The following is a 72,089-nucleotide window of genomic DNA, read 5'->3' on the forward strand; positions in this document are numbered from 1 at the left end:
ACTTGAAGGTTGCCTCTTCTAGCCTTGACTTTCGAACCTTCAAATCTCTCTTGGTCAGAGTGAGGTTGGTGTTGCTGCATAGAGGTATTGGAACTCCTTGTGTGAGGCCAAATTGTCTAGCAAATTGAGCAGGACAATAAGGCTCAGCTATGCATTTATAGGCTCTGGGGTTGGTGGTCCCAATAAACAGTTCTCTAGGGATTAGTAGGGAAGCCCACATATCTTTATGAATAGGCAAGGCACAAAGCCTGTCACTGAGAAAGTGATTCAACCAGGCTGGACCTGTGCTAGCCTCGAAGGGACGAAAACGGTGATCCGGAAGAATAGCTGGTAGTTGATAAAAGAAGGAGAAATAAAAGGCAAAAGTAGCCGGATAAAGTGAAGCATTGGCTAGTTTTATGCCATGAGTGAGAGAGTGTAGCCTAGAAAATTTGAGGCATTTGGATTGAAGTTCAGTAAAATAGGCAAAGAGCCAAAGCTGAAGGATCCAAAATGGTCCCCCTTGATTAGCATCTAGGGGTTTCTCACAAAAGAGGGAACAAACTCTATATACATGACCCAGAATGAATGGGGCTAAGGCTACTCTTTTCGGCAAAATCAAAGCTTTGGCAAGAGGAGCAAATTCAGGCATGATTCTTTGGGAGGAGGTGCAGAAAAGAAATTTGCAAAGCCAATATAATAAAAAGGAAAAGAATTCCCTATCAGTTATTGGACCCATTCTTTTGTTCTCGGCTCTAACAAAATCACTGTAAGATGAATTAAGAGAGGGGAGGGAGAAAGGGACTGCTAAGTCAGGAAAATCTGGTGTGATGTGGGTACCAATGGGAGATACTCCTAATAGATGGCAAATATCAAGAACAGTGGGGGCCATCATCCCACATCTAAATTGAAAGAAATTGAAGACGGGGTTCCAAAAGCACAAAGCAGTAGGAACTAGGAAAGGGTCCTCCGAGATAGTTACCCTAGATAGTCGAAGAGCATCGAGGAGACAGAGCTCTTGGAGGTCCAGTGTCTTAGCAGGAATGATCCGATCATACCATTCTTGCCATTCCGGTCTTATCGTGGGCCAGCATCGATGAGGACGATTGCTTCTCCAGTTCTTCCAGTCAAGGCCACTTTCATAAAGGAGATGTTGGTCCACCAGACGTGGATAAAAGGTTGGGAGCTCAGTAAGGACTTCCTTGAAAATTGGTCCGAGCACGTAGTCCTGCTGTTCATGATGACGAGGGACGAAGATACGCCCATCGATAGCGCTCTTCTCTCTAGCCTTGTACTTCTCACATTCTGCGTCAATAAGCCTCTTCAAAGCTAAAGATGAGCCTATGCGCTCTGGGGCTGGCACTTTCTGTGAAGAAGAAGCCATTGATGATACACTCTTCAGAAGATGAAGACCGAAGCAAGGAGGAACCAGTAGAGAGAAGGGTTTGTAAAAGGCAAGAGATTTCGGAACACGAAACGAGAGGGTTTTAAAACCTTTGTGTCCGAAATTATACCCCGTAAGTCATTAAGTACTAAAAGTACGAATGCGATGAATTTCTTCCAATATTGATAGTTTTTGAGGGAAAAGCTTATTCCGGGGATTGGGGCCAGCTTTGAAATGAAATATTTGGCTTCGAATACAAGATCTTGGCGTCAAAAAATCAAATAACAACGGCTTCGAAATACATAAATCGGCTTCGAAGCCTAGTATATGCTTAAAGGTGCTAAATTGCTTGATTATAGGTCTGTTTGAAGGTTATCAGTCAAAGTAACGACCTTCGAAGCAAACCCTAGTATTCTCTGAGTATGAGAAACACTGTTCAAAGCATCAAAACCAATTGTTGGTTTTTTATACATATTACTCTTTGAAAGGAAAATGGTCAATTTGAAATTGATTGATTATATTAACCATGACCATATGTTGGTTGTAATTGGCTTTGAGGGGTAATATTGTTAAAATTTAAAGCATTAATTCCAGACGATATCGGCCAGAATTGTCAATTTTACTCCACAAATTGGAATAAGACATGTTGGTTCTTTTAGCACTTCATTAAACAATTGACTCGAAGGGTGAGATTGTTCAATTCGAAGTTATGAGTTGGCTTTTAGAAATAAAAGGAAACAGAGTCAAACAGTGTTAAGTACAGAAAGACTTTGTTTATGTTAGAGTCAAGATGATTACATTAAGTAACCCTATCTGGGTACAAATTCAAGCTCATAAAAATAAGGGATAGAATAAATAACAAGGTCATGAAATTTTGTCCAGCAATGGTCAATAAATTTCTGTTCTTTCTTTATTATTTCTTCTATCTCTTCTAAAGTTGGTTGCATAAGCTGATGAGCTCTCACTTCATAATAGAGTTCTTCAGCCTTTGCTTCGAAAGCCTCTTCCCTCGATTTTTGTTCCAATTCATCTATAACCAAACCATCCCAGTACGCAGAATCTTTATTCCTGAAGTCATCGAACTCTTCGATAAAATTCTCTGCTTCATACTGGGCATGAATTCGGAGAGATAAAAGTTGATCCAGATTTTGGATGGTGATCTTAGAATTCTGATGCCAGTAGAGGAGCACTGGGAGTTGGTCCAAAAACAAATGAAGCTCTGCTTGGGCAAGAGGGTTGAGGACGTGGCCCCTAGTCAGAACATCACAAGCCCACTGAAAGTTCTTAAGAGGAATGTCATCTTCAAGAACATTGAAGGGCAGGTGAGAGAAAGCCGCGAGCAGAAGTTGAGCTTGCTTTCGCTCGGCTGGAGAAGGGGGTGACGGAGGTTGGTAAGGTGGAAAAACTTTGTCCATTGGAAGGGCAAGTCTTAGTTTCTCTGTCCAGGAAAGAATGGGAGAAGGAGAAGATGATCCTGCTTCGGAAGATGGGAAGAGAGTAGATGGCTCTGCTTCAGAAGACAAAGGGGAGGAAGTAGATGTTTCTATCTCAGAAGATGCAGAAGAAGGTGTGGATGCCTCTATTATGGAAGATGGCACGGGAGCAGGAGGAACAAAGGCATTAATGTAATCAAGCCAATCAGAAGAACAAATCTTCGCCTTCTTGGCTAAGAATGAAGGGGTATATCCTTGTGCTTCTTCTGGACGCCGGGCAGGGTGCATTATCCTTGTAGGCATAGAAGAAGTATACCAAGCCACAAGCAGAGTCTCTTCCAAGCTACGTCGAAGGTCAATGGGCACGTAAGGGTAGACCACTGAGCTCGAGCGTAGGAGGGAAACTCCAAGGGGTCAGTGAACTCAACAAAATGGTGATTGATTCGCTCCCTTAAATCATAAGTCTCAGGAGTTGACCAGCTTGTCCAGTCAGAAGCCCCAGAGGATGAAGAGGTTACAGTTTCATCCCATGCAGAGGTCTGTGAAGAAGAGTTTCCTAAGTCCATATTTGCAACTTGTCGAAGCAAAGGCTCGAGAGTAGTTCGGTCAAAATACAAAGGGAGCTTAGGGGAAGAACTCTTTGTGTCTGTAAGTTCGTAAACCAAGGGATTAAAGGCAATGTGTTCGTAGTCCAAAGGTTTATAATCTGCAAAAGCCTCCATTACCTGAATAGAGAAGGGCGGGTAAAGGTGGCTAATGAATGCGTGGAGATTCTTTCGAGGAGGAATAATATCACTCAAAGGCTCTTCATATGCTTGATCAGTAGTAAGGGAAGTTGATGTAGCCATAGCCTGTTCGAATACTAAGGTATTGGGATGTTCAACGAGTTAATGCAAATGATTACCAAGTGGATGACGGTTGTATTTCCAGAATTTGGACTCCATACACGTTCTAGAAGCGCGGGAAAATTGTAATCCACTAATATCACCAAGTATTGGGTATATTAGTGCGGGGGGTAATGTTGGCTACATATTTTGTAAAAACCAGTTACAGTTCGACACGTGGAAGAGTAAGGGTAATAAAGGAAGGTTATTCAAGCCTTTAATCCTGATCGTACACGTGGCAATAAATATTGGTCCTCACATGATCTGAGTAACACAAGATCAATAACGGAATGCAAGATGACATATCTTCAACGGTTATTCATATTCAAATTCAAATACAAGAGGGAAGCTCAACTGCCAGTAATGGCGTAATGGAGCTACTTGTAAGGAAGCATGATCAGCGATCATGGAGGAGCGGTTCGACGGTTCGAAGTGCAGTTCGAAGGTCATCACTGACGAATATAAATAGCAGGGCAGCCCCCAGAAAAAGGGACCGAACTCAGATCATACAAATCAGTCATTTACTTCATATATTTTCTTTTCCAGTTTTTTACATTTCCAGTCTTTAAATACATGTTCTTTAAATACCTGCACTTTAAATACCCGCACTGCACTTCGATTCATAGGAGTAGCTTCAAGTAGATTCAAGTAGATTGCTGTTGTAAACCTCTCCGAGGCTGAGTTTGGACCATTGTAAGTGTTCATTTTTATGAAATACTTCAATTGTTCTTCATATTACTATTATTTCTCTTAATTTCTCCTAAGTCAAGCCACCAGTAAAAGTCCTCTTCATTGAGGCTGAAAAGAACTAAAACACAATCGTCTGATAATTGGTTGGCAATCACAATTTCTGTAAGGACTGATTGATCCTTGCTGGCACGCTCGCATTTACAAAAATACCCTTCGAAAAGCCAAAAAGCCAACAAATACAAACCAATTGGCCTGGTTAATGTGCACCTTTAAAGTAAATATTGAAAGAACTTTAAAATATTATATCTTATTTATTGAACTCATTTTCATACACAATGTGCAATACTTTTAAATTTCTTAACATATACCTTAAGGACACACACATTAATAAAATGGGTAAATTACACTTACACCCTCTGAGATTTGAGTTTAATACATATCACACACTGACGTTTGGAAAATTACACTAATCCCCCTGTCATTGTAATTATTTAGACGGAATGAAGATATTGAACTCATGCGCTCTCTCTTTTCTTAATTTGCTTTACTTCCTTTGTTTTGTTTTGTTTGTTTTTTTTTCCCCCCTTTTCCTTTGGTTTACTTTTTTTTTTTCAATGTAATTTCCTCTATTTTTCTATTAAGAGTTGTTACCTTTTATATAAACAGGAGGTTTGTGAAATGAGCCTATTAACTAAAAGGGTGAGAATGTAATTTCCAAAACGTCAGGGGTGAGATGTAATTGGACCAAAACTCAGAGGGTGTCAATGTAATTTACCCTAATAAAATCCATATTATATTTAATATTATATATATAAATTGTTTTTTTTTCATTTTAAGAACCATATATATAATTTTATATGTAAATAAATAAGAATATATTATTATATTAAAAATATTTAAAATGAAGTAGATTTTACGATTCACGATTTGAAAATAAGACTTATTAATGGACTACATTACCCTAACTAATTGTCAGAGATAAATAGAATATGACAAAACCAACTTGGGTGGGTGATGGGAGATTTCTACGGAATTTGACTGGAAATAAGTCATAATTATCTTATATGACTAGCCTTATATTCAAATGTATTAGATATATAATTAGTTTTTTTTTATATCTTTTTTTTTATTTTAGACAAATTAATTATGTGTTTCATTGTTATATGATGGAAACATGGATATGAGGTGCGTGGTGTGCCTTGTGGCACATCATGCATGTTTTGACATATCATGGAGATTTGTCCCAAGCCTATTTGATAGTTTGAATAATTCATATTATAAGGTTCGTCAAACATATCATCTTTGTAAAAAATTAAGTCCTAAATGTTTTAAAATAAATTATCAAAATTATATTAACCATTTATTTTTTGAAAAATAAATGTGTATGGTGCCAAATCAGCACCTAAGATAGCAAATCGATGATGAAAATAATGGTTTTTCAACAACTTTAATTCAAAATTAAAGTGGGATCCAACCGCCAATTGAGGTGCGTCTAAGTGGTTTTGTATTATCTTAAATGAAAATGTTGCAATACAAAAATAATGAGCCGAAAACCATTAGGTTATAAATGAGAATTGCCTCATTAAGTGGACATCAATAAAAGTTGGGCTTAGATTTGGACTAGTCTTGGTTTGGACTGAGCCTAGGCTTGTGCTTGTGCTTGTGCATATGGTGGGTTTGGTCTTGGATTTGGTCTTGGACCATGTCTTGAGCTTGGGTTGAATTGTGTTGTGTTGGGCTTAGCTTATGCATGTGTTTGAGATTGGGCTTGGATTGGGTTTTGACCCATACCCGTATCCATTTTGCAACTCATCTGGTTTAATTATCAAATTTATGTATTATATACACATTATGATTTATATAATGCTATTGGAGTTTTGAACTTTTGTAACTCTAGCCCTAATGACTAGAGTTGATGACATTTGATGGCCTTGGTTAATGACAATTGATGTCACAGCCTTCATGGATAAGAACTTCTCAGCAAGTATAAAAAGGGTCTTTTCCCTCCAACTTAGTAGGATGATTTTGGAGAGATATTGAGAAAAAAAATGAGATGGTGTTTTGAAATAATAAAGTTGGAAATGGTTTTTATATTAAAGAAAAATTTCTCTATCTTCTTTTGCTATCCCCTTCTTTAGTTTTTATTAAAGAAAGAATGATGTCATTGTCAAAGTTCGTTGAAGCTACTTAGAAGGTGCTTCTGCTCTAGCTGGTTTTAATCGTCGTATCTTGGGAGACAAACGTCGACATACCTCCAGCACCCACCGGTGGTGAGATAGTGAATCTGTTTTAAAAAACTATGTTTATCACAGGTTTCGGTTTGCATCTCTTATCTTTTGTTCTTCAAAGTTTTATATTTAAATCATTTCTCGTATATTATTTTATATGTTCATGTGAATCTATCTTATAATATGTTGCATGATATAATATGTTCAAATTAATAGGTTCACATTCCCAGCTTTACACTCACAATCTGACTCACTAACCTACAATTTTCAACTTACACCGATTCCTACAATAAATTCACCATTTTTTCAATGATTCTCAGCATTGAAAAAGTAAATTTTCAGGACTAATATATTTATAAAAATCTCACTCAAAACTAATTGAGTAATAACTCTAACCAATACGATTGGCAAACAGGGTTGGAGTTATTACCCAATAATATAAGCTCTCTTTGTTTCAAGCACGGGTTAGGTATCACAAATACAAGTTATTTTAAATAGAAAAATGATTCAGATCTCTAAATTATGAGCTCTAGAAGAGCTCTAACCTGTGGGTCTCACTGTGTGATTTGATGTTTTGGCCTTTGTTTTATTTTTTTATTTTTTTTTAGGGTTGCCACGTCACTAGTGCTCTTATTAGAGCTATATTATTAGAGCTCTTAATCACCACTGTTTTAAATATAGATGGACATTTGTGGAGTTGATTATCGTAAATGTCATAATTAAATCCTTTTTAGTCATAATTAAAAAAAAATAGTGATAAACAAGCATCAATAATTTTTTTTAAGATTATAACAAAAATAATATCATAACCAATATAATAATAACTCAAACCAACACCACATTAATCATAACCAAATCAAAACTAACATCACAATAAATTATAACAAAAAGGAAAAAATACCGTAACAAATATGGTAACTCATAATTTCCTTTAAACACACCACCTTCACAGTTGGCCATGGGCCCCAAATTTGTAGATTTATACTAAAGTCCCAATCTATAATATCATTTTGTTGCCAAATTTTTATGCGTTTTTCCATTTGATTCCTAAACTTTAATTAATATCAATTTTATACTTAAACTTTCAAAATTTTGATCAATTTAGCCCTTACTATCACATTCAATTTAGCCCTTACTATCACATTCCGCCTATAATTGAACAGAATGTGCTAACGTGATACCTAAGTTTATTTGAAATTTTATTTTATCTCTCAAATTATATCTTAAAAATTAATTTATCCCCTAGGTCAGCACATTTCATCCAATTGTATACGAAATGTGATAGTAGAGGCCAAATTAATTAAAATTTCACAAATTTAAGTTTAAAATTAATATTAATCGAAATTTAGAAGTTAAATTAAAAAATACATGAAAAACTTTCAAATATGAGAAGGGCCCAACTCATTGGGCCTAAAACACAAAAAAACCATATGATATGAGTGAGTCTAGCTGCATTGCAGCAGCTGAGAGAGGAACAGCAGAGACCGGCGAGCGAGGAAGCAGAGCCGGTGAGTCCTCTCTCTCTCTCTCTCTCTCTCTCTCTCTCTCGTCACATACAAGGATAAACCCAATAATGGATACTTTTGAAAAATCTCTAATTTCTATAATTTATTTTTGTTTTATGTGTACCCTAATTTAATTTGTTTTTGGGTTTTGGTCAAATGTGTTGTCCTAATTTCTTAGCTTTGCTATTGAATGTCCTAATTTTTGTGCCCTAACAGAATAATTTTTAATTTCTCTGTTTTAGTTTTTGAAAGAATCTAAAGCTAATGTAAATATGTTTCAATGTGTTTGCAAACAAATTCATTGGAGTTTTTTGTGGGTTTAATTTCTTCCTTTTTTTTTTTTTTTTGATAAATTAATTTCTGTTAATTATATAGTTATGTTTCCTGACTAGTATAGTTTTGGAATGAAAGAAAGAAAAAAATGGAAAAAATAAATTCAATTTCAATCAGGAGCTCTTGATAAGTTTGTTGGTGGTGGCAAGAAACTAATGGAGAATTCCAGTTCAGTTGATGAAGATCTGGTGATTGAACAACCTAATAGAATATGTGTGAATGAGAATGATAATGAAAATTTTGGTGAATGAATGATAATAAAGCAGGAAGACTAGATTTTTGTCTTTTTGAATTCTTGTAATGATTTCTTCCTATGTAAGTAAATTTTAATGATCGTATATACAAGTAGACTTTGTGTGAATACTAAATAATCATTTTTTTGGTGGGCTAGGGTTGGGGTTTGGGCAGAACAAATCGAGGTTGGAAATTATTACCCTTTTGTTGTTAGGAGGTGGCGCTGTAGGTGGGGAAGGGGGTGTGCTCTCAAGGTGTTTGGATAAATGTCTAAGTGAGGCTGGGGCTGGACTGGGGTCGGTGCAGGAGGGGCTGGGGTTGGGGCATGTTTGTCCTTTTTATCCACATGGAATGGCTTGTTTATTTGAAGCTTGACTCGTGGATTGTTAGTGAATTTCACATGGTAGGAAAGAGAATTTTTTTTGACATGAACTTAGCATGGTAGTAGGAAAGAAGGTAAAAGATTTTTAGGTGTGGTTGGTTTGTGATACATGCAATTCGTTCCTGTAGTTGATGAGTGACACTAACACCAGTGCTGAACGTTTATTACTGATAATTAACTATTTTCATCAATATGAGATTTTTATCTGTTCTATGTTTCTCTCTCTCCCCCTCTCTCGTGAAACCTTTTATCAGTTAATTATAATTTATATCCATTGAAAAGCATAGAGTGATGCTAATAAAACTTCGAGACAACTTAGATCTGATGTGCACATCAATTTGAAACATCCTTTATCGATCAAGTCCTGAAACTTTATGGTCTAATAATTATTTGTAAAAAGGGTATATAAATTTAAACTATTACTGACACTTGCAAACCAATTGAGGAAATTTCAATTTTTGTCACCCAAGTTTTTTTATGTGATACTCAGCTCACCCAAAAATTGCTTCGTCTTTGTCTTTATCTAGCCCTCATTCTTCACCAGATATCACTTGTTATTGATACTTGTTAATACTCAAACAACAAACTGTTTTGGGTTATATATATATATATATATATATATCTTGTTTTACTGATTTATTTCTAAACAAGTAAAAAAGGAAGTTGCTGAATAGTTGGAGTGTGCTCATATGCATGACCTTCTTTCCAACTAAGAAATCATAATATCAATTTCTTCTGTCTTTGAATGCTGAATAGTTGGAGTGTGCTCACATGCCTGACCTTCTTTCCAACTAAGAAATCATAATATCAATTTCTTCTGTCTTTGAATACCAATCATAACAAAAGCTTTCTGATATAGTGACTAACATTTAATTCTACTTGGTGTTTACTCATTTTGAAACCTTTTGTTGAAGGGAATTAGTTAATGGGATTGACTTAAGCCTAAACATCTCACTATAGCCAACCACAAGGAAAAAAAAAAAAAAGGAAAAAATGAGTCATGCAAATAAAATATTATATTATATTTTAATTAATCATGGGTGGTGTTAGCTTCTATATATAAAAATTATATTAAACTTTTCATTCTCAGCAGTTTCATGGACAAATGTTTTTCTAGAGCTGTTATTTCTTGTCAAAAGGTATGATGATAGCAGTTTATTAAGTCAGATTTACTCCGGATGATTTAAGCTCAAGTTCATAGTAATTTTGATCATAAATTACATCTTATGCCTTTGTTTGAAATTTTCAAAAGAATAAATAGGAAGTCATTAATTTGCAAGCTCTCAAATATGTCGGTGTAATTACTTAATGGGTCCAATAGTATATTAGTACTAGGAATTGCAAATAAACTTACATACAATTGACAAACTTCACTTTTTGGTGTATTGTTATTAAATCTTTAACATTATTATCATATACAATTTGTCTCGTGAGGGACACCCAGCTTCTTTGGCTGCATTCTTCCAATAAAAATACTCAATTTTGAATCTATTTAAAAGGATGTTCATGAAAAAGATAGTAAGATACTTCAAAGGAAAAAAAGAAGAGCTTAGGGAGGAGGATTAAAGATTTAACACCCTGCGGATAAATATATAGGCTAATATAAACTCCACTACATGGTAACATAACACTAACTACATAAATTGTAAGAGAAACTCTGGATAAATTTTAAATATACATTTTATTTTATTTTTCTTTCAAAGCCTTTGTCATGGATTGATCAAATTCATTTTTATGATTGGAGACCTTTCTAAAGTTGTTGAAGATAGTGTTTTGTTTGTCTTGTGCAGAAACTCCTTAATCCTTATTAACTCATCAGATGGCATTGAGAGGTGTTTGGCAACTTCAGAAGCTAATTGTGAGCTATTGTGATTGGGGAGGAAGTAGCAGGGGTATCAGGTTAGCTTTCTTAGAATAATCATCTTGTTTCTTTTAGCAGTGAGCACATTGTAATTGGGGTACTTAATTTAACTGTAGCGATAACAAGATTACACTATTACTGTCGTTTTCTGCACACACTTTTGGCAAAATGATGGGATCAAAACAAGTAAATTTTCACCTTGTTGCTGTACCCTTTTCCAAATTTGGTTCATGTTCTTTTGTTATTACTATTTTTATTTTTATTTTTTTTGGGGTGGGGGGGGGTGCGGGGGGAGTGGGAACAACTCAAAATAATTTCACTTTCATAGAGGTCCAAGTGAGCTTGTGTCCATTGCAAGTGAGAACTGTGGCATGAGACAACTCTCACTTGCTTTGACTTGCACCTCCATAAAAATGCAATTACTTTTGAGTTGTTCCCACTTAAATGCAATTTCCTCTTGTATTTCCCCCTTTGAATCGATTCCTTCTATCCCTTTACACGTTGAAGAGGATGGGTAAATGGAGCACATTTTGATGTACTCTTTTTTCTTTTTCCCTTGAATGAATGCCTTTTGTTCCCATTTTGTTCTATGCATATCTTAGGATGATTAGCACGTTTAGCATATAACAGACATCACACTTCTCTTCCTACTATACTTGATAAACTCTCCCATTTCAATTGGATGACTGTAAAAGGACATGGAGTTGATGTGCTTACTCCTGTTTTGGTAAATTTCTTTGTTAGGTTAGGTATATTATTTTAGCTCCCAAAGAGTCAAAACTGGCTTTTAAAATTATGCATATAATTTTGTGGCCTTGCCATAGGTCTTTTGCTCACTCTAAACTACTCTTTTAATTCAAAAATTTGCACCAATATTTCCCATGCTAGTGAAGAAAAACTTGTTTGAATTGGAATAGAAACAACCATTGGGAAATTCGATAGATTATAGGCATGCAGAAAAGAGAACTATAACATCTTTTGCTTTCAAGACTTTTGTGTAACAATGGGCTTAGAATTTGGTAATGGACATGTTATGAGCAAATCAAATAGGCATAGTAGAAAGTAATTTGCAAAAAAGAAAATAGAGAAAGGAAGATAAAGTAAATGTACTCTACACCATGAAGCTTGGTAGGGAGTTTGGGAGACATGTTCAAATCTGTGAAACAGTTTTACATTCATTCTTTAGCAGGAAAACTAGATGAAAATTTTTATTCTTGTTCTATTTCAAGGCCTTTTAATAGATGCTAGAAAACCAATATAGCTCCCACTTAATGTTGTAATAAAACAGAACTTGGAATTTATGGTGAAATAGAAAGTTCCTTTCCAAGTTACTACTACTAGTAGGTTTGATTGCAACCCAAAAAATATTCCTAACCCAACTAATATTTGAACTCTTCGAATTCATTATCTTTGCCAACTCCTCACCAAGCATGGGAAATAAGAAAGCCCTCATAATCCAAAAATGCATTAGCTTGCTCGACTCAACCAGCCTTTATCCTAGTTACTTGGGTTCAGTTACTTGGATTCATTCCCTTCTGTTGATTCTATTGGAAGTGGTGTAGATCATAAGTACATGATGAAAGAGTGAAATAAAAGAACTGATAAAGTTTAGAAATTGGTAGGTTTCAAGCTGAATCTACTTGGGGCAAATTGGAATCATGTGTAATCAAGTTTTTTGTCTTATTGGAGTTTTGTTTTATAGTTTTCTTAGTTAGGTATTAATCTTGTCGTTTTCTTACTTGTTTTCAAGTAATTTGGTATTTTCAGATTTTTCCAAACATGGGGGTTGCCCACAGGTCGTCATATGGATCAAGTTATGTATTATGGTTTTTGTTTACAATCTTATTTGGTCTTAATTAAGTCAAAAGTAGGGCTGCAAATGAACCGAGCTGTTCATGAACAAGCTCGGCTCGGCTCGTTAAGGGCTCGGCTCGGCTCGGCTCATCTCGTTTAGTAAACGAGCCGAGCTCGAGCTCGCATAAGCTCGGCTCGTTAAGTTCGGCTCGTTTATCTTTATTTAAATTATATAATAAATATATTATTTATATATTAAATCATATATAAATATATATAAATACATTATTTATGTATTAAAAATATATAAATATATATAAAAATAATAATATAAATACATTTTTTATATATTAAATAATATAAATAATATTTTTTATTTAAATATTTATATTTAAATAATATAAATAATATTAAAAAATATTTACCGAGCCGAGCCGAGCCGAGCTCGAGTTTCATTAAAATTAATGAGCCGAGCCGAGTTCGAGCCCAGTTCCTTATCGAGCCGAGCTCGAGTTCAATAAACGAGCTCGATAAGTAAACAAGCTCAGCAAAGCTCGGCTCGGCTCGGTTCGGCTCGGCTCGTTTGCAGCCCTAGTCAAAAGTATAGTTTGCTATTTACAAATCCTAGTCCTAGTTAGTGTGGAGAGTCTCCAAAATCTATGTAAAGTAATGTAATACCTCTAGTTCAATGGATAATATGTGTTTGAGAATCTTCAGAGCTTTTGAAGTTTCTTTGGATTGTTTGATGCAATTCTAACCTTAGGTGTGATGCCTATGAGATTTAGGTATGATGTCTAGACTATTCCTTCTTCTTTCCTTTTCTTTTCTGTATTAGCCCCTACCCAAGTGTCAAGTATCATATTTGCTTAACTCTAGTACTCTAGATTACAAAAAATACTAAACTAGCTAAGTTATTGTTCATGTTGCCTAGAACAACCCCCAAATAGCTCCTAAAACCTTGTGTTTGGATTCTCTAAATCTAACCTTTTTGTTACCCCATACAAATCTTCAACCCCTTATTTTTTTGCTAACGATTTCAACCACGAAAACCAATTAACAATTAGCCACAAAAGCCTTCCAACCTGTTAGTTTTGGGCTCACTACTAATAGGAGTGTTCACCACACTCGTCCTACGTCACGAAGTTACATACTCAATTAAGCTTTAGTTAATTATGTACTAGCTAATCTCATTGTTAGAATGACCATTCATTATTAGTTGTTGCAAGTTGTATCATTGATAAATGGAACACATGGTACATTATTAGACTTTTATTTTTTATTTTTTAAGAATCTTACACCTAGTGAATGGTTTTGATTGAGAGTGTCATGTTCTATGTTACTAAAACTATCTTTAAGGCAATTTATAATTTTGTGACAAAATTTCTTATTGTACTAGACCTTGTAGATGTCTTTTAGTTTGGGGATTAAAAATACAAAAAACTGATTTTTAGTTCATTGGCATTGTAATGAAAGTCTGGTTCTAGAGCCTTGAATTTTGAAAATAGATTATCATCAATATTGCTGCCATATGAAAATAGTAAGACACGTTAGAAAGTTATGGGTGCCCCTATGAATGGTTTTGTATCAATATTTGTATAGGGCTTTTTATGACATATTGTGAAGCCTATGAACTTAGCATCAAAAGGTCAAAATAGCATTAATTATTCTTCTTATTAAATTTTGGGAGATTTTTATGCTATCAAGATTTAGGGTCAACTTGAGTGCAAGTGGTAGACTGATGTAGGGGCATAGTCTTGGTTGATGTGGCAGCTATGAGGGCATCTTATGTGGTAGCCATATGGGCAACATGTGGCACTTTATTAATATTTTAAGTGTCTTTTTAGTTTCTAGTAAAATTGCATGTGATTTATTTGTATTAGATATCGCTTATTATTATAGTTTCGAAGTAGTGTTTGACTGTCTAGTAGGTTGAACAGTTGTCTAGGTAATTGAATGGTTTGTTGGAAGTTGTTTAGAATTTAATAGGAGGTAACTATAATTGTAGTGCATCATATACATGAAAGAAAATAGAATGAAAAGGAAAGATTTATTTGGATTGAAATAAAAACTCAAATTGTTGGGACATTTTCCCTTTTACAACCTTCTTTGGCTTTCTACCATTTGTAGAACTTTTTCCGCATCATTTGGTATCAAAGCAGGGACCCTGTCCTTCTGAGTTTCATTCCATGGACCTTGACTACAAAACATTGACCGAGGAAAGATCATGTGTGGTAAATTTCACGTGAAGCAAATTATTGAACAAGAGATTGTTGAAGATCATCAAATAATGTGGGAAGAGATTATTTTTGAATAAAATTCATCTTTTTTACAACCACAAGTGGATTGGAATTTTCCTCCAATAGACAATGAGTACTCAAATGATGGTTATTTACTCATTACCAAATATGATGATCATTTAGATGAAGGCAACCTAACCTTTGCCGAGTGTTAAAATTGATGTATAAAAAAATAGAGAATTGTATTATTGATTGATATTATGTTCTATTACAAATGGTTCCTTATATAGATGTAGGTGTAGTGGATTGTGTGTAGTGGATGGTGGTAGTGGTGTAGTGGGTTAGGTTTAGTGGAGTAGGTGAGGTGGTAGTGGTGTAGTGGGTTAGGTTTAGTGGAGTAGGTGAGGTGGTAGTGGTGGTAGGTGATGGTAAATTCTAACAGCCCCCCGCAAACTCAAGGAGGATAGAAACTAACCAACTTGAGTTTGAAGAGAGGAACAAAACAAGAAAATGCATAAAAATAAAAAAGGATAGGAGACACTGTATGGTCGTGTCAGACCATTGGTGAAGACACTGAATGGTGGTGTCATAACGTTGTAGAGGACACTGTATGGGGGTGTCATAACGTTGTAGAGGACACTGTATGGTGGTGTCATAACAGTGTAGAGGACACTGGATGGCGGTGTCAGACCGATGTAGAAGACAGTTTATGGGGTCATGTCGGACCGTTGTAGCAGACAGTTTACGGGGTCATGTCGGACCGTTGTAGAAACTAACCGGAATCAATGTCGGGACAGTTTACAAAGTCTTGTCGGACCCTTGTAGAAACTAACCGGAATCTATGTCGGGACAGTTTACAGAGTCTTGTCGGACCCTTGTAGAAACTAACCGGAATCTATGTCGGGACAGTTTACAGAGTCTTGTCGGACCCATAAAGGAGCTAACCGGAATCAATGTCGGGACAGTTTACAGAGTCTTGTCGGACCCTTGGAAAAGCTAACCGGAATCAAATGTCGGGACAGTTTACAGAGTCTTGTCGGACCCTTGGAAAAGCTAACCGGAATCAAATGTCGGGACAGTTTACAGAGTCTTGTCGGACCCTTAAAAAGTCGCACCCTCAAAAGGTGTGCCCAATCTTTCAAAAAAGGCGTGCCATCAAAAGGCGTGCCATCAAAAGGCGAGCCCAAGTCATAAAAAGATGTGCCGGACATGATGCGAGGCACGTGAGTGTCTTGGTTGGCGTGCCCGTTTGGCGTTTGGCGTCAAGTGGCGCGCGATACGCGTGGCTGCCCCGTTGTCATGGTCTTTATAAGCGGAGGCTAAGGCTGAGGTAGAGGCGGAGACAAAAAAACTTGCGAGAGATATTCTGAGAGAGATATTCTGTAATACTCTGTTGTCTGAGAGAGATTTCTGAGAGAGATACTCTGTAACACTCTGTGGCCCAGAAAATGGCTTCATCTTCCCGGAGTCTGCTCACTCTCTTTCCCGACCTCAACGAGGCAACGAGAGAGAGAACTGGTGCGGTGGCACTGGAAACGCAACCAAGCGCCCCGGAGTTTGCTCCGTTGAACTTTCCGATGCGGTCTGTGGAGCAAAGAATGGCAGTGCAGTCGGATGTGGAGGCCAACCAGTATACTTTAAAGACGTGTGGAAAGCATGACGGCGGTCACAAACTTGTCGAACCGGCTGCAGAGTAGGACAAATGAGGTGCAGCAGTTAACCTCCCAGCTGGCTCTGCTCCAACGCATGTATAAGGATGCGCGAGCAGAGATAAGTGTGCTAAAGGCGGAAAATAAGGAGCTGAAGCGGAAGGCCACCGTGATGTTCCGATTTGGAGGGCCGCCATATGCTGCTGTGGAGGAGCAGGGAGTAGTGATCGTGCCTAGTGGAGTGGGAAACACGGAGGCAACACCGTCAAGGGCAGCCCAGGACGGAGGCAAGAAGAAGAGACCCGCAGCAGAGTAGAGAAGAAAAAATCCCACTGTTGTTGTTTTTTTTTTTTTTGTTTTTTTTTTTGGTGGTGTAAAATGGTGATCGGGGTGAGCCCCGATATGAATAAAATGAGTTTGGTGTACAGTTCGTCTTCTTCGTCTTTGTTTTTTTTTTTTTTTTTTTTTTTTTTTTTTTAATGGAGAGAGGTGGGTTTGGCAGGAGCCCATGGTTTTCAAAATACAATGGCGGTTTGTGTATCTAGGGAGGTGTAGTACCCACGTGCTACACTAGCAGTTTGTTAGTGCAGATGATTTTTTTTTTTTTTTTTTTTTAATAAAAAAAGGAAGATAAAATAAAATAAATAAAAGTAAAGTGGGGTGCAAAAGGTGAAGGAAAGGTGTTGTGGGCGGTGGTGGAAAGTTCAAAAAGAAAAGATAAAAAATAAAATAACGATTTAAAGTGGTAGTGTGTGAATCTGTGAGGTAATATTACATACAGTATTAGAATATATTAAAATGGTATGGTGGGAACAAGCCCACGAGGTGACAGAGAGGCTTTGTCTTTGATTTCCTGAGGAACGAGAGACCAGATGTGGATGATGGGGCAATAGAACCTGGGGCGAAGCCTGGGGAAGGACCTCATGCCGACCTTGCCAAAGGAACCAGGATGGTACTGGTCGAAAAGGAGGTTGTGATGGGGCATTCCTCCGGCGTTTCCGCGACCACCGGGATGGTGGCTGTGTGTTCCGATGCGGCCGTGCCCGGCGCTCACGTGGCCGCGCTTCTTCCTGTGCGTCTTCAATCGGGGCGTCATCGGCTCTCCCTCGCTCTCTGATTCGCTACTACGGCGCCTATTAGCACCGTTATCAGCATTTATGGAGCAAGATGACACAGATGGAGATATGGAACCAGGACCCGAGTACCCATTACGCACGCCCGTCGTTTTCAGATCCCCATCCGATAGTTGCCCAGCACCAAACAAGGGATTATTTGAATGAGGTGAGAGAAGGCTGTAATCGATAACAGAACTTCTAGTAAAGCTGCAGTTCTGATTAACCGAATCATGATTCTTTCCCACTTCAAAAATGGTTGATGACTTAGAAGGGACCACCAGGCAAGAAGGCTGCACATTAATTGATCGGCTGGGTTTGTGAATTGATTGAGTGATGATCATGGTTGATGAAGTGGTTGATGAAGTGATAGAGGTGGGATCCAATGTGAGCAAGTTCAAGATAGGAGACACAGTGGGAGGTGGATGCATCGTTGGATGCTGCAGAAATTGTAGTCCGGGCAAATCAAAGAGCAATACTGCAACAAGAAGATCTGGTCCTTTCTTTGTTGAAGCTTGATGGGAAGTTGATCTTGACGGGCGGAATAGGTTGAGGTCCGGCGGACGGTCAAGGCGAGGTTGCCGCCCGCCGGTGAAGCGAAAAATACTAAGGTTTTAACCTTGCTCTGATACCATGTTAAAATTGATGTATAAAAAAATAGAGAATTGTATTATTGATTGATATTATGTTCTATTACAAATGGTTCCTTATATAGATGTAGGTGTAGTGGATTGTGTGTAGTGGATGGTGGTAGTGGTGTAGTGGGTTAGGTTTAGTGGAGTAGGTGAGGTGGTAGTGGTGTAGTGGGTTAGGTTTAGTGGAGTAGGTGAGGTGGTAGTGGTGGTAGGTGATGGTAAATTCTAACACCGAGAAAAATGCATGTTTGAAAGCAAGCTATGGAAAATTTGGTTCAATTGAGGCAGCTTGATACCCTCATGCCTTGACCATGAATTGCTTAGGATACACAATTCTGGTGACATGTTACTTTGGAGTGATATTGTGGATTCCATGAGTGGGCGACTCATCTTCCAAAGAGTAGCGCTTCTTGTGGGTTTATTTAGATTGTCAACTTGAGAAGATTTTTCCATGGATCATCTCATTCTTTGATCACCAATGAAGGAAAATTTTGGAGTAGTTGTCAAACTATTATTTGAACATCAGTGGACTTCTTCACCACTCCAATACAATGATCCATTTTGGTTGGAATTTTTAGACAAACACATGATTAAGCACATCCTAGGTCATGTATTACATTTTATGCTTTTGACATTGGAAGACTATGGGAGTAAGAAGTTGTGGACATGTTCAATACAATTGATCACTCATGAAAGTCTTGTGTTCTTTTATTGGGCTTACAAGGATCAAGTTTTTGGAAATATTTCCAATAATGAAACCTTTGATTGGATGAAAACTGAAGTTTAGAAAACAATTGAAGAAAAGTTGAACTCGAGGTCGATTTCTTTTGAAGAGAGGGTGTACAATGCAAGGGTAAAGGCTTGGTTGAAGTGGCAACTATGAGGGCATCATATGGGCAGCATCAGGCACTTTATCAATATTTTGAAGTGTTTTATTAGTTTCTAGTGAAAGTATATATGATTTATTGATATTGGATGTAGCCTATTATTATAGCTTGGAAGTGTTGTTTGACTATCCACTAAGTTGAAAAGTTGTCTAGGTAATTGTAAGATCGTTGGAACTTGGAAGTTATTTAGAATTGATAGGAGCTATGAAAGAAAACTATAATTGTAGTGCATTATATAAAATAGAATAAAAAGGGAAAATTTATTTAGATTGAAAAAGAACACTCAAGTTGTTGGGACTTTTTCCGGTTTACAGCCTTCTTTGACTTTCTACCATTTGCAGAACTTTTTCTGCATCATAGACAATCATGTTTTAAGAAGGGAGATATTTCAAGGGGAGATTTTATTAGGTTTTTTTTTTTTTATTTGAAGTATCTCTTTGATATCATAGGTTCCTATTGTTAAATTATTTTTGTTTTTTGTTTCAATTTTTTACATGGTAGTGAGATATTCTTCTAATTTTGATGAAGTCTACAACTTGGTTCGATTTATGAGTTGTGTTTTTGCAATATGTTTTCATTTGATTCAGCTTGGTTGCTTGTGGGTTTTGATTAAAGGCTATGTATATATTCTAGCGTGAAGTGATTAATGATGGTTTGGGATAATAACATTGACCTCCCTTTGGAGTATCTCTTTGATATCATAGGTTTCTCTGGTTAATTTAATTTTGGTTTTTGTATTAGTTTTTTTTATTTGTTAGAGAGGCCTAATAATTTTAATGAAGTCTACAGCTTCTGTTTATGTGTTATGTTTTTGTAATATGTTTTCATTTGATTCAACTTGTTTGCTTGTGGGTTTTGATTAAAGACCAAGTATATAGTCTGGTGTGAAGTAATTAATTATGGTTTGGGATAATAACATTGACCTCCCTTTGGATTACTAATAATTTTAGCAATTAACCTTGTGAATTGGCTATTTTAGTGCCGCTCCCTTTCTTTATTCCTTTTCTTTTATAAATAACATGCCCTCAATAATTGAAATCACTGTCTTGTTTTGATCTTCCTTTTCTTTTACCAGCATTGACATACATGACGCTTTATTGGAAATAACTCTTCATTTTAATGGTGCTTGTACTTGTTTTGTTCACCATTAATTCTTGCGCTGGTTTTTCTTTTTGTTTTCATCATATCAGGTTAAGGAATCTAATTTATCAATATAGCCATGTAAGCATGTTTAATCTATCTATTCCATGAGCCTCTGTTCTGTGTTAATCATGGACAGCTAAATCTCAAAGTTATATATCTAGTGCTTTATATTAATTTTGCATTCAGTGAAAAACAGAAAGAGGACTAAAAACTTGATATTTATGTGGTAGGGCATTTATGGAATCGAACCTGCCAGCATTTAAAGAGAACAATCCTCAGCTAGAAGTCGTCACTGAGCTCATCCGTGGTCAACATCCACATTTGAAGGGCTTTTACAGTAAGAATCTCTCTCTCTCTCTCTCTCTCTCTCCAGAAGAAGAGTAAAAAGTTACTCGACTTGTATCAGTTTCTTTTCTTCTTGTTTTTTTTTTTTTTAGTTTTGTTTTTAAAAACACTGATGAAGCCAGTAATAGGCTTGTCTGTTTGATTAGCATGTAGTGGTTCTAAGTTTAGGTCATCCAACTGTGCCACCTTACATCAGTTATACCTAGCTTCAGAGTCAGAATTATTGAACAAACAATTTATTTGAGATCATTCTCTTTAAATTTGATTGCTTAGGTAAGAAACTGATTATATGGTTAGTTTCTTCTGAGAAAAATGGTTTATGATGAAAGTGGTTTTTCAATTGAAGGAATGTTGTGTCAACGTATTTGATTTTATTTTTTAGATCATCACTATCTAGTTGTTGAGCAGGCCTTACTTTTTACCTGTGATTGGCACTCGTTAATTTATTGGAACTAATTTGTGGAAGTGTACAACCAAAACCTCAAATTTGGCCGACCCCTTGTTACTTGGATGGGTTTGGTTGAGTTGGATGTCAACTTAGGCCCAGCCTAATGGGTTGAAAATTAGGCTAAGCTCAAGCAAATATGGCTGTCAATATCGACTCTAAGCAAACTCCAGAAGTGATGAATGAGAGCAGTTCATGTTCTTGGTATCTAGAATGTGGCCTACTTAATAAGCCTCCATGAATGTGGCCTACTTTATAATAAGAGAATCACCTCATGTGCCATACACATCTTGATCGATGGAAATTATATTTAGGATTCTTAAGGTTGTGTTTATATCATAGATGTAGGTAGAGATTTGAAAAAAGTGAGAGAAATGTGAAAAATTTAAGCTACAAGTTTTCTTCATTTCCCTTTTCCTTTCTAAATCCTTATCCAAATCTATGATCCAAACACAATGCGAGTGTTCATGTTTTTCCAGGCAATCACCAAATTAACATCCTGAAACATGATTTCAAATAATCTATATTGAGTTTCCACATGACAATAACATAAAAGAGCTGTGTGCTGTGAGACACAAAACCAATTGTTCATGTTGCAATACATGGCTTTCGTTGGCGTTGAATCTTGGGTTGGACATGAAATAATTGGTGGCACATTTTTTTGGGTAAGAGTAGAGTCACTTTCTGGAATTCGCAAGTGACATGATTCCTTCAGAAGCTAAAGTTGAATGATTGAAGTCTCCTTCAGGTTCAGTCAAAGAGATCAAAAAGAAGTCATCAATTCAAACATTCACATGGTCTCCCCTATGACTGACCTCTTTTCCAAATGAACCGAAAGGGCTGAAGTAAACCTGAAGCTCAATTTTTAGTAGCTGTGACAAGGTTGAATGGTTTGAGCTTTACCATTTTTTGTGTTGAGCTTTACCATTTTATGATCCGGGAAGTAGTTGCCATGTGACACATTTCTTGTAAGAACTGTCTGACCGAGGTTTTTAAAAACCAGTGGGAAAACATTTCCTCATAACAGACAGGTGAAAAGTAGCTAGTTAAAGACATGGCAAATGCAAAAGGATAATGTATGCTTTGAATACTCCTTTGGAATCTATGCAACATATATTTTCCTCTATGTTTTTCATGACTTCCTCTTAAATTGTGTGGTCTCATTATATGAAAATGGCATTAGCTTCTTTGTAAAATTCCCCGCTTTGTTTCTTATGACAATTTTCCTCTGGCACATATTTCTCTACAATTTTCTGTCATTGTGGATAATTAAACATCTCGTTGAATGCATTGCACAATCGGGTGAATAAGTTTTCTGAATTTTAACTGTATTTACTCACTCAATATTTGCAGAAAACAAGAATCAGCGGGTGGTATGTGTGAAGAATCTGTCACCAGAAGATATACTTTTACAGGCAACGAGACTAAGGAATGCATTGGGAAGAAAAGTGGTGAAGCTGAGGACGAGACATGTCACCAAGCACCCTAGCGTGCAAGGCACTTGGACAACCGAAGTGAAATTTTGAGGCATAGAAAATCTTCACTAGGAGCTTTGTATGGTTTTGTTTCTAAAGAATCAGATTTTCATGCTTCTTTTGGTGATTCCTGTTAGTCATCAATAAAATCATGGTTCTGTGAGGACTTTTAGGTACTGCTGAAAAAAGGGGAAAAACTCAAACTGTTATAAAAGAGGTTATATTTTTGGTTCTTTCTTTGGTGATTCAGGTTCTTTTAGTGTACTTTTTTGTATTTGAAGTTTCAGATCACCGGTCCCTTTCTGCCATCTTGGGTGGAAGTTTGATTTTGCATTGTTTACTTTGTCCCACATTTTGGAGTTCAAATACATGTTGGAAATCTAAATGCTGGCAAAAAAGGAGCACTTGTGGTTTGGGGACACCATAAATAAGCAATTTATTTGTTTATTGTTACAAATTGTTACATCATCTATTTATTTTTCTCTATGTCTTTTCGTAAAAATTTAAAAAGTAACTAAATCAGCAAACCCTAAATTACCAAATTTAAGATTTTATCTAGTTGAAGAGCAGTTGGGGGTTTTGCAACAAATACTTGAAACATGACATTTGCGTAGCTTATGCAAAAGATGTTTTATGTATGAGATTGTCATTTAGACACTGTTAGTTATATTAGTGGTGGCGGTGTTAATGCTGGTGGTGGTGAAAGTGGTGGTGTTAGTGTGATAGCATTAATACCACCTTTTTTTTGTTCAAAGATTTGTTTTCCGTTGATCATGAAAAGTGTTTATTATTGAATTGTGTTTTTTGTCATACTTGGTTTTTATTTTTATTTTTTTAGTAAGCTATAAATTTTATACCAAAAAATTAAATATTATGTTGAAACTCAATACAAAGTTAAAAAGACAATAAATCCTTACGCTGGGTTTGATTGGGAGATTTGGGTTGAATTTTTTTTCCAAATTTCTCAACCAAACATATTGTTAGAAAAGGGAAGCATACTTTTAACTATTAACACAAAACATAATTTTCAAAGTAGACAATACTCTTAGCTACTAACACAAAACATGATTTACTAAGTAGACCAAATCGAGTAATGCTACAAATATTAATTAGTATACCAGCTAACACAACAACTAAGACATAAGACATACATGTGGGTTTCACCACTTAATGTAGATTCCACCTAATATTGTATCCAGTTGGTGTGTTAATTGATACATTAATTAGTGTTCCTAACTTTACTCAAACCTAAATAAGTTCAGAGTTAGGCTAACGAATACACATTGAGTCACAAAATAATATTATATTACTCTCATCAAATCAGTACTCAATTCTCTCAAAATCAACCCATGGTTTTGTAAGAACTAACCCACCCACTACTCCGATAGCACCAACCGAGTTGATATCGAACTTTGCATAGTCTTCATCTCCAACAAATATCATCTCCAACAGACTATCCCAAAAGAATAAACAACAAATATAAGTATATGGAAAGAGTAATCTCCAACATACAACATGACATTCATGGAAGCTCTTAATCAATCAAGTTACAAAATATCACTCTTGATAATGGCAAATCTAGGGAGGTTCAAGAAAGGCAAATCAAAGAAAACTACCCATACAAATAACAAGCACAACAAGATCTTGCATACACAAACAAGAATCTGTAATGGGGAAGAGAAGAATTTTGACCCAAAGGTTAAGCAATCTGAACCAACAAGATGAGACCTTAGTTCTTACCATGAAGCTCCTCATAAATATTAGAGATCACTAGCCAACACCCCACCCACCATATCAAAAACAAAGACTAAGAGCAAGAGGGAGAGAAGGCCCAAGAAATGTATAGAGTATGAGATAACACAAAGCACACATGGCTATAGATTGCTATGGGAAATTTCTAAAGAGAAAAGCTCATCCTAAAGAAAGACCCACTCTTTATTTTTGTCATATTAAGTGTCAACTAATACAAAAAATAGTTAAAAGAACTGGATGTTTGAATCATGTGGCTTGCCTATCTAACTGTACATCTGAACACTGAGCAAAATGCATACAAAACTGTAGAAGGTTGAGCATTGAACTTGAAAGATTAAATTTTAGTAAATATTCACTGATCTCATCATTTACCGAATCAATTTTTGATGTGGTGCTCAATTTTTTTTATATATTTATTTATGCAATTTTTAATTTAATGTTGAATATGGTGCTCCTTTTTTTATGGCCTTTGTAATGTTTCTATTCAACGAATATGGTTACTAGCGACAACTAAACACAGACTATTATGCCTTGATCATTACAAAAGGGAAGGCAATACCAACACAATAGATTGGGGCTTGAAAGTGAAACAAAAGCCAAAGCACATGAGCCGGCTAATGCTGTTTCTAGCGACAAATTAGTGACATTGGGGGTTGAAAATGAGAGAGAGAGAGAGAGATATAGTCCGTCAGTTACTATGGATAGTTTGCTTAATTGAAGAAAATTAACACACAGATTTGACCACAAGTCCCTCAAACCTTTCATTTTTTGTCAAAAGGACACAAAAAAAATTCAATACTTATAGAACATGTTTGATTGGGTGGATTAGAGTATGAGATTGAGATTATTAACCCAATAAATAATTAATCCAACAAATTTGTAAGATTATTAGTAATGGGGTAAGGGTGGAATTATAAATTCAATTGGATAAGGAATGCTACACTAATTTAATAGGATTATTAATACTTCACTATTAGTCTTGTGAATCAAACATGACCATAAAGCTCCCTCACAACTTCCATTTGTTATTAAAAGGACAAAATTTTACTTTGATTCATAATAAAATTTTATTTTGAATCAGAGTAAAATTTACAATTTTGCCTGTGAACACAAAAAAAAAAAAAAAAAAGGAAACAAGGATTTACAAGGAAAGGAGTGAACGAGAGAGAGAGAGAGAGAGAGAGAGAGAGAGAGAGAGAGAGAGAGAGAGAGAGAGAGAGAGAGAGAGAGAGAGAGAGAGAGAGATGAAATGAGAGAGAAACAGAGAGGGGGATCGAATGAGAGAGAGAAACAAAGTTAAAGAGAGAGAGAACGAACTATCAATTTTCAAATCTAAAGAAACAAATCAGAAATTTGAGGTTATCAAACTCATATGAGATAATGAAAAAAACAGTGACCATGAGAATGATAAGAATGACGTTTTAAAATACTAAGAACTTTTGAAAATACTCATAATTCTTATCATTTTGACAAAATAAATGCCTCCGGACGGATTTATTGCCAAATTTTCTAAATTAAAATTCATCCAAAAAATATCTCCATATCTAAAAGTGAAGTTGATGATCACAAAATGCTACTATATTGATGTAAAAAGCACCCATTTCCTAAACAATTGCAGGACTTCATTAACACAACACAACACAACATACAACCATCACAATGACATAGGCTTCTTTCAAACATCCCATATCCATTGGTAGATATAATATTGTTTCAAACATTTATAGAAAATTTTACCTACAAATATAATTTCATATATTTATTGTCATCACCTCAAAAATATATATATATATATATATAAAGGCCAAAAACCCCTGCTGGTGGAATAATTTTACGTTAGATCCCTGATCAAGAGGGGCAGTAGTAAAGAAAATGAAATTCAAGAACCTCAAGACAAGGAGCCTAGGTGATTAATTTGATTGTTCATAATGTGAAAGAACCCAAGCTGGAAATCCTGTATCCAATCACTAACCACTGGTAGCAGCATCAGCAGCCTTTTTCTCTCTTTGTTTCTCCCTCTTCTTCTTATTTTTCAATGCATTCTTGCTCATTTCTCTACATTAATGCAACAAATGGGGAGAAACAATTAACAGAGTTAGCTTCAGAACCAATCAAAACTAGACATAAATATATATATATATATATATATAAGAACAACATAGACACGCCAATGTACTTACTGTGTAGCGCTTCCTCCAAAGAGCTGTCATTACAGTGTCAAAATCATCAGAATCAAATCAAAGTGTCAAAATCATCAGAAAACCAAATTAAAGAGGAAAACAGGAAAAGGAAACAAGAAAGGAATATGGAAAAAGAGAGTTTAATCCAGAGATCACGTCTGAAATTTTAAGATTGTTTACAAATTACACGTGTCCAAATCAACATGCATGATGAAAATCTCTTGCTCAATGCTCTGGAAGTTGAAACTCAATTTATTAGTCAATTACAGTTTAGAAGAAACTCATTAGATCCCGGTGCAATAATATTATTGGTTCACCAATGTTCATAGCCCACTACCTTGATTTTGAGATGTCAGAACAACACACAAATCTGGCTATAGTTATATTACTCTTATCATCATTCAGGCAGCCTGGAGTCATTAATTTCAGAATGCAAATAAGACAGTCCCCCAGTGAAGGTTCCTCAATCTGATGTACGACAATAAGGGACAGCCACAACAGTGGGCTTTTGGGGCTGACTGAACACTGTTTTAGGGGCATTACATGGCTCTAAACCAACTATAACCAAAAAAAGAAACTATTATAATATCTTTTAACTTCTAAAACTAATTTAAGACCAAATAAATAAACATAAATAAAACCTAATTAAAAAACTTGACTCACAAGACAACCATGGGCGACCCCTACAACCCATGACAGCAATAATGGAAATTACCAAAATACCTTTGACCTAAAAATCCTACAAAACATAAAAATAATCATAAAATAAGACTAATAATACTAGAAATATAATTATATAAAATTCCTATCAGTTTCTCTATGAAATCATGTCTATGTCCAAATATCATTGCTTCTTTAAATTTAGCCTTCCTTGAACTTCTTTTACTCTGCATCACAATTAGTCATAGGCGAGGACTCCTCGTCTACAGTTAGTTTACATTATCCTACAGTGAGGGAAATTACTATATACCGACCGACTTGACCTTGTCAGAGATAAGTACTAATAAAATAGAAAGAAATTGCCACCGTTACAGAACAGTGACACAAACATGGTATCCCAATGCATGATGGGTTCAGGTTTCTGCTGTTTCCATTTCATTTAATGACGGTAAACAAAACTTGGTCAAATGTGCTTGGAAATAACATTAACATCACATAATATGAACAACAAACAATGGACAAGTGTGGTACATGAATGAGCCCATATGCCCCATGACCGTGCATTAGAATTCAATTAATATGTAACATGCAAGCCATACAAATATCAATACATTAAAAGATAAAAAAAGGCACCAAATATAAAGATATCAGAACTAGTTTTATGCATACCTCAGCCTGAATGGCATCTGCAGTCTTAGCATGAGGTGGGCGATATGCAGCAGGTTTCTGTGTAGGAGGATTGGCAGAGGCAGCTTTTGCAGAGGACTGGGAAGATTTTGACCCTTGTCCTGAAGAAAATTGCTTTTAATTGCCCATATATCGACTTCTATAAAAATCAAAAGCCGAATATTTATAAATTAAACAAGAGAAAGAACCTTGTAATTTGGTTTCTTCGACTTTCAAAGAATCAATAGACTTCACAAGTTCTGCAATATCACCAAATCTATCTGGTGATTCCGGTTTCCATTCAGCCTGTGTGAAGAGTTGGCAGGAAAAGGGTTGAAAGAAGAAAGCAGATTATGGATTGAATTAGAGGATGATCAATAAAACAACTGACCTGATACAATTTGTCAAACATCTTCTTGAAGTACAACGATCCATTGTAGTGAAAAATCTTAATCCTTCAATATACAAAGAGAAATGAAGCAAATTATCAGCAAATCTGTTTATTTATCAGCAAACCGGAAAAGAGAGAAGGAAAAAAAAAAACAAAAAAAAAAAGCAATACAGGCAGTTTAGCTGGCATGCACACACCACCAACCTAAGAAGCCTGAACATTTCCGTAAAGGAAATGTATCGTGTCAGACATACATTGTGGACACTCCTAAAAGCATGTCGGACATTTTTTCAACTTGTCTCAATCAAGATTGTTAAAATCGGAATCCTACATTGGATCGTTGGAGGTGTTTATAGGATTGGATCGTAGAATCGGATCGAGGATCGTAAAATCCTACCAAACAAGACAAATTACATAATAATTTAATTTAAATAAATATTTCTTAAAAAGTATACACAAAATGAGTCCATATTCTATTAAAAAGAAGTGAAGATATTGTGAAAAACATAATACTCCATGTAAAATGTACATATAATATTATACAATAGAAAACTTCATGGTAAAAGTTTTATATTTCATCAAAAAAGAAGGTGAAAAATAATTCTATAACAAAATACTTTACAATCTTCAATAATGCAAAAAAAGTGAAAGAAAAAATATTTAACAAAGTTGGATATGAAAATAGTTTAAGAACTCAAAAGAACAGCTTAATCAAATGATAAGGTTTGTCGTTAGCATCCATAGTGAACGGATTCGAGTCACAAAAATAATCTCTCCAAAAATTGGAATAAAGTTGCAATCATTTTACCCTACTTAGACTTCGCTAAAGCTAAGTTTATTTTTCTGACTAGTTAATTTTCTTAAATTACCGCAATATTTAAACGTTTGTTTTTTAATTTGTTTTTCTTAGTCTATTTGATTCAATACTACTTAATTTTCATTATTTATTTTTGACTACATAAATTGGTATTTAGACAACAAATATAAAATTTATAATAAAATGTCATAAAATACAAAAAAAGACTTGTTAATTGGACCGGATAGGATCAGATTCGGATTCGGATTCGGATTCGGATCGGGATTCCACGATCCTATAAGATCTCATTACCAAGATCGAAAGATCCTACCTATAACGAATTTTTTACATGATCCGGATCGATTGTACTCAAATGGATCGTAAGATCATAGGATTGTAAGATCTGGATCGGGTCTCAATTAAAATTTTAAATTAATAATATTAGACACTTTACAGACACTTCTCAAACACTTCTTGAACCATCCGAACAGAGCCTCTCTGATGAATCTCTTTAGAGTAACAATGCTCTGCAATATTCGGAATGCAATAATGGCCTTGCTCACACACAATCAGAACACCTCAACCATAATTCACTAATACCATCGGTCCCTTTCATTCATCTACTCCCACAACCCTAACCCTTTTTCCTTGTCCCTCCACCCCAAATATTCAAGGATCACTTGCGCCTGCATTAGGCCACCACCCCCCATCAAGATTTCACAACTTTGATTATTTATTTTACATCACTTGCAATTTGACCAAAAACTTTCCTAATCCACTTTTGTTTACATCGCAGTTCCTCCATTTTCATTCCAGAACACCATGATCTCTACCGCTGACCCCACCCACAATAACCAACCACCAGAAGTCGTCCTCCACTGCCTGAACAGAATGAGTGATCTCCTACAAGACTGACGTCTCCCTTGGGAGGTATGTCACTCTCTTCCACATCTCACTCTCCCTTTTAGATCTCACTCACTTGCAAGTTGCAACTCTGATTAATTCTGAATGATTTGTTTTCTTTTCATGATTAGGTGTCTAAATTAATCCAGCCCAACCCATTGGTTTGAAACTGCCAAAAATAGTCAAATAACTTGTTGGTTTGCAAGATGTGAAGTTTGGCTGCGAATAAAAAAATACTCACCGTCAAGGGTAGTATAGCTGAAATTTTACCCCTAAACTGACCTCGCACACCCATAGTTTTTTCCACATGTCATCCCATGCAATAGACAAGTGTTCTTAACCCAGGTGGCCCATGGAAGAAGGGTGGGTCACACCTGGCTTGCAGGTCATTTCTTGCATCCCGGTTGATTACTTCTTTGTTAAAAACAAATCAATAAAATGTATCAATAATGGTATATGCATACTATGATGACCATAATTTCTTACCCCATTTTGTTTACCATGTAATTTGTGACCACTGCATTGGTTGAATCAGTCCCACCACTCATGTCTATTTCTAATGTAATACTGACAAATCACATGGCAAACCAAATGTGGTGGTCATAGCATTTTATTGAATATGCATTGATAATGAGTATTAAATATTCGGTAACATGGGTTGAGGTAACAAAAAGTAATATATATATATATACATATATATATTAGACACCTAGAATTTACTCAGCTAGGATAAGCTCATTGGTGCCATTGTTACTAGTGAAGTGACCCATCAAAAAGGCTGCCAACAACTCAACAACCAAATCCCTAGATTGTACCCATGTGCAGAAAATGCTTTGTTCATTCAAATAACGACTCTTGATCCTTTGAAGCCCCAGATCTATGGATTGCAAAAGTTCAGATTCAACTTGAATATTGATATTCCAGCAAGTATTTCCCAAATTTTAAAACATAGCGAATACACAGTCAGCTAAATTTTAACCATGATGTTTAACCACAATCAGCTAAAGCACAACATATCCACAATCAGCTAAATATTGACATACCCATTGTCAACTTGTAGTCTTGGAGCTGTTGTGGCAGTCATGAAATAGCATCCATCTGGAGACCATTCACTTGTTACCGAGCATTCAGCCTTGGTAGTCCCAAGCTGCCTTTTCTCCATATAGTCCCAAAATGCCTGAACAAGAAGTAGAGGATTTGAAAATTTTGTTGGTACGTCTAGTAGATAGCAATAAAGCTACCACGGATTGAAGTTGAAAGAGAAAAAGGCATCTTGCAAGAAATTACACAAGAAGCTATACACACAGAAGGGGGTGTGGGGTTTAAAGAAAACAATAAAGAAACATCAATAGCCCAAGAGCACACTGCAAATATTTTTGATTCTGCATAAATATTAGTCGGGATATGATCACTATGGTAAGACAAACAAGAAGGGAAACCTTGACTCACAAATTCTAAAAAGTGGTAAACATAGGTTGTCCAATACACCTAGAAGTTATAAATGCAAGAATGGATTCTTTTAAACCGGTAGATGAATAATAAATATCAGTATCATCATTGCCCAAGTTCTCCAATTACAGTCGGAAACTAAGAAGCACAGACATTTAGTAGAAGGTGCCGATTTCGTGTGAAACATTAACATTCATCAGACACTTCCTGACATGTGGCCAAACATGTCCTATTATTATTAATTTTTTTTTTTAAATTAGAACTAGACATACTTCAAACTTTTGGGAGACACACGTGTCCATCACTTGGACAAAAATGAAGATTATGACGAGTGTTCTTTATGCAATAGATCAAGGATAGTCTAAATGGGAAAATAACTAGGATTTATGGGGTTATTTAAAAAGTTGAAAGTGTTTGAAAAACACATCATAAATAACTTTTCCTATTTGCAAAACCAAAGCCAAAAAAATGAAGTGATGGGAACCTCTCAAGCAAAGCTTAGGTTCCTCATATATATATTCACCAACTCCAAAAGAGAGAAGATTACAATCCCATTTTATAGACTTTTGAAAGCTATAACAATGAGTCCTCATCCTTAAATCAAACTAACCTTGACCCTCATTTCAAATCCAAATACCGGAACTAAAAGAACAAAAACAAGTTAACAAGTCAATGCTACAGTAACAAGAACCCTGACTGGCTAATATAACAGTAAAGTTAGCTCTTCCAACTTCTAAAAATAAAAATTAAGAAACAACGAAACTCACAAAATATGAATCTGATTAGTTCTAGACAGCAGATGTAACCAAGGGTTACCATCAAAGACTGCCGCAGACACTTCTCCACAGAGCAAAGAAACTTAGTGACCAGAGTGACAATTAAAGATTTACTTTTAGTCCCAAGAGGGTATTCTCCAACCAAGCAAATGGTCTAGCATTGGTCCTTTTGCTTCTAGTTTTTTCCTAGATCAATCTCTGTTCTGTTGGGTGTCTATTCATTATTCTTGATATTTTAGCTTAAGAAAGGAAACAAAATAAAATACAACTCACTAATTTGATGTTCTGGATTCGAGTTTCACAGTTTAGTGCATGCTTTTGAAAGTGTAGTGCCACAAAACTAGTAGCATTTTTCAATAAATTTGGTCAGCAAGTATAGAAGAGTCATTCAGACTTATCTACTATAAATTTAAGAGATAAAACTGAGTTTCAGCCCATCATAATTGCCAAATCAAGAATCATATTATGAATCAAAATTTAATTTGCAAATCTTGAATCAAATCAAATCAAGAATTGTAAGATTTTGCACATACTATTAAAAAAAATGATGTTAAACAATCATATGTATGAAACAAATTAAATTAAATTAATTTTGGCAAATGTTATACAATAGTTCTTATATAAGGAAGAAATCACATTGTCTCTATCTGGCAAGAGATTGCCTTCATATGAAGAGATGCTGACCTGAATCCCACCACCCTATGAAACACAGACATCTCTCCGGAGGTCACATATATGAGTGTCCAACCCGTGCCGGACACGTTGGAGGAAGTGACATGGTGCATTTTTTTTTAAAAAATTTAGTTTTTTTTATTTTTTGTTCACCAAAGTAGCATACCTAAGGTCAATGAATATAATAGAATAAATATATGATTAATGATAAATATCTAAAATTATATGTTTTATACGTGTCCCGCCCGTATCGTGTCATGCATTTTTTAAAAATTTGTGTCCAAGTATTTGTGTCATGTTGTGTAGCGTGTTTCTTAGCCACCAACCCTAAGATTACTTTAAAAACATAACATTTTCTCCTTTGACATTCAAAAAAATGAACCTAAAAATCTTAAATAACATAACTAAAAAGAAATAATAAGTGAGAACCCTTTATTTTAAAAACCAAAGCACTTTGAAAGGGGTGTATGATTATTGTTCAAATAAAAGAGTAAAAAAAGTAGTAAAACCATTGGGTGCGATTGACTTGACTCGTGTCATATTAAACTGTATTTATTTCATCAACTAACAATTATATGGGTACAAGTTCCTTTAGCTGGGTAAAACAAACACAAAAACCTGGAATCCACCCCTCTGCTGGATGGTGGAACTGCGACAGTAAACACTAATATGAAAGCATCAATGCCATCCCTTCCCAATGACAGGGAAAAAGTTTCCACTAATATTATGTAAAAGAAAAATGCTATACCAAGACAGATTTCTTATCATTAACCACAAAGGCAATGGGTCATGTAGACCCCACATCTTGTGTCTAGTGGTAAGAAAAAATGACAAGAAATTTGTTTGTGTAGCATAACTCCACCTTAAAGGGTAGAAATGCAAAGGAAAAGGTTAGACAAGACCTGTAACCAAAGCAGATTTTTATTTTTTGGTGATATTGCAAAAATTTTATTGAGCTAGTAACTATACTTTCTCAAAGGCATCACTAGACACCTCGACTATAATTGATGAAGATATTAATACCCTTAGGGCCTGTTTGATTTGGCAGATTATAGCATTGTGTTGGGATTATTAATCCATAGGACTCACATTTTATTCTTTGGTTGCAATTTTTGTTATCCAGATTACATTCCAATGGACATTCTATCTAACAAATTGGCCCATTTTTTAATTCTACAACTAATGCAAAACAAACATATAATTGAGATCATATATTTCCACATCCATTGCAAAGCATACGTGGACAAGAGGAAATTATTTATTTCACTAATCCATTTGGATGGCATCACATGGATTGCTAATCCTTTCACAATTAATCCTGCTAATCAATTAGGGCCTTCGTGAATTTCAAAAAGTAGATAAAATAACCATATCAATGATTCAGTAGAATATTTTATTTTACTTGTAAGTTGTAAACAAGCAGACGATTATCACTGTTGTATTCATGTTAGCAAACTGCCCAATCCATATTCCGGGACCCCAGATATTTCAAAAAATAAAAATCTCAGATATTACATAAAATTTGAAATTGTCCTATCTGCTTTAAGAGAATAGCTAATAGCATAACAAGATGATAACCAAAGCCTCTAAACTTAAGATATTATTTCTAAGGCAGAAATAGCGATAAGCAGTCCTGAATTAGAGCATAGGAAGAGAATTCACAAATGAAATTCTGGAGAAAGTACAAGCCAGATATTGCAGTTGGAACTTAAAATAAAATTAATAATAATAATGAAAAAGAGGATAGAAAAAAAAAAAAAACCAATTAAATAACATACCATATCACCAGGTAAGTTTCCAAAGCCTGCCACGCATAGGACTGTAAAACAGAGAATTAAGGCGACATACAAATCGGGAAAATCAAGATAAATAATCCGTCCCAAGAACCAACACACGTCCCTGAAAAGAGTACAAGTTACAACATAGAAATGTACAATATGATTTTTTAAGGATACACTTCCCCTTTGGGTTCCATCTGATTGTATTGTAAGGGCCTGATCCAAGTTCAAGTAGAGCATTGCACTTCTTGTCAAACACCGTTGCCCTTGCGGGCATAACTAAAGCATGTCAAGGAACACTAACGTATGCCCAGTAACAAGAACAGATTATGGAAGGCAGAGCAACAATATCTGAACTAAATAATTATCCAGATTTCCCTTCATTGTTCCTCTGAAATTCCAGTAAGAGTAGCACTAGCAATAAAAGCATAAACTCTAAGAAAAAAAAAAAAGAAAGTCTTGCATCCAAGCCTTATATCATGTGAACAAGTGGATGTGTGGCACACGTTACATAATGCAATTAGGCCCAATGAAGAAATACAAAGCACTGATACTTATTATCATCAAACGATCTCAAGGCAAACTGGTCTATAACCTTTTTTTTTTTTTTTTTTTTTAGGTGGGGAACACTTTCTAACCAAATTACAAAAAAATAAAGTAGATTACTTTAAAATCAATAGGCCTTAGGCAGGATCCCCAAATTTTCTGACTGTAGCTGTATGAAAGTCTACTTCTGCTAGGTTTGCTCTCCAGAAAATTGTTCATGGAGGGGACAGTATGCCCTTAACTTTCATATCTTTTGCTAAATTATCTATCAAAATAAGGCATCTCACTAATATGCTACCAAAAAAAGGATACATCCATAAACAACCGCAAATTCTGAACCAGAACATGACCATTGAACATCATGTACAGGCCCTTCTTTACCTACCAATGGCTCCAAGGATCAAATGTTTGCAAATAAACACATGCTATTATACAAAAGATGAAAAAGAAATGTGTTGGAGCGAGGGGAGGGTGGAACATACGAAGTGGCACAACTCCGTCATGAGACCCATCTGTCGTCAAGTAGTGTAACTTTGATTCTCCATAATAACTCTGGTTGGTTTTGTCAACATCTGACTGCACAACAATTAGAAGCCCTGTAGAACCAGAGTTCCAATTCAGCTGCACTGTTGAACATCGGAAGAAGCTCCTTCGGGCAACAGGTTGACTCTGTGAATCCTTTCCGCAAGCAAATATCTGGACACTGGCAGGAATCCCCTACAGGAACAAATGGATGAGCTGAAAGAAGAATACAAATTCCTCAGCCTCAAGGCAGCATAGAGGAAGGTGGTTATAGGGGTTTTTGGTTATTAGTGATGTATATATTAATAGCATGCCTGTTTTGAAAGGGATTTGTTATCCTACTCGGTTAATGTCATCCTCTCCTTTCATTCTCATAAGCTGTGGTTGCCTAGCCCCCACTAGACCCCAAGAAGAAAGAATGAAATATGTTATATACTAAAGTATATTTAGAATGAAGTATGTTGATGACATGGAGAGGATAAATAAATGACAAGAAGAAAAAAGGCATAAGTTCTGGTCCATAGATATTCCAATCCCAGGTCAACAAACAAAACAAACAAAAATCGATTTTTCCAGCAGATACATGGTATTTGGCTGTTTACTGGTTATGCCTGAATAACATATTTCATACTCTCTTTGAGCAATGAATTTTTCAGTTCCAAAGTTTGGCAAAGGTTTAAAGATGTCATTAATTCATTCTCAACCGTTTCTTTACAATGCTTGAAATAATTTTCAAACACCACATTCTCGTATCGGTTCCTAACAGTACTGAATTCAAACAGAATTCCAAATATAAACATCAACTCATTAGCCAAACTAAGTGAGCTAAATCTTTGTATATTTCTAGTCCAAAGTGTGACCTAATATTGGAGAGGGGCCAATTCGGTAACGTTTATGTTTATAGCTTTCTGTTTATGTTTACAAAAATTTTAAAAACCGTTAAAAATAAATAAATAAATAAAAACAAACAAACAAACAACAACAACAATAACTTATTTGGTGTCTATTTTCGTTTTTAAAAAAATTGTAAGCAACTTACAAAATTTACTAAATTCTTACAACCAAAATAAAGTTGGTTTCATTTGTTTAGAAAATAAATTTTCATTTCTTCCTCCCTCTCCGACCCTCTCTAACCATCACCCACCACTTATCACCCCCACCAGTCACCCCCAACTCCAGCCACCATGACCGACGAGATCCAATCACCACCTCCTGTTGGAAACCACCTCTAGCCATCTCCGGCATTCAGCCACCACCTCCTGCTAGCAACCACCTCTAGCCACCCCCTCCCACTTTCAAAACAAATTTTTAGTACAGTCGTGGGCACCAAACAAATTTTTTGTTTTTGTTTTTGTTTTTGTTTTTCCAAAAGAAACGATAAACTGTAACCGTTACCAAATGGCACAGAACAAGTTTGAATCCCAATGTACACAGATTCCCACAATTTTATTTTCTTCTCTCCATAATTTCCTAGAATCCGCTTGAAGCTATGTATAACACACCTTAGATTCTGGAACAAATGCTGCCACATGGGATCCAGGACTCTTTGAAAGCTCTACAGCAGCAACTCCAGGAACCCTAAGCCGATTTATTATTCCTGTAGAAAAATCCCATCCATCAAAAAATTGGATCTCATTTGTTGCCAGACGACATGCAATGGCTTCATCAGAGCTAAATCTTATTGAGGGCCTGAAGGTTACAAAAATCAAATTGAAACATATCACGAATTCAGTTATCAATAAGGAAGAAAATAACTGAATGCACAAGAAGGGATTCAAATTTATATTTTAAAATCAAAATACCAGACATGGTGAATATGCAACTATATCCTACAATCTATGTTACATGAACTCCGGTACGAGTGTCGGGTGCGGGAATATATCTAAAGGTCGGACTCATCATACCACAAATTTAAGGGTACACGGAGTCGGCAAAAAAATATCATATTTTTATATTTTTAATCAAGTATGTGAGATAAAATGGTGCTATATGTAACTTACAGTGTCAAAAAGACATTCCTAGCAATTATACAACAATATGTGCATATAATAATAGTGTTATATGCAATTATATAAGAAGTGTCCGTTGAAAAGTATTTGACACATATCCCATACCCTTGTTCGACATGGGTATTTGATTTATTTTGAAGAGCCTACAATCAAATATAAAAACAAGAAATAAAATAAAAGTAAATATATGGCCTTCATTATTAAACATACCATGTGGTTTTCGTCATGTTCTTCTGGAACAGACGGTAAACGGAATCACCAGTCTCTGTCTTCCATAAGATCACATTTTTTTCCTGTGGTGATGAGACTTTCTGAAAGGTCTGAAGGTAAGTCCCACGCGGAGACAAGGTGGCTGCAAGAATGTTGGGGACTTCAAAGGACCTGATCTCTTTGGAGCTTTTGCAATCATGGATGCTAATGATAGAGTCAGATTTTATAACCATTAGTTTAGACCCATCTTCACTGAACTTTGCACTAGTGCAGGGAACTCTTTCAATCTTGATGCTGGGTTGACCATTGTTGTAAGGGGGTCCTGTCCAAAGCGTGAAACCCTCTGGTCCTCTAACTGTGAGAGATGAATCATGAGGTCAAGAAAATTAAAGCAGAAGACAAAAGTATTAAACTACTACTAATGTAGTAGTGAAGAAATACCTAAAATCTCCAAAGAAGGTGATGGATCTACAACTGCCATTACAGGCTGGCAGAGGGTTCTCTGCATTCAAAGGGGGGACATCAGTCATCCACATAATCTACAAAATCTCTAGTACTCAAAAATCATTTAAAGAGTTAGTTTCACTTCTACCCTGAACTATTGCCAAATTATTGATTGAGTCTAATAAGATCCTAAAGTATATAAATCAAAGTCTACTTAGTCCCTGAACTATCCGATTGAATCTATTAAACCTTTTAAGTATTTAATTCAAACATATTTATTCCCTAAAAAGATTATAAAAATAAAATATAAGCTTATAAGGATTATAAATTAGTAAAAGACCCTAACTAGTTAAGATTTTATTCCAGAAAAACTTTTAAAATTCTAGTTTGTTTTTAAAAAGTATTTTGTTATGTTTTAATTGGTATCAAAGCCTAATTTCTCAGCTTTGCCAATAAAATTATATGAGTATTAGATATATTAACAAAAGTAGAATTAGATCATTTAAATAATAGCACTGCGTTACAAATAATAATACAACAAAGTAATACTTTAATCGGGTTATTAAAACAACTTAACGAAAATCTTAAAGATAATCAATTAGAAATTATCAACGAAATCCGACATATAATACTAAATAAGCAAAGAGCAATTATAAAACATAAATAGGGAAATCTAGATAATCACCCTTATGAAAAAAAATTTACCTAAAGAACCTTTCGAGTAAATTCCATTTTCCACCTGAAAAACGTAAACAAAATAAAATTTGAAGATTTTTCTATAATAAAATCTTAACTAGATAGGGTCTTTTACTAATTTATAATACTTAAGAGCTCATATTTTATTTTTGTAATCCTTCCAGGAACTAAATATGTTTGAATGAAATACTTTAAGGACTTAACAGATTCAATTGATAGTTCATAGACAAAGTAGATTTTGATTTATATATTTTAAGAGCTTATTAGACTCAAATGATAGGTCAAGGAGTAAATAGATAATTTGGCAATAGTTGAAGGGTAGAAAGTAAAATTAACCCTCATTTAAATGCTAGGGATGATAAAAAAGATTTATTAAGTTCAAAAGCATGTAATATATACAAAGAGCAGAAGCAGATTGTACCTGGAAAAATACTTGCCAAATTTGGCATGAAATATTAGAAACTATTCTTGTATTCTTCAGGTTTTCCTATTATTATACTTTAGTGGTATACAAAAATCCCATATCTCAATTTCAAGATAGGTTGATTATGTGTTTTAGTGATGGAGCATCCCTTGATGGATGGAAGTCCATTATTATATTTGGAAGCCTAGGGATTTGCATATAACAATGTAGAGCTGTGTTACCAGAAAATGCTAATACCCTAGCGAATTATGTATTGGTACGCATGTTCCGAAACATGGTACACTTCCGTTTCAAAACGGTAAATTTAGTGATCTAAAGTGATCCCAAAAAATTTTCCCATTATGTTTTCTTAAAAGTTGCCTTAGGAGGAAAAAAATCAAATATAATGAACTAAAATATAAAGTGAGTTAAGTTTTGACAAGACAATAACATTAAAAATGGAAAAAAAAAATTTTAAAAATGCATCTTATTAAATGCCTATTAGTTAAAAGAAAATTATTCTAGAAGTACCTTAAACTTTTAAGCGTGATATATACAAGTCTACACCTATTGTACCACATTTTAGAGCATGTGTCCCGTTCCCATTCCACGTACCAAAACAATTCACGTTCCAGGTAACATAGATGTAGAGGTGGCAAACTCAACCCGAACCCACAAACACGACAAATTATACCCATCTAAAACCTGTTTAAACCTACTCAAATCTATTAATGGGTTGCTCCTTGCAAACTCAATTTAAATTGGGTTTACATGGGTTGGACATTGGTACACATTTAAATCAATTTAAATAGATACCACCTCTTCCACTACCATTTGCTCCACCACGACGCCACCTCCAGGACTCTCTCTCTTGCTTTATGCATTTTCTCTCTCTAGAAAGAACCACCTAACCAAATCACACCCTTGCTTTTTTTTTTTTAACTTTCTCTACGCTGCTTCCATGACTCTCTCTCTCTCTCTCTCTATACATTTTCTCTCTCTAGAAAGAACCACCTAACCAAATCACACCCTCACTTTTTTCTCTCTCCAGAAAAAAGCACAAAATTACACGCTTTATCATCTAAGTATGAAATATACTTAATCATATTAAAGAACTGTCCAACCAAAAGGTATTATTGGCTTTATGATTTCCAAACAGTTCACAGAAATATATTTTGCTCCACCAACTTCACTTGCCAACCCTTCAAACAAGCTGTTTTTATTTTCTCTCATATCTCTATCCTCTTCCATCTCAAAAACATACATACACAATATATATATGTATATATAACAGTGAATTACATCATTGATCAATCATTTCACCATCACCACCACCTCCACCACCACCACCACCACCACGACGGCCACCATGCATCACCATCTATTGGGAAAAAATTAATAAAGTAAATAGGTTGATCGGGTTCAATTGTCCAACCCATATCCAATTCAACCCAACCCATTGAAACCCATTTACTAAATGGGCGGGTTTGGGTTCAATCATTTTAAATGCATAACCTGTTTTGACCCACCCAAACCCACCATCCAAATCTGCCCATTTGCCATCTCTACACAAATGTAATTGGTAGATTATTATTATTGATGTTTAGTTAAACTTATATACATAAATATTAGTAAGTATTTTGATTTTTTGTTTCCAAATAATATTAGGTTAGTTTCCAAATTTAATTAGGGTTAAAACGCTATAAATAATAGGTTCCTCATTGTGTTATTCAGATTTTGGTATATTAAGTTGTTCCCATTTTGAGTGTCTCTCTCTTTCCCTATATTATTTTACATCACCTAGAGTATTCAAAAAGTATTTGATTCTTCTTTAAATTTAAAGAAAATTAATTTCAAATAACAAAGAACTTTACTAAGTATGAGATACGTATCTATCTGCAAGTATCCGAAGAGTATTGTTATCCGATACGGATACAGCTCTGTGCTTCATAGATATAGGTTGATCTCTCTAGACTATTTCTTGTTTACTTTCTATTTTTTGTAGCCCTATCCTCATTTCAATGAATTGATAACAATGTCGTATTTTTATGTTCCTCTTTTCTTTTGAAGCCAAAACGACAATAATACTAAACAAGTCAATTAAGAAGTGCTAGATTCTAGATGTTCTTTAATTTCTATGCCATTCCTGCATAATTTAGGACAACTTGTTGATAAGATCCTATAACATTTCCCTATGAGCTACAGCTTAAGAACCCAACTAAGCAAACTTTCCAGCGTTCATGTTACTCTTGCATTGAAGGTCACATGACCATATTGTTACTACTTTTGACAATGAATGATCCTGTTACTTGTCTTTCATATGAGCACTCATATTCATTTAGTCTGAATTCATCAGGATGTGACGGGTTCATGACAACGGGCTTTGGATTGATTACAGATTCAGAATTGAGGACATTCCACTCCTATTTGTTGTTAACGGGATATACCACAGTTGCAATTGCACTACCACATGCAGCGGACACAGTATTTGAAGCTATGACTGAACTTGAATCATCATGTGGCTGCTAAAGCAAGCTAAGCTTCACAGGTGCCTAAAGAAGCCAAACATGCCAATGCTTGGCTATTTCTTAATGGTGCTGGAAGCATGGATTATTGTTTCAAACCTTAGCTGTAGATTTCAGCTGCAGATTTCCGCCCGGGGGGGGGGGGGGGGGGGGGGGGGGGGGGGTGGGGGAGAGAGACACACACACAACTACGAGAAAACGCAGAGTTACATGCTGATCAAATGTGAAAAAGAATGGATTAGATTAGATTCATAAGAAAGCTATCAGAAAGAACATAAATGTTAACAATGCATATGGCTACAAAGGTACGCCAAGAAAGTCAAGAGTTGACTAAATGAAACCAAACGCACAAAAGTGCATCGAAAATCAAGGAGAGCCATTTATGGTACAGTAGAGCATGAAAGAATAGAGTGAAAGTAATTACCAGAAGTGGGTTCCTTGTTTGTCTTCCACTACGCTGTCCAGTTTAATTGTCTAGAGGATGGAAATCAAACTATATGCCTGCTACTCAGAACTGGGTGCAGCGAAGCAGCTACAAAAAGATCGTACCAAGAGTTGCAAACGAAAAATATACTTTCTCAGAGTTGAATAAGTCCCTCTGCAATTTAAAGGCAACAGTTTAAAAATGGCAGGTCCATTTCAAGATAAAGGGCACATGCAATGCCACAGAAGCTTCAATTACATTGAGTCAAATTTGAGTTGTGAAAAAAGGAAATTTAACCTTGAGGAATACTTTTCAAAATAGGTAGTATGCAATGGTCCAGCTGCAATCTACAGCCTATAATATAACAATAATTGGCTACAGTGGAAAAGTAAAACAATGTTGCTGTAAGTCATTCATATTTCTGGTTATTGTAATTATTATTATTTTTTTCCAGAAGTTTTGTTTCATATGATGGGAACAAAAATGTAAAGAATGTAGGGACATATCTTTCACCTTCATATAAGATGTTATGTAGAGGAATAACAACAAAAAATCGAGTCGTGCGCAGAAAATTGAATGACCATCGAGCAATTTCTCTACTGGAAAAGTATGTTGATCCCAAAGCAAATATAAATAAATACATTATAAATTTATTGAATAACATAATTTAAAGTGAGGCAAAAGTTAGAACATAAGAATGCTATTAAGGTACCACATAACACAGTTTATGGCGGAAAATTGCATTAACAAAACAAGGTAAAACACACAGGAATACGTTTGCTTGCATTAACAGACGACGGAAGGACAAGCAAACATTACTACATGTTCATTCAAACAAAGGACGAATATGTTTCCAAATGCCATAAAACAGAAGCTTGAAGCTGCTGTGAGTTAAACTCCACAGTTCCACAACTGTCTTTTACTTTTTTGAATAACAAGCATACACATTAAAAAAATGTTTAATGTTTAAAATAAAGGGTTCCCACTTACTATTTCTTCTTACTCTATTCTATTTGGCGTTTCTAGATCCATTTTTTAATGTCATAAAACGGCTTTTAAATAAATATATGGTTGGTAGGATTTGGAACTACATCTCTTGTTATGAAGACAATTATGTCTTCCAATTAGACAATGTAATCACGCACTTATAAAAAACTATTGTATAACATGTGCCAAATAAATTTATTTATTTCATATATATGATTGTTTAACATTGAACTTTTATTGTTTGTGCCAAATCTCACAATTCTCAATTCCTCTCAATTCATGATTCACAATTCACAGGAGAATTGCACAAGTTTATGAGAAAGTGGTGAGGTACAAATTGAAAGAATATTAAAGCAACAAACAATCGAAGTTGAATATATACAAGGGCAAATTGCACAAATTTAATAGATCGAGCCTGAGAAACAACATCAACACGGCTTTGCATTAAAGCCAAGAGAAATTATAGGAACAGAGATGAACAACACCCAAAAATAAACGCAGAATGGAACAATAAAGATAACAGAGAAAGAATAAATGCACAAAAAGGTTAACAGATCAATATTAACCCAAGATCTTGAATAAGCAACGGGGGCAGTCAAATAGCCTAAATGTAGCTATAGAAGAGAGAACAGAATTCGAGTACATGCAAGAGATGAAAAACCCTAGGAAATATTGAACAAAAATATAAGCAACAAACCCTTAGGCAAAAGAAACCAGAAAAAAATAAGTTTGAAGTTTTTTTATATACAAGGGCAAATCGCACAAGTTGCCTGAGAGACAACATCAACATGGGTTTGCGTTAAGACCTAAAGCAAATATGTGAACCGAACATGAACAACACACAAAAAGAAATGCATAACTGAAGAATGAAGATAACAAAGAAAGCAGAAATGCACAAGAAAACTCACTAATCTATATTATGTGAAAGAAATGCATGAATGATAAAGATAAATCTCCAAACGCAAAACAGGCCAATTAACTCCCCTGCAAAGAAAGCTTTTGAAAGGGTAACACAAACGCATAAGAAACCTCACCAATTTGTATTTTCTATGAAAGATACACCACCAACAAAGCTAAATCTATGAACACAGAAGAGCCTAGTCAATTGCTCTGCAAATGGTGGCTAAAAACTAAAAGAGTTTTCAAAGGAAAACGCAAAGAAGGGAAGTTGTGTATATGCCATGGTCTGCGTAAACAATGGACAAGAAGCTTATCACACTGCAACCAACACATCAACCGAAGAAGACTCGAAAGAGAGAAAATAGGTCGTAATTACAAAAATAGCCCTTGGCAGCCAACAATGGCTAACTTTGGACAACTTATTCCCAACAAGGGCTCATTGAAAGGTGTGACATAAGAGAGCTATAAATAATTCCAACATATAGATATTAAAAAAAAAAAATTAAAAAAAAAAATCTTATGTTTTTATAAATATTTCTTCTAATGTTTTTCTCTAATATCGTCATGAATACAAAAAATTACAATTTAACAATATAACTTGGAATATAAAGTTAAAGATCATTTGGAATTGGGTTGTGTTTTCCAATATTTACTCACTGCTAAACTTTCCAAGGCTCTTTGTTTCCCTTCTTATTTTATTGTTTTCCTAATTATTTACCAACTATGAAGCATGGACACTTCTAAAAATGTGGTGTGTCTGTGTCATGCCTCTGTCAAACACTAACACCCGTTGGACATTCTCCAACACTCATCCAAACGTGTCTTCTTTTCCTTAAAAAATAAAAAAATAAAAAAATTAGACTCGGACACTTGGAGAACATACACATATCCATTGATTAAACACACGAAACTAATTATAAGTCTGAACAAAATAACTTAGAATACAATGATAATAGAAAAACAATGTTAATTTATAGAAATTAGTGTTATATTGCTTTATTCATTGTCTTGGAATAATATATAAAATTATATACCTTGTACGTGTCCCACACGTGTCGTGTCCTGCATTTTTTGAAAATAATTGTGTCTTGCCTTTCCTATCAACAGAGGATTGATCCCTTTTTTTTCCTTCCTTTCATAAACTTTAGAACTAAGATCATGCAGCCAGAAAACTTGTTGGAACTATGGTTGGGGGCATAGTTCACCAACCGACATCAAATACAATACATTGGGGGATTGGTGAGCAAAGAAAAGAAATCGAGAAAAAGAGATCTCTTTTGAATGATTAAAGAGATGAGAAATGGTGAGAAAGAGAAATCATGTAAAACTCAAGTTTCAATTCTCTCCAAAAATGGTAGATTTGGTGAGAAACCAAAATAAATCTATATAAAATAAATAAATAATACCTAAATTTTACCCTCCAAATACAAAGTAAATGAAATAAAATGACACTTGTTTCCTCTTTTATTTGTTATTCTTCCAAACAAGATGGCGAGAAATCATAATCATTTATTTTTCTTTTCTCACCTAGGTGAGAAACTATAATCATTTCTTTTCATTCTCACCTTGAGATCCAAATGGAGCCTAATTCAATTTTCAGTTGAACCTTATGAACATCAAATTTTCAGCTCAGAAGTATTTTATTCCAACTACCTAAGAATTTTAAAATTTGAGGCTAAAATGTGTCGTCTTCAAGCAAAAAACAGTAAAATACTCTTGAATTACCTGCTGGGATTTTTTAATAAAAATGAAATGGTATTATTACCAAACCAAACCAAACCATGAAAATCTTGGAACCAAACCAAACTGAACCATGAAAATACAGTACTGTTTGATTTGGTTTTGATGAACTTTGTCATCATTCATAACATAATCAGAACTTGCTCAAAGATAAAGTAATATATCATCATTTTACAAACAAAATTTTTTAACTGATTGTTTTGAACTAGTTATACTATTACATGAGAACACACTTGTAAGCAAATGATTAACAACTTATGAATATATTTAGGACTAATAAGATACTTGCATATCTAAACAGTCCGGTTTGGTTCCAAATCAGAACCATAAGTATAAAACCACAGACCGAACCGTGAAACATGGCACCTATTTTAAGAAACCGAACCATGCATTGAAAACAACCAAACCAAACAGTGCGGTTTGGTCTGGATCGGACCGGTTTGCTGTTTTTTCAATATTTTTCTTCAGCCCTAGGTTTCACAAATTAAAACAAGTTTTTGTTTCGGTTATATAATTTAAAATTCCAAACATTTGGTTCGTGGCCATTTATGGTGACATCAATTTTGTACTGTTTTCATCCTTGCAAAGGCTCAAGCAAACCCATTTTCCTACATCTATTTAATCCCATCTTCTTTTCCAAGTTTAACAGTGAAAAACATTTCAAGAGCAATTATCTCTGGTGCTTCTATTGTTCAAGTTACTTTATTTCAAAACACAAATATATTATATATTATTTTATAACTATAACAACTTTGGTTTATGACTTGATAAGCAAACTGAATTTTTAGGACAGTGACAACACGACTCACACTCTCTCACATCACAGGGGTTGCTTTTAACTCTAATTTTATATTTTGTTCATACAATATTTTTTGTCATTGTTATATTAATATTTGTGTTTTTTTTTTTAATTTTTTATAGGTGATCTTAATATTTGTGTTTAACATTGTATTTATTGTTTTGCTAGACTAAATATTTCATTGATTCATGATTGGAAAATACCTTAGTCAAATTGAATTGAAAGCAGATTGAGAGCAACAAAGAGAAATCCAAAAGTGCAGAAATCAGAAGAGATTGAAAATTCATGGGAAAGAGGAAAACATGAAATGGGTTACTGAGAATGTGAATATAGCAGTCACTGCTTCTTCTGTACGGTACACAATACACAGAGAGCAAAGAGTAGGTACCTGGAGCTGGAGCTGGAGCTGGAGCTGCCGTGGGGATGCCGGAGCTGGAGAACTTGGCCTCCGGCGAACAAGTTGTGAAGCTGCCACTGGGAGGGGTTGTTGCTTGCTGGCTGTCGATGAGGGGGCGAATGAATTTTGAGCCCTAATTGGAAAATGGGTTTATTACACTTTTCCCCTATAGTATTATCAAATTTTCCACTTAGTCCCTGACTATCAATTTAGTCTATTACCAACGGGATTTGGTTCAGTGGATAAGACCTTCGAATCCCTCGATCAAAGCTTGGGTTCGAGTCTCCATAATCTTTTGTTGGGGTTAAACATACTCCTTAGTGCCTGAAGCATACGAGGGCCTAAGTTTCGGCCCCAACATAGGTGCGGTGGGGTTCCTTACAGATATGCTATAGGTGCTAAGGGACAATACTCCCTAGCGGATATGTTGGAGTAGCCTATCTGCATATCCATTTTATGAATCTAAAAAAAAAATTTAGTCTATTAAAATATATATCAAAATCTATTTAATTTTAAATTATCAATTCAACTTATTAAGGTCTTATTTGGAGATTAAATATTTTAATCAAAAGTCAAAAAGTTAAAAAATTATTATAAGTTATCATATCACTCTCTTTATTTTTCTGTATATCTTTTCATAAAAATTTAAAAAATTATTAAAATAGTTTATTCTCAAACGAGACCTAAGTCTAAAGTATTTAATTCAAAACTATTTAATCTTTGAAAAGATTACAAAAATCAAACATAAACTCATAAATATTACAAATTAGTAAAACACCTTATCCAGTTAAAATTTTATTTTAAAAAACCTTAAATTTTTATTTTTTCTTTAAAAAGTGGAAGGTAGTTCTTATGGTGAATTTATTTTATAAGAGTAAGGGTAATTATCTATAGTATTCTTACTTATCTTCTAAAATGGTTATGTGTTTGTTTTTATGTAGTATTATATGTCAGATTTTGTTTATAATTTATAATTGATTATTTTTAAGTTTTTCACTAAATTTTTTTTATAACTTAATTAATGTATTATTTTGTTCTATTATTATTTATAGCAAAGCTGTTATTATTTAAATTATCTAGTTTTACTTTTTCAATATATCTAGTACTCATATAATTTTATTGATAAGACTGACAAACAATACTCTAATACAAATTTAAACACACAAAATAGTAAAATATTTTTGAAAACAAAATAAAATTTAAGATTTTCCTATAATAAAATTTTAATTAGATGAAATCTTTTACTAATTCATAATACATATGAGCATTTTTTTTTTTTATAATTTTTTCCAAAGACTTTGAATTAAATACTTTAAGAATTTAATAGATTCAATCGATAGTTTAAGGATTAAATACACTTTGATTTATATATTTTAGAGATTGAGTAGACTCAATTGATAGTTTAAGGATTATGTAACGCCTCAAATTTCTAGCCCAAATGATAATACAACAATCATGGCTCTTTCAAGGAAAACCGAATATAAATCTCTAAACTTACATTACATGATACAATAGTTCTTCATACAACAATACATTAATCCAACAACAAGTAAATAACAAATAAATACCTCTAAGGGTTTACAAGTTTCCAAGGCTTGAGCTTGGTTATACAAAACGGTTATTCAAACCTACACACATACAGCCCTTGGCTTAGACACAGAGTCACAGCAAAATGATAGTCTCGTACTCTCAACATACATTTCCTCGCCTTTAGTTAGGCGGCATCACCACATCTTTTCATACACAAAAATCCTGTAGGGTGAGCATAAAACCCAGTAGAAAATCCTTAACAAAGTATATACATTTTATACAAGTCTCAAGAGATGAAATGCACATGCCATTCTATGCCCTTTTGAAAGAAAATCACATTTTCATCTTTGAAAACCATCATGCTCAATGATGTCATGTAATTTCAATTCTTCAAAACTTAACAATTCATTTCAAGAGCGGTAAATACGACTTTGGTAATCCCTAGGTCGGTGTTTGCAAGTAGACTATACAAGTACTACCAAATTGTCATTTTTATCGGTATTAACCGGAAGGCTCGACACCTATCTGCGGCAGTTTTCGGTCTTTCACCCCGGACTCTCAGGCCAACTTATTCAATATCATTTACACCACCTATCAAGACTTACCAACGTATTTACCCCAAAACCATTCCATGAAAACTTGTTTCTCAACATTCTTTTCTCAATGCAAGTTTTCAAATTAACTTTCAAAGTTTAATATAATCAAATAAATTGATATGCCAATTTCACAAGATAAATATAAATATTTTTATTCCGATTCATCATCCAAGGAATAACACAATTCCCTCTTCTCAAGTATCCTCAATAATTAGTCATTTCAAGACTATTTCAACGTTTTGAACAATAATTTCCAAAATGAACAACAATTCTCATATTCCGTGAAATTTATCATTTATACAAATATAAATAAGAAATTTTTCAAACATCTATTTATTTTGACACGCAAAATAAATATAACAATATCATTAATGGATTTTCAATTTCTTTTAAAAATCCCCAATTTCTAGGTTTTCTCACCAAAACTATACAACTCAAATCTTTTGAAAGAAAACCTTCCAAAATCATATTTTCTTCAATCAACGAAGATCAAAACCCATAAGATCATTTTAAAAGAACAAGAGACGAACCTACTTTCAAAATCGCTCAACTTCTTGAATCGATAATCAATTTTTAAAGCTATCGAAAGAAGATTTCGAAAATCATATAGATCTTGCAAATATATATACATAACTCTAAGAAAATCCCTACCTCAAGTTTTGAATAAGAAATAAGATGAAACCCCCAAAATCAACAGTGTCGAAACTCGATCTTCACCGCACACAGCGAAGCCCTCGAGAAGTTAACCAACTTTGATGAAGGACCTATGGTAGAACCCTAATGGATCTTGAGAAATCAAGGCTTTGATCCAATTTGGCGTAGGGAAATGTAGAGAGAAGGGAAAGGAAAGGGTTTTTAGAGAGAGAGAGAACTGAAAAAGTGATCTGAAATCTCCCCTTATGAGCTGATATAACATGGTTCGCTCGAGCGTGGAAAGCCCCGCTCGAGTGTTGAATACACTTTCCCGGTACTTTTTGCAGACAGGCCAAATTTCTGGAACCAAACATTCTCCGTTTGAGCGCATAAACGGCCGCTCGAGCGGACAAGCAACTTCAAATGCATTTTGCATTTTTACTTCAGCGAGCTGACCGAGCAGCTTGACCCCCGTAAGCTGACCAGGCAGCTCAACCCCCGACATATTTAGCGAAGTGGCAAAACATGAAAGAATTAACTTCCGATACAACTCTGTAAGGCACAATTCAGGTTGGATTCGCATCTAAAGATTTGGAGACATTACATGTTCCAAACACACCACTATAACCTGATAACCAAAAATAAGGGGAATACAAGGGAAACTAAGATACCTAACACCTTTCAAAACCATACCAACCCAAGCCCGAAACACCATAAGAGACGGTCAAAATCGGGATCACTACAGAGTAAATAGACAATTTGACGATAGTTTAGGAATAAATAGTGTAATAAACCCTTGGAAAATATATATCTATGTATATAGGTCATGTTTGGTTAATTCACTATTAGAGCAATTGAAAGCGAAAGAAATATTTGGGCCAATCGAATTATTAATTTGGTGTTTGATTGTGCAATAAAAAAGAATTTGGATAAATTACTCGTAAGTAGGGGTGTGAACGAGTCAGGTCGGGTCAGTTTGAACGAGTTGATTGGTTGGTTCGGTTATTTGCACAGGCCTACCCGTAAGTCTTAGCATAAGGACGTGTACTCTATTTAATCTCATAACTTTTTGTGTAGACTCAAAAGTCCTAAGGCTCCTTCATTCTTCTTTCTCTCTTTTTAATATACACTCATCGGCAACAGATGATCACCATCAATTAGGGTTCAGTGGTAAGCACCAACCACTAACTCATTGCTTCGCCCACACCTACAACAAATGAGATGAGTTTCCGAGGGTATTCCTGACATAGATCTACTCAGATCTCGCCAAGATCACAAGATAAGACTCATCGAAATGTTTAGATTTAGAGAAGATCTGAGTAGATCTACATCAAATTTGGCTAGATCTAAATTAAAAATAGTTGCCAGAGTATAATTTTGTCTCTCTCCTCTGATCTCTTAGTTTTTCTTCTTCTTCTTTATTACACACTCTTCTTTCTTGTTTTTTTAGAGAAAAATTTCAAGTTTTGAACAAATAATTTTTGAGTTTTAGTTACAGGTGGTGAAAACTAATTTTTTTTTTAATTTTGAAAATACTTTTTTTTTTCTTTTCTCTATGATTCTAGCCCCCCCTCTCTCTTTTTATACTTTTATTAAAAAAAATAAGCAAATATTAACAAATTTAAAAACTATAAATCTTTAGAAACTACTGATCTAAGATCTCCACCATTGCCACAACATGAAATTGTATTTTGATAAATTATAAATGAGCAAATTGATAATTTTTGTAGTTTTGAAATTGAGAATTTATGTGGTTTTGAAATTGAGAATTTATGTAGTTTGATGAGCAATAAATTCAAACTCCAAATTTTTACAATTTTGTAAACTAAAAATTATGTGTTCTATGTGATAAAGAGCTTTTGTTCTTTTTTTTTTTCCTCGCGTTTTGTGGTATTAGAGAGGATGTGATTAAATTTTGCTATGTTTCAATCTAATTTCACACTTTCTTCTTCTTTTTTGGAATTTGGTCAAAAACTCCCTCATAATAAAACTTTAATGTATAAAGGACAAGCACAAAAAAAAATTCTTGAAAAGTCTAGCACACACCGCTATTACCAACATATCCTTAGAGACTAATTTAATATTTTTAAACTTTAAAATGATATAACTTTTGATCTAGATGTTGGTTTTTAATAAAATTAGTATTTTTATGATCTTCTCATCAAGATCTATCAAAATAAGATACAGGTTAACTATGACATTCTTAGAAAAATAAAAATAAAAAATAACTTCAAAATTGACATAAAAGTAACATTTTACTGTCTTCTTGAGCAGAGCATCAATAATAATAATAAAAAATATATGAACTAAAGAAGCTTTATGAGTTCTTTCACTACAAAGTTCACAAACACATCGACAACAGTCAACAAATAACAATTCAACATATCTCAAGGAAGCTCTACAAACAAACAATCAACACCCAACAAACTCAACAAATACAATTTTACTAGTTTGTTAGGGAGGGGAAAAGGACACAAGAATGGTCCTTGAGTATAATGATATGATATGATAAATAAGATTAGTTTGGAGAACTGGAAGAAACAACAGAGACTATCAATTTCAACCATCACAGGAAGACCTTTGTCTTAGATTCCACCTTGACAACTGAACAACTCACTCATTAGGTTCCTTGCTCTAAACACTTTCTCTCTCTAGTTGAATCATTTTGATCTTTTATCCGTATTCAACAAGAAATTTTTCTCCTCAATCTTCTAAGATATATTTCCAGAGCAAGATTGTTTAGAAAAAATAGAAAAAAAAAATATTAGTATGTTCTTCACGAAGAACACGCTTCTTGCTCAGGGGGTTTAGGAAGTAAAACATTTTGGTCTGTAACGCCCCAATATTTTATTCATTTTATAATTAACAATCCTCTAAGTAATTTCCAATTTCAAGATATGATGTAAGAAAATGATGATTATAGATTATACTATATATCTTCGTCTCTTTAAATTTCTCAATAAAAGTTTACATTCATACATTACATCTGTGAAAATTAAAGATTTAAGCAATACATGCAAAATCTGAGAAATAAGAGAAAATACAACAAAAATTGCCTTAAGGGCTTATACCTTTCAAGGCTAGGGTATTGATTACAAATAAGTGGAACACTTTCCTAAACAGGTACTTTCCCAAACAGGTATGCTCGGTAGCTGTGAACACATAAACATCCAAATGAGCGTCTGAACTCCATTCAATCTCCACTAGTTCCTAAACGGTGGAAACACATCATTACATCCTGTTAAATGTTTATTCATGATAGGAATGAGCAATGATGCCTAAGAGAAATACATTTAATAGTGTATGTAAATGCTTGACATGATTATGATCATGCCAATGCAAATACCATGCTAAAGTCTATTATTTTCTCTTTAAAAGAATGATGCTCAATGCACTTTTGTAAGGCCAATCCAACATACCATAGGATAGTAAATATGTACTAGCATCCTAAGGTAAGAGACTAATACATACACATATAGATTTCATATATATCAAAATAGTCCCACATTTATTAGCCTTGGTACGGAAGGACAATTGGGCACCTAGAAAACAAACATTTTTTCACATTTGCAGGCTCGTTACTGTAAGACCCAAAAAACACTTCCCACATTCATCCAACATCAAACTCGAGACAGTGCAATTAAGCACCTTGACTCCTCGTGCGTGTACCAATACAATACACAACACCTTTTCCAAAACCAACTCCACTACTCAGATAACTATGCTAATTACCCCCTTCCAAGGATTCAACATTTTCCAAAATAGTAAAACATTTTTCGAGTTTGAAACCATGAAATGCAAATGCAATGTATGAGTTTGCAAATGTTTCAATTTGCTTAAAGTTCATTTCATTCCGACAAGAATAATTAATATAATACATGATCAAAATAATCTCAACAATTTCTATAATCATCAATAATTGTAACATCAATTCAAAATTCACATCATTCCAATATCTCTGTGTGTTTTAACTCAAATCAATTCTAATTTCACTTCAAAACATAAATTAATTTCAAAATCTTCTTTTCATTAAAAAACACAAATCCAAGGCTTCGTAAAACTTGGTTCGACAATTTCCCTCTTCAACAATGATTTCATCATAAATCTGAAATTCACACAACTTCAAAAATTTCTATGTATCTCAACATAATATCAACTTCAATTTCACCATATGACATGAATTGATTACAAAACCCTCTTTTAAACAAAGTCCCAAACCTAGGGTTTTAAAGAAATTTGGGGTTTTCCTTATTTCTTTTACAAAATCTTCAAATCATCAAATGTAACCTTTAATATGTCAAAACATTCAAAAAATTTCAAAAACTTGAGTGAAAATCTCATTTTTATACCTTTATATATATATATATATATATGAAATCAAAATCACTAGCTCATACATCATTATAATTAAGAAAAATACCATATAATCATATCAATACAAAGATATACAAAGTTAAAGGTATTCCTACGTCAAAGAAGAGAGAGAGTGGGTGAACACCCAAAAGTTAACAGTGACGGAAACACGATATATTCGGCTCAACATGATCTAACTTTTATCATCAAGAACTAGGAGTAAATTTTACCTCTAAGTAGTTGAAATCCAAGCTTGAAGCTCCAACAATGGAGAGTGGAAAAGAGAGAGAAGATTGGTAAGAGAGAGAAAGAGAGAGAGAAAGAAAGAGAGAGAGTGCTTCTATTTATAGTGGAGGGACAAAGTGGGTTGTGGGGCCTAAGATTATATCAAAAAAAATTAGATCAAAATCCCTAAAAGTAGATGCCAAGCACGTAGCCAAAATGTCTCTAGCTTTCTGTCAAGTGTCGATACGTCAAGGAGGGGTGGTGACACTCTACAGTGCAAGTTCAATAAGGTTAATCACAAGCAAATTGTCAACCCCAGGATGTCTATGTATAGACACTTCCAAGTAGTGTGCACCTGGGTCACTCCAGACCAGAAGGTGTCGACATCAGGAAGGGAGAGTATCGACACCCGAAGGCAAAAAGTTGAAAAAGATAGGAAGGAATGCAAATGTCGACACCTGGAAGCTCAGTGTCGACATTCAGAGCAAAATTTCAAGATTCTAAAGCACTTTTTCTAATATATCTGAGTGCAAATTAACATTCTTATCAAAGTATAGATCGGATTTTCACTCGACCAATATCAAGATACACCAACTAAAGGATTTCAATAGCAAAAATATTGAAATTAAATGCGTTTCATTGCTTTATTATGCACAAGTGTTACATGGGTTGTCCTTTACACACTAACATGTTTGGCCTAGGGGGTTTTGGCTAATTTTTTCTTTTTTTGGGGTGATGTTTTGGACATTCCAGTGAGTCTCTAGTGATGTTCTCGATATCTGATGACATTCTGGACATTTCGACGTTACTTCGACAACTTCTTGGTGTTATTGAACATTCTAGGTGATTGTCTTCCGAGGTCCAATTGTGGTAAAATGTGCAGCATTCTTAAATTTAAAAAAAAAAAAGAGGATTATTTGATAATAATTAAAAATATGTAGGACTAATTGGTGCAAGTATTTTGTTTTGGGACTAAATGGGTTTTGAACTGTGCAAAAAGGACCTACGAGTCAGTGCCCCAATGAATTTTCAGTCCATTAGATAGTCTAATTCGATAGAATTAAATAATACCATGAATAATTTGGTATTAAAAGAATGAAACATTTTAGGATTATTTTTTTTGGTCTCTCAACGGATAATTTTATTTCATTCTAACTAATTATAATATGTCATTCTTTTTATTCAATCATTCATATCAATTATTATCACATGGTATAACTTATCCCTCATAATCTTTTCCATAGTCCTATCATGTATCCAATACTTTATCGTATCTAATTTCCTAGTATAACTTATCTCTCACAATCCTATTAATAATCACATTATATCTAAGGGTGGCGCTAATAGCCCCTACATTTTTTCTAAGGACTCCCCATTTCTTTAAACCCCCGTTTATAAAATTTAAACATTGATAAAATTTCTAAGGATCCCCCACATAATACAAAACTATCCTTCATTCAAAATATTACACACCCACCTAAGTTGCACACCCAATAACAATTTGGACACCTTACAATAGTGTTGCCCTTTTTTTCTCCGAAACCCATCACCGACCCATTACAGGCCAAGCACCGACATACGCTAGGCAATGATCTCACCCTATGAACGATGAAAATTCGTATCTGTCGTCTCTCCACATCATTCTTGATAGGTATTTTGATCAAGCTTAGTTATTTTCATTATTTTTCATGACATTATTTGTTTTTATTGTTGAATGTAAAGTTTGTTTGAATCTCTTTGAACCAAGCTCGATTTGTTCAAAGAACAGTGTTCGACACTAAATTGCCAAACTTTTTATTTTTGTTCGAATTAACCATACCGAACAAACATTGTTTGTCCAGATTAACTCTGCCGAACAATTTATTTTTGTTTGATTTTCTTCTGCCAATCATAAGTAAATTTTCTAGAATATTTAAACTGAACGAAGACTAATTATTTGGTCTTGTCAACTCGAACTCAACTTTTCTCATACATGTGGTCTTTCAGTTGTTACAGTTCAGTTATAGACATTCGAGTGCGCCTAACAACATCTAGGAGACGTGAAGTTCCTAAATGTCCAATAATGCAAATGGGTTATGTTGATGCCATTGGTGCTCCGGAGCTATTGTACAATGCAGTTCAACAAATCACAGAAGTTTTAGAGGGCCAACACTTAGATGAACAACAACAACCCCCACTAGAAACTAGAATTTGCAATCGTGGTCTCCAAAACATAGATGACAAAACAGAAGTCATGAATTGTGAGATTTGATACTTGTGGGTTATGACTTATTTGTTATTATGACTTACTTAGTTTTTTGTAAATAGTTGTAATGACTTCATATGATGAATGGTTTTGAGTTTAGTATTATTATGGACATTTTTTTATTGACTTTTGGGTTGGAGATACGAAAGATTTTAATTATATTGGCCAATAGATATTGGTGATGGTGCATGCCTATGGAATGCATAGTAAAGTGAATGATTGATGCATTGTGTATAAAAGAATGATGAGATTGATATGTAATTGGTAGATGTTTGGAGATTGATACTGAGACTTGATTTGTATGGGACTGGGTTTGGAGGCTACTATTGTTGATTAATCTGATAAATTGGATTTGTTATATTTTTTGCTTTATTTATTTTGTGTTTTTTGGTTGTATGTAATTGGTTGGTCTCTCACCAACTTGGTGTGGTGCTAACAAACGATTAAGCTTGCTTTGGGATGCCAACTTAGTTGGGATCGTTTAGTCTGGTTTTATACTCTTTGCACTCACCTCCTTTATTGATGTATATAATTTGTTTTGTACTTTGATTTTCGTCAATAGAGTTCTTTTTTGCTGATAAAAAAAATAAAATTAATGTATAAAACAAATCTATAGAAATGTCATTTGAATGATTTCACACAAAAGTGTTATTCCTACAATGGTTGTGTGTATGTGTAAATACATGTATAAATAAAATAAACAACAAAATAAAAAAAAATAATCCAAAACATAATTATATAAATTAAATTCTGAATTAATTGGTTACAGAAATAATAAGTTGAGGCTTGTGTTGGACACAATCTCCTTAAAGTAGATTTCGCCCTGGCTCTGATGCTTTGAGATTTAACGGTGTCTACTTCCTAGGATGCAACGACTAACATTTGATTTGCAGCACTACAAACTCGAGTCTGGCGGACCAAAAAACTATGTTGTAACTCTTTTTTCTTTTTCTTAGAAACTAAATGGTAGACAGATGCAGAAGCACATAGACGAACAAAAGAAGAAAGACGAAATGCTCAGGGGAAAAAAAAAAGATCAAATGAATTGCTGGAAGGCATGTTATTTATAGGAGAACATGTGGCTTTTCAAAACAGGTTTCAACAGATGGAAACCTCTTTGGAACAGTAACAAATTTGGTTTCAATAGGTGGAAACCTGTTCGGAACAGAAACAGATTTGTTTGGGTAGAATTCAATAGGTATGAACTTGTTCGGGTGGAGTTTAATCAGGTATGAACCTGTTTGGGTGGAGAAAAAATCTGGATAGATTTAATTTGAATTTTGAAACCGAAAATCAAAAATAAATAAATAAATAAAATACAAATATTTTTGGCCTAAAAAGATAAGTATTGGGTAGGACAAGCCTAACCCAACTTCACACCTCACACCACGTCCAAGCCCAGCTCAACCAGCTCTCCAAAACCATTTTCCAATAATCCTCCACATGAATGGAATTCATGATAAAGGATATGCAACAAGATGCAAACAAAGAAAGAGTACATTAAGAAGATACACCATATTGAGATAGGTAGCTTTTAGTTTTGAACCTCCTCTAGTGAAAGCCTATATGAGTTACTGGCTAACCAGTGGACGTGATGCGTTGAATTATTTAGCTGTTTGTGTAAGCCAAAACAATAGATTACACATAGTGTATCCGCAGACACAGTTTGGCTTTTATGGTTATGTTCATTTTGTCCCTAAACAACACCTGGTAATTCATGAGTGCTCTAGAGAATTTAGCCTTCTCAATTCTCACAGGACTGGCCCAGTTCACACTCATATAAGTAACTTCTTATTAAGAGTATCCTGCTATACCCCACTTAGATGTCCAAGTTATAAGAATTATTAAAAGCAAAATTTATCCTACTAACGCTGCAGGTATCACTCTTCTTATCATTAAAATGGGTAGGGGAAAACCTCCTTAGTGATATGTGAAATCATCCATAATTCGGTTGTCCCTCTGAACCTAGATCTTGGGATCTCCAGTCAACTAGGTTGGGTTACCATTATGGCGACTTTTAAGTAATAGGCTTTAATCCCATTCCCTTCGATAAATGATACACTTGCTCTTTGGTTAGCCCTTTAGTCAATGGATCTACAATATTTTCTCTTGACTTTACATATTCTATAGAAATTATTCCATGTGAGAGCAAATGCCTAAAGGTATTATGTCTTCGACGAATGTGTCAAGAATTACCATTATACATATGATTCTGTGCCATCCTATTGCTGCTTCACTATCACAGTGAATGCATATAGCTGGCACAGGTAGGGCTGCAAACAAACCAAGCTGAGCCGAGCTTTGCTGAACTCGAGCTCGGCTTGTTTACTTATCAAGCTCGTTTATTAAGCTCGAGTTCGGGTCGTTAAGAAATTAGGCTCGAGTTCGGCTTGGCTCAGCTCGTTAACATTAATAGAACTCGAGCTCGGCTTGATAAATTTTTTTTAATATTATTTATATTATTCAAGTAAAAAATATTATTTATATTATTTAATAAATAAATAATGTATTTATATATACTTATATATTATTTAATATATAAATAATAAATTTATTATATAATTTAAATAAATATAAAGGAGCCGAGCTTATGCGAGCTCGAGCTTGACTGGTTTACTAAATGAGCCTAATATTTGAGCTTGAGCTCGGTTCATTTACTAAACGAACTGAGCCGAGCCGAGCCGAGCCCTTAACAAGTCAAGCCGAGCTTGTTCATGAACAGCTCCGTTCATTTGCAGCCCTAGGCACAGGTTTAGGCTACATTGGAATGTCTTCTACGAAATTATGAAGCCATTCTGCTTCTTCTCCTGTTTTATCTAATGCGATAAACTCATATTCCATTGTCGACCTTGCTATGCATGTCTGCTTGGAGGATTTCCAAGAGACTACAGCACCTCCTAGGGTAAAGATGTATCCACTAATGGATTTTGTGTCTTTAGTATCCGATATCCAATTTGCATCATTGTACCCCTCGAGTAATGTTGGATATTTGGTATAATGTAAGTCATAATTCTGGATATCTTTTAGATACTTAAGTACCTTAATTATCGCTTTCCAATTATCGGACTTTGGATTACTTGTGTACCTACTCAGTTTGCTTACAGCATAGGCTATATCTGGCCTAGTGCAATTCATTAAATACATCAAGCTTCCGATTATCTGAGAGTACTCTAATTATGATATGCCTGCACCTGTATTTTTTGACAAATAAAGACTAATGTCAATAGGTGTTTTAGCAAGACGGTCGTCATGCTTTCCAAATTTCTCTAGAATTTTTTCAACATAATGAGACTGAGATAAAGCATATCCTTCAGATATTCTAGTAATTTTTATTCCTAGAATTACATCCACTATTCCCAGATCTTTCATGTCAAACTTTTTGTTCAACATTTTCTTTGTGGATTTAATCACGTCATTATTGCTTCTAATAATGAACATGTCATCCGCATAAAGACAAACTATAACATAGCCTTTGTTTGTGCTTCCGACATAGATGCATTTGTCACATTCGTTTATATTAAAACCATCCAAAAGCATAGCGTGATCAAACTTTTCATGCCATTGTTTCAGAGCTTGTTTTAATCCATAAAGGGATTTGACAAGTTTACAAACCTTTTTCTCTTGGCTGGAAACTTGAAACCCTTCCGGTTGTTCCATAAAGATTTCCTCATCTAACTCGCCATTTAAAAAAATCCGTTTTAACATCCATTTGATGTATCTCCAGATTATACAATGTTGTAATCGCTATTAGTATGCGAATAGATGTTATTCTTGTCACTAGTGAATAGGTATCAAAATAATCAAGGCCTTCCTTTTGCTTGTATCCCTTAACAACAAGCCTAGCCTTGTATTTATCTATTGAACTATCTGCTTTCATTTTTCTCTTGAGTATCCACTTATATCCAAGAGGTTTATATCTTGTTGGAAGATCCATCAGTTCCCAAGTATGATTTTGCAAAATGGCTTCAATTTTACTATTCACAGCCTTTTTCCACAATAGAGCTTCAGGGCTTGACATTGCTTCCTTGAAGTTTTGAGGCTCATTTTCTAACAGGTATGTCAGAAAATCTGGACCAAATGATTTATAGATCCTAGCCCTCTTACTACGTCTAGGTTCATCTGCTTCATTATCATTTTGGTTTCACTACCACCCAAAGCAATATCAAAAGTTTTTTTACTTGATCTTGTCTCTTCAGTTTTCTTGCAAGGAAAAATGTGTTCGAAAAACGAGGCATTCCTAGACTCACTAATAGTATTTACATGCATATCAGGATTTTTAGATTTATGAACTAAGAATCTGTATGCACTACTATTATTTGCATAACCGATGAACACACAATCAACGGTTTTTGGTCCTATCTTAGTCATTTTGGGACTAGGGACTGCCACCTTGGCCAAACACCCCACACTTTGAGATACTTGTAGGTAGCTCATCGACCTTTCCATAATTCATAAGGTGCTTGATTAATTTTCTTGTGGGGTACCTTGTTAAGGATAAAGTTAGCAGACAAAATTGCCTTCCCTCACAAGTTTTGAGGTAACCCTAAACTAATCAACATGGCATTCATCATCTCTTTAAGAGTTTGATTCTTTCTCTTAGTAACTTCATTTGATTAAGGAGAATAGGGTGTAGTGGTTTGGTAAATAATACCATGTTCAGAACAAAATTCCTCAAATGGTGCATTATACTCACAACCTCTGTCACTCCTCACTACCTTAATAGTTTTGCCAAGTTGATTTTCATCCTCAAGTTTATATTGCTTAAAAGCTTCTAAGGCTTTATCTTTACTTCTCAATAAGTAAACATAGCAATATCGAGTGCAATTATCAATAAAAGTAATAAAATACTTTTTACCCCCTCTAGTGTGAACAAATTTTAATGTCACAGATATATGTTCGAATTAAACTTAGAGGTTCAACACTTCTTTCTACTTTATTAAATGATGCCTTAGTGAGTTTTGTCTCAACACAAATCTCACATTTATCATTAGGATCAAACTCTAAGTTTGACAAACATTCTTAAGAAACAAGTCTACGCAAAGAATTAAAATTAACATGTCTTAATTTACCATGGAACCCATTGTTGATCCATTTATTGATCTTACTAGTGGATCCTTGTTTGGAACCATTGCCATCATGCTTCCGCTTTTTGTTGTTGAACTTTAACCCTTGTCCATGTTCCACAACATTTCCTTTAGCCTACATGACATGGTTTCCTGACGTCTTGTTGGAACCACGGTTGTCCTCCTCAATTTTGAGCCGCACTATCAATTCCTTCAATTTCATCTCTTTGCACTTATGTTTCAGATAATTCTTGAATTATTTCCAGGATGGTGGCAATTTTTCAATGATTGCCGCAACTTGGAAAGATTCACTGAGAACCATCATTTCCGCATGTATGTCATGGAGAATTAATTGGAGATCTTGAACCTGGCTAATAACTGTCTTCGAATCTATCATTTTAGAATCCAGAAAACGGTCGACAACAATTTTTTTTTGTACCGACATCCTTTATCTTACATTTATGATCTAGAGATTCCCACAGTTCTTTTGCAGTGCTTTTGACATTATACACATTGTATAGTGTATTGTCCAACCCATTGAGGATATAATTCCAACACAGAAAATCACCATATTTCTATGCATTGATTGTGACAACCACTTGCTGATCAGCTTCTCCCTCGTTCGGTACCGGAGCTTTCTCATGAGTGAAGCAAGCTAAATTCAATGTCATAAGATAAAACATCATTTTTTTGTTACCATCTTTTAAAATCATTTCCATTGAATTTTTCTGGCTTCTCCCCTTGATTTACCAGTATTGCCAGAGTCATCATTGGCACAACGGGTGTCGGGGTCGGGGTACGAATAGTCTTAGTACTGTTTGTTTCAGTATTTATATTTTCGACGAAATAATAAGGCACTAATCACAAATTTATACAAAATAGAATTTACACACAAAATATAGAGAAAAATATTTTGTAACAAAATTTCATTGATAAACAGTATATGATTATCAAAGAAATCATTAAACAGTATATTACTACTATTTAAGAAATTAAATAGTATATGACTTATAGCGATCCCGGTTTTCCCTCTATTGTTTATTGTATTTCGGACTCGGTTCCATGGATGTATGTTGTTGTCTTATTCTTGTTTCCATCATTTGATTCTTTGTATTTGAGGCTTGGGGTGTGTTGGGCAGGTTCGAAACAGGTTGGTTGGGTGTTGGAACAAATGGTTGCTGTCCAGTTTTTGGGTCTCTTCGCTCGAGCAAGGACTTTGTTGCTCGAGCGAGCCTTGTGTTTTTCCTTCTTCGCTCGAGCGAGGGCTTGTACGCTCGAGCGAGTATTGTGGGTCTTTAGGTTTTCTTTTCAGACGTAGCTTTGGCTCGAGCGAGCTTTTCTTCGCTCGAGCGAGCTCAGTTTGGTGTGTCTTTTTGCTCAAGTGAGAGGTCCTTCGCTCGAGCGTGCGCCTGTTTGCGCCTGTTTCTCTTTTAGACCTGAAGGTTGTGTTTCTTGGCTCGAGTGAGCTTTCCTTTGCTTGAGCGAGCGAGGACTATGTTTTGAGTTTCTTCGCTCGAGCGAGAACTCCTGCGTTCGAGCGAGGACTCCTCCGCTCGAGCGTGTTTCTGGGTTGCAGACCTGAAACTTCATGTTGTTCGCTCGAGCGACGCTTTGTGCGCTTGAGCGAGGTTTGTCTATGTCTGGTCGCTCGAGCGACCACTCCTTCGCTCGAGCGAGCCTCGAGTATATCAGTTGCAGCAGCGTGTTTCTTCTTCACTTTTTCATCTCTTTTTACTTCCAAACCCTAGATTCGACTCACTCTCTCTCTCTCTCTCTACATACACCTTCTCTCTACAAATACACTTGGTTCTTGCGTGAGTCTACCCTAATCTCTTTGAAAGAAAGGTGGAGCTTGGTGCGGACTACACTTTGATCCGAAAAAGTAGGACTTTGGAGCACTTTCGAGTTTCTTCATCTTCTCCTTTGGGATCTTAACTTCGAGGTAGCGATGATCTACTCCTTCTTATGAGTTTTAACATAAATATTAGTCATTTAGTATAAATGTTGAGATTTGGTGATTTGGGATGTTAGGGTTTGAGATTCGTGTTATATAAGAGAGAGGTTTTGTGTTTTTAAGCTCCATATGTATATGCGGTCTTGAAAATGAGGTTTTGTGGGTTTGATAGGTGAGATTTGGTCTTAGGATCAATGTTTGAGAAAAAGGGGAAAATGGCCTAATTAAATTTAAATGATTAATTTGTATAATTAATTTGGTAATTGTGAGGAATATGAAATTGATTTGAACATCATGAAATTGGATGGAATTGGGACTACTCGGTGTAGTCGGTTTGATAAATCACTCACCTATGGAAAATGTGATAATCTATCTGTTTGGTAAATTCATTTATCTGTTTAGAAATAACTGCTTTGGGCTATCGGTGGAGTATAGTCTTGATTGTTGTAGAACTACATGGTGATTAGGTAAATTGAAACTAATCAATCGAAATATGTCATTGAATATGACAGTTAGAATAACACATTGAATATGTGCCTTAATTGATCATGGCATAAGATAAAGAGTTTAATACATTGTATATGTATCTTTGTTTGGGAGGAGATAGGAGATATACTTCGTATATGATTATCAACCTTAATACATTGTATATGTATCTTTGTTTGGGAGGGAATAGAGGATGTACTCCGTATATGATTATCAACCTTAATACATTGTATATGTATCTTTGTTTGGGAGGAGATAGGGAATGTACTCCATATGAGCTTATATGCTTTAATACATATTATATGTATCTTTGTTTGGGAGGAGATAGGGGATGTACTCCACACGTGTGATTATATGCTTTAATACATTGCATATGTATCTTTGTTTGGGAGGAGATAGGGGATGTACTTCATTATTTGGGAGAAGATAGGGGATGGACTCCATAGATAGTTAAGTTGGCCGGAGTGTCCGGGGTGAAAGTCCCAAAACCTTATAAATTGAAGTGCATGAATGAAGTTGACATTTGAAGTGTTAATTACATGAGTTGTAGTCTCATTTTGAATTGTGGATAACGGAAGTGTTAATAAGTTGAGTTGCAGTCTCATTTAAATTGTTTGGTTAGATAATGAACCATATTTAGGAATTGAATTGGATAAATAAAGGGAAGTGGATTGAAACATGGAGGTAATTGTTACTGGGCTATGGGAAGGGTGTGAGTTGGTTTACAAATATTAATCATTTGTCGAATGTTAATGTTTTAGTTATTTCTCATATTAGGTTTAGCACATCTCTACTGGGCTTTGGCTCACCCTACTTGGGACACCATTTTCAGGTACAGGAGACGTGCCGCCTCCAAGATCCTTGCTTAGGAGGTTTAGGAGTTGAAGACTCTGCTTTGTTATTTGTTTTGTTGGTTACATGTAAATGCGAGCCGAGGGCCTTACTTGTAAAGGACTTAGAACTCTTCTCTTGTGTAACCAAGTAACAACTTGGAAAGATGTAAGCCAGCAAGGCATTCTATTATCTTTGTAAAGATTTTCAACTTATATGAAATACTCTTTGTAATATTAACTCTGATGTATGCATGGAAATGTGATTTATTTATCATGTATATAGAACTGTTAGATGTTGGGATTATATAATATTTTGAGGGCGTTACATGACTATTATTTAATTTCCCGAAACAAAATATTCGTCTGTTTAACACACAAAAAAAAAAAAAGAAAAAAAAAAGAAATCTACTTTAAGATTTTTATTCCCACAACAGTTGTGTATATGTGTATATACATATATAAATAAAATAAACAATAAAATAAAAAAAAGAATCCAGAAAATAATTATATAAATTAAATTTCGAATTAATTGCTTACAAAAATTATAAGTCGAGACTTGTGTTGAATATAATCTCCTTAAAATAGATTTCAACCTCACTCCGGTGCTTTGAGATTTAACGACATCTACTTCCTGGGATGCAACGACTAGCACTTGATTTGCAGCACTACAAACTCAAGTCTGGCGAACCAAAAAACTATATTGTAACTCTTTCTTTCTTTTTCTTAGAAACTAAATGGTAGATAGACATAGGAGCACAGAGACGAACATAAGAATAAAGATGAAATGCTTAGGGAAATTTTTTTTGGATCAAATGAATTATTGGATGGTAAGTCATTTATAGGAGAACATGTGGCTTTTCAGAATAGGTTTCAACAGATAAAAACCTGTTTGAAACAGTAGTAGATCTGGTTTCAACAGGTAGAAACCTATTCGGAATAGAAACAGATCTGTTTGGGTAGAATTCAACAAGTATGAACTTGTTCGGGTGGAGTTTCATCAGGTATAAACCTGTTCAGGTGGAGAAAAAATCTGGACAGATTTAATTTGAATTTTGAAACCAAAATTCAAAAATAAATAAATAAAATACAAATGTTTTTGCTCTAAAAAGACAAGTATTGGATAGGAGAAGCCCAACCCAACTTCATACCTTACACCACGCATCCGCACTTGCACCTGCACCTGCACCCAGCCTGCCTGATCCACCGGACGGACAGCGGGGCAGCGGCGCGCACGTGTGTTTATTTTTATTTTTATTTTTTTGGGTTCAATGGGTCTAGCCCACTTTATCCATAATCACACCCTTTCACAAACTTGGGTACTCCTTGGGGCCCATCCCAAGTATCCAAAGCTAGAGTTTATATACCCGTATAAATCCTTAAGCCTTTCCAATATGGGACAAACACATATCACAAATGTGTGGGAAACCCACCTAAGACCATATCCACGAACCCAAAAATGCGCGTTGAATTCTCATTCATCTGGAAATGGTTTTATGCAACCAAATACACGATGTTATTCACTATGCGACATTAAATATGAACCCAATTAGTAACGTTAAAAATAACGCTTGGGTCCTATCTTAATTAATGCTCAAAGTTAGCAAAAAATAAGGTTTTTCCAAAGCCATGTTCCAACAATAAGTTCACATAAAAGTCTATAATAAGTTTTCCAGAAGTCTTACTATCTCATTACAAATTGATCATAATGCATTATTCATTCACTAGTCTACATTCTAGTCTACCGTCTCAGTTGTGGCCACATCCAGTCCTATGAGTGCATTGAAAAGATCTACTCTGGAATTGTAAGCAGTCTCCCATCCAACTACACAAGGTAGATGATACCTCTTCCAATTAGATGTTATAGGTGGTATCCCCCGTACAGAGAGTACCTAAACAAAATGGTTATTGTTTACAGACCTAATACAAATCTCCTTACAAGAGGCAACTAACTGGGTACAGTCCAAAGAGGAAGAAATGTGAGGCATTACTATGAAGACAAGTGAAATATGATGACGTTGTAGAAAGATGATATAAGATTACCCATGTCAGGCATCGTCATCCAACGGTTGCATGTACGGTTTGATTAAAAAAATGCTAAGGTACTTGTGAGCTCGTCAACTCTCTCTTGTGACCTAAACAAGTTCTTGTAATGATTTGCATGTGCATGTAACTCGGCAAGTAAATCTTTCCTTACTTGTAGCCATCCAACTTTGCCTAGTCCTATTAATCAGCAATTACTTGAAATCCATAGTTGCCATCTGCGTCTATGTCTTTGACATGTTGAATGTATAGCTTCAATGTTTCAGGGAATGCCTCTATGAAGGATTTTGGCATCATTGATCGAAGCTAATAAACCTACACACATTGAAATAATTAATGAATGTAAAGTAAATAATATTTTCTTAAACTGTAAAGTAGTGAATTGAAACATGTATACCTTTTGTGACTTCTTAAATTTTTTCTTTGGTGTTGTAGTAGTACAAATAGTGAGTCCAAGAGAATAACGTTCTTGGGTTAAAGTAACCAAGTCAAATGTCGATAGCTCACGATGGGTAGACGTATCGATCTTTAAAAGCGGGCAACGCCGTGGGTTAGGCTTAACATCAAGTTCAATAAAAAAAAAAATACTATCAGGCTATACAAACTCCATTAACTTCTTCAACATTTTCAATTTTAAAGTTAGATCGACCTCATTAAAATGTTAGGCAATCAAATTCAACTTCGGTTTACAATCCAACTCAAGACTTGAAACTTTTAGGGTACTAAGCATGTCAAGCTTACACCAATGGGAATGAACTAAAGATAGGGGAATTGGTTGGTCTTCTCTCATGTAATCTGCTATCTCATGTACACATGGCAATCCGTGAGTATGCCGAATGACACATCATTGATACCAACAGAAGATGCTCACTTTGCCAAAATCATATCCAATGCGGTAACATAAATATTACCACGAAACTCCTTAAACTGAGTAGGTTTGGAACTATGTTGCACGACAATTTTGCTCTTCTCAACGATGATTTGATATTAGTGTGCTGTAACTAAGTAAATTATGTATCCTTGTTTAAGCCGTCTCAAAACTTCATTGACTTGATCCAAGATATCTTTTTAGCTTTGCATGTGCACTCTCAACCATATATATGTAAACCATCATCAATACAATAACCAAAAATAAAAATAAAAATGTAAAAGATACAATTCAACAAAAAATTTGAGTATTTAAATTTACCTGTTTGTTTTGGTATTTCCAAAGTGCATACATGTGTTCGTCCTAGTAGCAACAAATCTATTCTTGTATACATCGAACCAAGAAGATGTAACGTATTGAAGTGCCTCTCTGACTCATTGTATAGCAAAGACAATCGTTGCAAGTACATATCTTTAGAGGTTGAATTGACTATCATATTCCAACTAGTTATGAACATATCTCATTTATCTTTTGTCTCAAACAAGTTTTTGCATTTAGCAAGTACAGTACTACTAATGTGCCATCTACACAAGAAATTTGTAATTGTAGGACACATCATAGATATATCATTCATTAAAGACAATTCTATATCAGTGACAATAATGGTTGGAAGAGACTTCTCATCCATCAAACTACGCAAAATACCAAGAGCCCATATGTAATTATCCTCCCATTCATACTATAGGTATGCAAAACTGACAGAAAGAGTAAGTTCGGTGGATGTTAAACCTACAATCTCTAAAAGGGATAAGCGATACCAATTGGTTTTATAAGTACAATCCATGAGCAAGACACGTTGGAATGCATGTAGCAAATCCAAACTAATCAAATGTGTGTAGAACAAATCAATAATAGTGTCGGTGTGTTTACAATTCTCATGCCACTCAATGTATTTGTTCATTGCTAACTAACCCAAAAGTTGATGCATTTGCGATCTGCCAACCTTCTTAACAATCTTATGTTTATGACATGCATTATATATAGTTTTCATTGTGGAAATATTATTTTCATTGAATTGTTTTAATGTAACCAATATCCATTTGGACATACCATACTCTTGGACATATTTACCAATAAATAATTTTCTTCCTATGACAGTCTCCCTGCATAAGAGTGATCCTCTAGATATTTTGAGGTAGGATGATTATGAACACTTCAGACCACGGTTAATGTTCAGTCATCATTTGTGGCTAATTTTTGGCCCTTAATAAAAAAGGACATCCACATTTTTTACTACCAGTGATCTTCACCTTCTTTTCCTTAGGTCGGCTATTCTTTCAAGTATCCCTATAAGATCCACTCCTTTTATAAGCAAGGGTAAGTCTTGGCTTTTTTCCACGAGTACCACCCGCATCCGATTTTTTAACTACGCTAACAAACTCGTTTCTCCTCCCAACTTCACAAGCCCACTGAATTAAGTCATCTCGATACTTCAATATTTGAAATAATCAAACAATTTAATCTATTACATATGCACATATCGCGAAAGAAATACATTATTTCATTATACATTAAACAATTATCTCGTGAGTGATTAATTCATTATTATAATCCATTACAAATTCTGAACTAGCCTCGCTAGCTCTAATAGAAGCATCATCTTGAAATAAAAGTGAATGTTATTAAATACTTGTAAGCATCACACTCAGTGGCATAGTCGGAAAGTTAATTTAGTGGGGTCATTTAGTTAGTTATTATTGATATCATTATTTCATATCGATTCAGAAAAACATTTAAGAATTCCATACTCAAATAAAGGGTAATTTTGTCTTTTTGTCAATTGATATTACAAATATGATAACAATAGAAAATTAAAGTCCAATACATCAAGTCCAAGCTTGAGAAAAAATAATCAGCTACCTACACTTTCTATGGGTATAAATAAACACCACAAACAATATCAAACTTTTCTTGGTAAGAGTTGGAATCTGTAACGCCCCGAAATAATAACCATAATTCATCCCATGAAAATTATTAAGTAACATCATGTACCAAAATAATTTTCTTCCATTCATGTGATTCCATTGTACAAAAGATAACACATGCAGTTATACATTCATAAGTCCTAACCTTGAATCTATAGCATGTGCCCCAAGTTAAAGATATGAAATAAAAGTTAAACAGATATATAAATGCCCTAATAGCTACGACTTTCCAAGACGATGCTTGGTTACAACAAATGTGAGTTTAAACTCAATACAAATAAAACCTTAGGCTTGTACAAAATAAATACAACAAAAAAACAAAACAAGAAGTTCTCGGTTCCAAGTTCTCCCAAGCAACAGCCTTGGCGGAGGCATATAATCAGCACTTGAAAATGGTTTTCCATATAAGGTGAGCCAAAACCCAGTAGAGATACTCTAACATAGTGTATGAATTTTAACAAAACTATAAGGTGAATGTATATGTAATGCTCGTGCCAAAACATTTTATATATTTTTCCAAAACCATGCAATGTCAAGTTTTTATCACAATTCATGAAAATATTTCTTTTACAATAGAAAACAGGGCAGTGGATACAACACTGGAAATATGTAGGTACGTGTCTGCAAATAGGCTATACAAGTACTACAAATTATCATTTTTACCGGTACTAACCGGAAGGCTCGGCACCTAACCGTGCGGGTTTTTGGACTCTCTCCAAGGACACACATGCCAACAATAATATCACAACCACACCTCCTACCCCGATTCATCAAGGTGTTCATCTATTTTTCTCAAAACAATATACATTTTCAATGTGTTAAGTATGCAACAATACTCAATGGAAATGGATGATAAATTAGTTTCAATTCTCCGAATTCTCATGCAATTTCTACAACAATCATAGCTATCATCCACCGATAGCCTAAAATAGATATCTCTAAACAGATAGATAATTTTCAATAAAGATAAACTTTTCAAAATTTCAAGATGGGAGTGATAATGCATATCTAACTCCACCATCATCATCATTCTAATTTCATAAAACCTAACATCATTTCCATTTCCTCTTTACAAAATCAAATATTTGCATTTTAGAGAAAAATTCCATTTTCTTTATAAATCAATTCCAAGGATAAAAATCCACCATTTCATCATAACCTAACCACATTTACAAATCCACAATCATATTCAAGGTCCCATTTGAAAACCCCTATTTTGATTTTTAAACCAAAACCCTAGATTTTGTTCAAAAATCTCCAAATCACAATATTGTTTGGAAAAGCAAATAACCAAGTTAAAAACCATCCAAAAGTGTGGAGAAATCCCTACCTCAAAGCTAGAAGACAAGAGAGAGTGTGAAGAAACCTCGATGAAGCCGAAACTCAACTTTACTTCAATTAGACTCTTGGTGAGTTATACATTTTTGTCAAAGGGACTAGGGTGTAGAGATCAATGGATGATAGTGTAGTTGAAGGTTTAAAGATGGGTTTTAGAGAGAGAGAGAGAGAGAGTAAATCTAGGTTTTGGGACGTTTAGAGAGAGAGATGTGAGAAAATGACTGAAAAAGTGAGTTTTACGAACTGATATACTCACAGATCAGTCGAGCGACTAGACACAATAAGCGAGACCGCTTGAGCAAACAAAGTGACCGCTCGTGTGAAGAACACCACCCTCCCAGTACTTTTGTAGGTCTGCAAAAGTACTGAGAGTTCCCAAAGACCGCTTGAGCGCAAGAAACACCGCTCGAGCCCAGATCGCTCGAGCACAAGAAACACAGCTCGAGCGAAAAAAACACCCTCCCAATACTTTTGCAGACTTGCAAATATACTAGAAGTTCTCAAAAACCGCTCAAGTGACCAAAGGACTGGTCGAGTGAACTGACCAAAATCTGGGCAATAGTTCTACTGAAAAAAAAAAAAAAAAACTCCCGACCTGTTCCAAATGCAATAAAGACATCCAAACAACTAAACTCAATCAAGAATAAGATAAATAAGGATATGAACAACCAAATAAGACA

The 72,089-nt window shown here is 34.8% G+C and overlaps 2 protein-coding genes across 11 annotated transcripts; one reads left to right on the forward strand and one right to left on the reverse strand.

Annotated features, from left to right (window-relative positions):
- The first annotated feature begins 7,984 nt into the window (after positions 1–7,984).
- On the forward strand, positions 7,985–22,689 carry LOC114285291 (mitochondrial ribosomal protein L51/S25/CI-B8 family protein). Of its 4 annotated transcripts, XM_082878188.1 has the most exons (5): positions 8,069–8,106; positions 10,146–10,191; positions 10,843–10,951; positions 20,601–20,707; positions 22,514–22,689. In XM_082878188.1, the coding sequence occupies exons 3-5, from the start codon at positions 10,872–10,874 to the stop codon at positions 22,684–22,686; spliced, it is 360 nt and encodes a 119-aa protein (XP_082734314.1). In that variant the 5' UTR covers positions 8,069–8,106; positions 10,146–10,191; positions 10,843–10,871; the 3' UTR covers positions 22,687–22,689. The 4 variants fall into 4 exon arrangements, with proteins under 4 accessions (XP_082734313.1, XP_082734315.1, XP_082734316.1 ...); XM_082878187.1 differs by lacking the exon at positions 10,146–10,191 and having other exon boundaries at positions 7,985–8,106; XM_082878189.1 differs by lacking the exon at positions 10,146–10,191 and having other exon boundaries at positions 8,001–8,106; positions 10,822–10,951.
- A 3,368-nt stretch (positions 22,690–26,057) lies between these two features.
- LOC114285288 (Eukaryotic translation initiation factor eIF2A family protein) lies at positions 26,058–47,439 on the reverse strand. Of its 7 annotated transcripts, none has more exons than XM_082878194.1 (17): positions 47,252–47,377; positions 42,951–43,036; positions 42,735–42,791; positions 42,438–42,611; positions 38,387–38,447; positions 37,946–38,300; positions 37,229–37,415; positions 35,687–35,921; positions 35,517–35,585; positions 34,836–34,937; positions 34,659–34,699; positions 31,027–31,160; positions 28,285–28,348; positions 28,103–28,199; positions 27,897–28,015; positions 26,568–26,590; positions 26,058–26,442 (listed from the first exon to the last, which is right to left on the reverse strand). In XM_082878194.1, exons 5-17 carry the CDS (start codon positions 38,424–38,426, stop codon positions 26,355–26,357), a joined length of 1,554 nt encoding a protein of 517 aa, XP_082734320.1. In that variant the 5' UTR covers positions 38,427–38,447; positions 42,438–42,611; positions 42,735–42,791; positions 42,951–43,036; positions 47,252–47,377; the 3' UTR covers positions 26,058–26,354. The 7 variants fall into 7 exon arrangements, with proteins under 7 accessions (XP_082734320.1, XP_082734319.1, XP_082734324.1 ...); XM_082878193.1 differs by having other exon boundaries at positions 42,735–42,812; XM_082878198.1 differs by lacking the exons at positions 42,735–42,791; positions 42,951–43,036 and adding an exon at positions 39,095–39,128 and having other exon boundaries at positions 47,252–47,395.
- Positions 47,440–72,089: the final 24,650 nt, after the last annotated feature.

The sequence above is a fragment of the Camellia sinensis genome, chromosome 7 (assembly GCF_055761805.1).
Source record: "Camellia sinensis isolate YWXY chromosome 7, ASM5576180v1, whole genome shotgun sequence".
NCBI classification, from domain to species: Eukaryota; Viridiplantae; Streptophyta; class Magnoliopsida; order Ericales; family Theaceae; genus Camellia; species Camellia sinensis.

What these genes read in the sequence shown, in the direction of transcription:
- LOC114285291 (XM_082878187.1), top strand. Translation starts at nt 10,872, where the DNA reads ATGGCATTGAGAGGTGTTTGGCAACTTCAGAAGCTAATTGTGAGCTAT. An exon ending in GGAAGTAGCAGGGGTATCAG is followed by an intron (nt 10,952 to 20,600) that starts GTTAGCTTTCTT and finishes TTTATGTGGTAG; the next exon opens with GGCATTTATGGAATCGAACC. An exon ending in ACATTTGAAGGGCTTTTACA is followed by an intron (nt 20,708 to 22,513) that starts GTAAGAATCTCT and finishes CAATATTTGCAG; the next exon opens with AAAACAAGAATCAGCGGGTG.
- LOC114285288 (XM_082878191.1), bottom strand. Translation starts at nt 38,426, where the DNA reads ATGGCAGTTGTAGATCCATCACCTTCTTTGGAGATTTTAG. An exon ending in ATGGAACCCAAAGGGGAAGT is followed by an intron (nt 34,700 to 34,835) that starts GTATCCTTAAAA and finishes TCTGTTTTACAG; the next exon opens with TCCTATGCGTGGCAGGCTTT. An exon ending in TTTGGAGGAAGCGCTACACA is followed by an intron (nt 26,443 to 26,567) that starts GTAAGTACATTG and finishes GCATTAATGTAG; the next exon opens with AGAAATGAGCAAGAATGCAT.